General features: G+C 40.0%; 1 protein-coding gene across 1 annotated transcript; it reads left to right on the forward strand.

Annotated features, from left to right (window-relative positions):
• The first annotated feature begins 1,249 nt into the window (after positions 1-1,249).
• DICER1 (dicer 1, ribonuclease III) lies at positions 1,250-36,670 on the forward strand. Its single transcript, XM_082485518.1, has 26 exons — positions 1,250-1,411; positions 2,334-2,496; positions 2,925-3,055; positions 3,163-3,297; positions 4,124-4,284; positions 5,705-5,873; positions 7,982-8,454; positions 12,237-12,369; positions 13,397-13,639; positions 13,735-13,889; positions 15,285-15,417; positions 15,905-15,980; positions 17,103-17,242; positions 19,631-19,810; positions 20,644-20,857; positions 21,214-21,367; positions 23,247-23,429; positions 23,739-23,844; positions 23,942-24,117; positions 24,417-25,200; positions 26,392-26,547; positions 30,336-31,218; positions 33,247-33,515; positions 35,839-36,001; positions 36,087-36,162; positions 36,482-36,670. The coding sequence occupies exons 1-26, from the start codon at positions 1,268-1,270 to the stop codon at positions 36,645-36,647; spliced, it is 5,766 nt and encodes a 1,921-aa protein (XP_082341644.1). The 5' UTR covers positions 1,250-1,267; the 3' UTR covers positions 36,648-36,670.
• The last annotated feature ends 35,419 nt before the right edge of the window (positions 36,671-72,089 follow it).

Consider the following 72,089-nt stretch of genomic DNA (forward strand, 5'->3'; position numbering starts at 1 on the left):
ATGTCACCGACAAAGATGTACAGGTCCCATTACCGACCCCTGAGGAATGCCACTCGTCACTGCTCTCCACCTGGACATCAAGCCGTTGACCGCAACTCTTTGAGTGCGACCGTTTCTTCATGTATTTCTAATGAATGATTAAATCTGAAAGCATTGTCAATTTTATGCATTTCTTGTTTTGAAATTGGTGCTAAAATGAACATAGAGCATGCAGGAATTTTAAGGAAAAGTAACATTTCAAAATACATACCCTATTCAAAAACAGTATCTGATTTGAAAGGGGGGAAGTATTCAAAATTTCTTATATTTGATGCAGTGTGTTTGTGTTATACTTCAGCAATATCTTTCTATGTCGTCAGGCCTTAATCAGTTTCCCTGGGCAAGGTAGAACTGATTAATTTTTTTTTTTTTTGTTACCTTGACTATTCCTAACAGATAGCAAACATTTTTAAAAACCCCCAGTGATGAGAACTTCATAGCCTTAGGAAAGTGTGTTCCAGAGCATGATTGTCATGAAGTTGTGAATGGTTTGTTTTTTTATCAGTTGGAATATCTTTCTGGAAATTGGTGGTTAACCTGATAAGGGTCTCTTTCTCCATTAGTCCTTATTAGAGTCATCAGTAATTATTTATAATACTTCTACCAGTTCCTTAAACTGATAACCTTATCAGAATCTGTTGGTTAGAAAATACTGAGGTTCTTTTGTAGTTCCTGTTCTTTTTCCGCTGATTAGAATAATGTTCCTGGGGGGTGTGTGTGTGTGTGTGTAATGTTTTAACTGGTCATAGGGACTTTCTGGGCGGAAAGAAAAATGCAAAATGTGGTACTTACTTATGTGCCTGTGCTCTAGAAAATCAATCTTTATCTTTCCTGAGGTAAACTAAAACAATTTTATTTTTTTAAATTTGTTCTTAAAGATATTTGAAATAGGATTCTGTCAGAACATAAATGGAACTTTATTCTGAAATGTATGTGTGTAAATCCAAATGCCTGGAGTGTAAAATACAGCTCCTTTCCAATTTCTTTGGTACTTTGATAAATTAACATCTTAAGTGGAAAAGTGCCCGTGAACTTAAAATTAACTTTTTCTGCTGAAAATAGCATGTGATTTAGCACTACCGGAAGCAAAATCAAGTAATGTCCTTTTCTTAGAATAAATTTTCTCTTCTTGCTTTATGTTGTGACTGTATTTAATACTGTTTCCTTTTCTTCTCATAGTAGGCTGTGCTGGAACAAAAATGCAATGAAAGAAACACTGGATGAATGAATGAGAAGCCCTGCTTTGCAATCCCTCAGCATGGCGGGACTGCAGCTCATGACCCCTGCTTCCTCCCCAATGGGTCCATTTTTTGGACTACCATGGCAACAAGAAGCAATTCATGATAACATTTACACGCCAAGAAAATATCAGGTACCAGTGATAATACAGTAATGTCAGAAAAAAGTACAATTAAATCCATTAACTTAATAGAAGAATCAGAGCAGCTGAACAATGTGCAGTGTTGCACATGGTCTGGGCATGTCTCTCAGCTCCACCCGTTGGGAGTTAATTGTGTTGCTTTTTCTTTAGCTTGTCTTTGTTCTACATTTGTAATATGTCCCATGCCTTCTTCTTAGTTTGCTTTAGCAAGCAGAACAACTTTTGAGCTGAGTATTCTCTTGTTGCTCTCTGCAAAATGCTGTTAGGGACAAATACAGTAAACAGTACGCTGTGGATCTCAATTGTATGTCTACAATCATGTCTCCTTTCCCCTCTGACCTTCTGTCTTCCACATGGTAAATCTTGATTTTTGATTCACGTACTGGTCAAAGCAGCTCAGTAATGTCAGAAACCCCATCACAACACTCCGATTTTCATTTTGTTAAGGAAAGCTATTTCTGAGTTCCAGAATTCTCTCTGCATTGCAGAGGTGCCTGAAAGTTAGTGTTTGGTTAATATTACTGAAATCACTTTGATCACCTTTAGCTAGCATACTTGCTTATTTGGCCAAAGTGATGCATACAGTTAAATTTAAAAGCTCGACCTTCCTTCACACAGGGTATCTAGCAACAGAATCATTTATCAAAAAGATATAGTTAGAAAGCTTGTTAAAATATCAGCAAATTGTGATACTGAAGGATTTTAGATTGAGAAGCTAGACTATATTTAGTGTGTATTAACATTTTTTAAAAGACTGACAGTACATTGTGTTGAAAGAGACATGTTAATTCTATGGCACTGGGAAGATGGTACTACTGACTTGCCTGTAGTTCATTTACCACTTGTGTTACGTTTTTTGTCAGCTTTTTCACTGCATTGCTGCAAATAAGGACATTATTTTTTTTAAACCTAGGTTGAACTGCTTGAAGCAGCTTTGGATCATAATACAATAGTCTGCTTAAACACTGGCTCAGGGAAGACTTTTATTGCAGTACTACTCACTAAAGAGCTGTCCTATCAGATCAGGGGAGATTTCAACAAAAATGGAAAAAGAACTGTGTTTTTGGTCAACTCAGGTAAGGGGAAAAGTATGTGAAGTTCCTAAACATGCTCCTAATATTTTCATGTAATATTCCCTAACAGAAGTTGTGTGAAAGCAAAGTTGGGAGAAACTTTTGTATAGTCTTCAACAGCCAAGGATGCTAAACTGATTAAAGAATGTGGTACCTTTCATATTTTGCTTATAATCCATTTAGTACAACTTGTTTACCTCTCTGACGTCTTCTGTTTCCTGGTTTAAAATTAAGATACTGAATCTGAGGTGCAATTTAGTTACCAATCTATTTCCTTGCTGTGGTTTTAAATGGAGACAGTTGCTGGTTTAACATTAGTCTAAGCTATGTTATGAAACATGGTCCTAAGTAATATGACACACATCTTGAAAATTAATGCATGAAAAGACCTTTATGTAATTGATTTTTTTTTTTTTTTTTTTTTTTTTAAGCAAATCAAGTTGCTCAACAAGTGTCAGCTGTCAGGACGCATTCAGATCTTAAAGTGGGAGAGTATTCAAGTTTAGAGACAACTGAATCATGGACAAAAGAGAAGTGGAGTCAGGAATTCTCTAAGCATCAGGTAACGTATGAAGTATAAACTATAAATATGAGCAGAGCCTACAGTAAGTTAGGCTTGATCAGAAGCTTGCACTTTTCTTATAGTGACACTTTCTCTTTTCAATCTAGGTTCTGGTTATGACATGTCATGTTGCTTTGACTGTTTTGAGAAATGAGTATTTATCCCTGTCAAATATTAATCTTCTGGTGTTTGATGAGTGCCATCTTGCAATCCAGGATCACCCATACTGTGAAATTATGAAGGTGGGTTCCCATTGCATTGATGTTTTAATACATGGTTGAGGAGGAGTCGTCAGGTGGGAGAGCTGGAGAAGCGGGAACCGTTTAAGGCAGCTTTTGCTACTAAAGAAAAATATCAGTGGAACGATATTTTAGCATGTTCTGGGACTGTGCAATTGCTGTAATGAATTAAGACTTCAGTCATATTACGAGGTAGAAAAATTGTGTATTTACTGTAATTTACAGTGGGGATTAAAGAAAACTCTGCCGTTAACAGACAATAGAAGCAAAATTTATGGAATTAGGGGGATTTTTTTTAAATTCATTGATAACGTTTGTGTTTCGAAATGGGATGTACTAATCAGTTTTTATTTTTAAAATACTGATTTCTAAAGATATTTGTAGGGCTCTTTACGAATATTTTTGGTTCCATGTGGTATTTGTTTTATGCAATATGAGAAACCTGTATAATAGGTGTCTTTCCAAATCTTTCTTCATAACCAGAGCATGTCTCTTACTTTTTTTGATGATACTTTAGTTTTTACATGGTGTGGAAGTATTATGATGTGTTTGTTGTAAATGCGGCAAGGGTATTCTGTGCAATGCTGTTTACTTCTTTCTATTTTTCCACATTTACTTTTAAAAATGATTGCTGTTAAATGTTATTCCATTTCTAGTTTAACTGCCAGTCAATGGAATAGAAAGTATTCATTCAATGTTTGGTTCCTTTTTCAAGACTTGCTATTGAAATCCTAGTTTCCAACTGAGCATCTAGTTTGCATCTGCTAGCTTGATGGTAGATTTGTAGGATAACTATCCTAAGGTATTACACTCTCTTTTTACTTCACAGATCTGTGAGGATTATCCATCATGTCCTCGAATTTTGGGATTAACAGCTTCCATTTTAAATGGGAAATGTGATCCTGCAGAGTTGGAGGAGAAGATCCAGAAACTGGAGAAAATTTTAAAGAGCAATGCTGAAACTGCAACTGATTTGGTGGTCTTAGACAGGTATGTTGTGTAATTATGGTTTTTAAATTGATGCCTGCATTTTTATTTTGCATAGAGGAATAAACCAGTAGAAGTATTTCCTCTTTTAAATTTTAGGAAAGTTTGTGTGTATGTGATGCCATTACTTCTATTTGGGGTGGGGAAGGAATGTTAAATTGCTTTTTGAGTAACCAGTGTTGAAATACATCTTTCCTGAAAGTTAAGTACAAAGGCTGGTTGGCCTTGATATCCAGAGATTTTTCTGTAGTTTAAAAAAAAAAAAAAAGACCCAACAAAACAACTAAAAAACCCCAAACAAACCAAAAAATCACAAAAATGCCAAACAAACAAAAAAAAACCCCACAAAACGAACAAACAAACAAAACCACCAACACACCACCAACCTGGAAAATTCACATTCCACAAGGCATTTCTGAACTTGTAAAGTGCAATGTCTTTATGTTTGGAGAGCAACTGGTTCATGTTCAGTGTATACCATAATGGTGCTATTTAATTTAGACAAATGTTGCAACATCCACAGTACAAGATATTCTTAATGCCAGAAAAGTTGCAAAAGTTTGTTTTTGTTTGTTTGGTTGGTTTTTGTTTAGTTTTTAAGGTTTTTTTCCCCTCAAATGAATCGCCTGTATTTAGAAGCTTATGAAAGACAGGGGGAGATGAGAGGAAGTAGTAAAAACCGTTTAAATAGCAAAGCAAGTAGGTATTTTCCTCTGTGTTCTTACAGAATGTAGAATCCTGTGAATGTTGTTTAAAATAAAGGTATTGGTAATGTGATGACTTGTTGGGAAGGAAAATTAGTGTGAAATGATTCATATGTATCATGTTTTCTTGCACCAACTGTACTGTGTCGTATGAACTGAGTTTCAGACAAAGGCAAAGGTAGTTATTTCCTGTTCTGGAACAGGTGTTTTGTGGGGGGGGTGTTTAAATGCATTTTTCTGAATGTGTGTGAACCATTTGCTTTTAAGAATTTCTCACTCCTAGTTCTACCATTCAAGAACAGTAATTACGTTACTTGTGTAAGTGTATATGTAGACCTCAGTTTACATTATGTGGATTGTATTTGTTTGGCCTATCAGAAGAGTACACTTAGGAAAAACCAAAAGTGAAGATGGTGGTCAAATAAATTCAATTTGCTTTGCCTTAAATTGTCCAATATTTGAAATGAAGATAGTGATATTAACCCCCTTTTACGGAGTGTATTAGAGGGAAAAGTATTTTAGAATTAAGTAGTTTAGTATGTAGGGTGGAGGAGGGGTTTTTTTACTTGAAAGTATTTAACTGTGTAATTATCCGTTATTAATTCATGGTGTACTTGAATACACTTCATGTTGCTGTTATTTGCTGTATAACCTTAACAGGCTGAAATAGCTCTGACTTTCAGAAGCTGTGTTTAACTTGATCTTTGCCCTCAATTAAGATATACTTCTCAGCCGTGTGAGATTGTTGTAGACTGTGGACCATATACTGACAAAAGTGGGTTGTATGGAAGATTATTAAAGGAATTGGATGAAGCACTTACTTTTCTAAATGACTGCAACATATCTGTACATTCAAAAGAAAGAGATTCTACGTTAATTTCTAAGCAGGTAAGGACATTAAGCTATGTGAAAAACCTGGGGAATGGAAGTCTTACTACTGTTCTTCTTTGCTGTGTGTGTTACTTACTGAAACTTTCCAAGCTAGCCAGCCTAGAGCATCTGAGCAAAAAGACTTCCAATTTTTGTACTTATTAGCAGTGCAAGTCTTTTCATAAATGTCAACCATTAATCAGAACTTCATCTGGCTAGAGAAGCTTGCATTCAAATTCGCTTAAGGCAGTAAAATAATTCTAGACCCTGACGTTGTAGCTCCTTATTTCTGAAGTCAAGAATCTGACGTCTTCATGATCTCTTATGACCTCTAAATAATTCAGTACAGAAGAAGTAATGCTGTGGGAAGTATTTGGAAAAACTGTCCCCAGGTGTATTAAAAGATGATAAAGTAAGAATTCAGACAAAAATTCCAGCCATAGATCTACAATTTCTTCAATTTGTCTTAGAACTATATTGGACTAATGCCAGACCTTGCTGGAATGTAATGTGAGCCTCAAGCTTGCCACTACCTTTCTATGTGTTTGCCCCTATGTTATGCGAGGTGGCTGAGTAGAGTCCAGAAGGCATGGTGTATTGAGCAGGGACCTGTCACGTCTGGGGTCCAGGCAGCTTTTTTTACCCTTTAGGGCTTTGTTGTTTGGAATTGCCTCCTGAGGTACAGCGATGTAGGTATGTAAGTCTTTGTTTAACAAGAAGTTAGTAATGAGTCACACTTCTATAATAGTCCATGAGGAAGCTGGAGAACGTATTTCTTTCTTCAGCCCAAAATATTCCAGTTTCCTTGAACTTTCTTAGAAACCCCAGCACTCTGATGCTGTCCAGAAGATCATTTGGGCCAGAGGGAAGGATCATACATAAGGCAGCCTGTCATGGCTGCATGGGAAAAGGAAGTCCTGGGTATTTTTGTGCTAAACTTAAAATGTAACAGGCTAAAATACATAAGGAAGGCTGCTAGCTGGGGCAACCCCCAGGATTTGCACAGTCCAGAAGAATAGATTAACTGCTATACTTCTAATGCACATTGACCCTCTGTGCTTGTTTTCTGATCCAGTAGCTCTCCAAGAAGTTGGAGGCACCCATATTAAGAAAAAGAAATCAATTTTCAGCCTGAGGTGCCTTTTATCTTGGCACTGGGGAGCATCAAGCTTTTATGTGCAGTTACAATTAGTTTAGATAAATTTTACCCTTAAGTCTTACAGATAGCAAACTTCAAGAAGGATAGCGTAATGAGGATGATAACCTGTTCTTTAGTGCCTCACAGAAGGGAAGAAGGAAGAGAAATTAAAGCAGCGACTGAAACCTGTGTCATCCTCACTGTTGTTACAGTTCTGTTGTAGTTCTTATGTTGTAGTAGTACATCCAGATCATGAGTCTTTTTAATAGTATTATCAATGTACCCCATTTCTGGATTCCTAGTTTATTATTTGACCACTTGACACTTCAGGAGGAAACAACTTGGCCATCAGATAAGGTGTTGATGGTTCTCAAGTGCCTATGCTGTACTCGGAGTAGGGTATAGTTCTCTGTTTTTCCTATTCCACCTGCACATACAACCCCCTGTTTTTTTTCCTTTGAGATGCTAGACTCGCTAAGATTGCCCTAAGGGCACTGTATGACTTTCTGGTTAGATGCTTTTGAAAGCCTGGCAAGTAGCAGTAACAAATAAAGTAAAAATGCCTAGTAAAGTGTTTATTTTATTAGATCTATGTTAAATATAAAGGGTAGTAATTTCTGCTGTGTTCATCTAGCTGCCTCAAGAAGTATTCTCCTTTTTAGTATAATTATCTGAAGGTAAATTTCAAATTACAATTCTACAAAATTGTAAAATAGTCTTTAAACTTGTTTTGTTGAGATTCAGAAATATACAAAGTTCAAAGTTTAGTTGTAGTAATTTATGGGGGACAGAGAAACTTGCTCCATTAGAAACCCCAAAATTCCCAGGGTCATCTAAATAACAAAAGCAGACTTCTAAATATTTTTTTAATAGAACAATTGTCATAATCCTTACAAAGATTGTGCTATATGAGAAACAAGATCCCAGTCTTAAATTAATAGTTCATGAATGTACTCTTTGAACTGATATGTGAATTCATTTGTTGTAGATATTATCAGACTGTCGAGCTGTGTTGGTTGTTCTGGGACCCTGGTGTGCAGATAAGGTAGCTGGGATGATGGTGAGAGAGCTACAGAAGTATATCAAACACGAACAAGAGGAGCTGCACAGGAAATTTTTATTGTTTACAGACACTTTCCTAAGGAAAATACATGCACTCTGTGAAGAGCACTTCTCGCCTGCCTCACTTGACCTGAAATTTGTAACCCCAAAAGTAATAAAGCTGCTTGAAATCTTGCGCAAATATAAACCATATGAACGGCAGCAGTTTGAAAGTGTTGAATGGTATAACAATAGGAATCAGGATAATTACGTATCTTGGAGTGATTCTGAAGATGATGATGAGGATGAAGAAATTGAGGAGAAGGAGAAGCCAGAGACTAATTTCCCATCTCCCTTTACTAATATTTTATGCGGAATTATTTTTGTGGAAAGAAGATACACAGCAGTTGTTCTAAATAGGTAACGCTTTTTATTTAAAAACAAATCATTTAAAAAAAATTAAAAAGGCAGACTCAGCTGCCAGTACATGGATGTTAATATCATGAATATGTAGGGAATTGTCTTGTATTTTCAGAACTCTATTTTAAAGTTGGTTTAGGAGATCATACTGGTTCTGGTTACTCTTTGTAACAAAAAAAAATAATTCAGGCTGTGTGTATATGGTGTGGGTGGGAAGAGCATGTGTCTCTGAAAATTGTGCTCAAGGTTTTGTTTTGGACCCGAGTTTGTAATTTGATTCCTTTAGAAGGCAAATCGTGAAAAACTGTACTTAACCTGTAAAATAGCCATATAGTGATTTGTCTTAATCAGTCTTTAAATTTATATTTGCAATGGTTGCTGGAAACTTCTCTAACCTACTGAGTGCAATACTTCTGGAAATTTTACCATTACCTTACTAAATCACATTATTATATGATCCAAGTCTACAGAAAATGAAATTTGCTCTTGCACAAATATCTCTTAAGGTTTACCGATACTACTTTAAGAGTTGGTGTTTATAAAACACTTATTCAGTCAAACACTAAGCACTTTCTTACAGTCTCCACCAAGAAAAATAAGAACCCTGGAATATTTGCCAAGATATACTTTGCAATACTCGTAGTTTCTTATCAGTTCTTATTCCTGAATATGATCCATGTTAGTTGTACATAACACTTAATTGTTAAATGCTGTTTGCCACAAACCATGAATGATATCTGATTTATTCACCTATCTTGATTTGGGGGTTTGGTAGGTTTTTTTGATGGTGTGCTAAATGTCCTGTGCACTTTGTTAATTACATTCTGGATACTTCTGAATCAAACCCTTATGTTGTTACCTTTTTGCCTGAGTCAATAGTTTGAGTGCATAATACATTCTTTGATCTGCAGACTTGCCTATGTGTTTTTGTGAACTTCATCTTTTTTCTTTGCCTTTTTTTGCATTCTTAAATATGTTTACATAAATATGCAATATGAGGCAAACTAAGCCATTCAGTGAAATGAACACATTCTGTTAATGACTCCTGAAGAAATAACATTAACAGTTTCTGATAAATTTTTGCTGAGCTGAAATGAGTATTTCAGCTGCTGTTGAACCTTGCAGAATATGATGTCTAGATCAAATAGGTAACTAAATTCTGCCATCTTTAAGCACCTTTGCTACAGGTTATTGGCAGCAAAAAATAAAACTGCATGTAACTTTTTATCCACTTCTGAAAGCTCGCTAACAGACTCTGTGTTCCTCTACCTCGTGTAAAACACATGGTTGCAAAATACCTGGATGTTCACCAGACCTGAGCTGTTGGAATTAAGGTTGAAAGCCTTCAGTGGAGAACCTCACTGTAGGCTCACTTCAGTTGAATGGATTTAGTTCAAGGGCCTCTGCTGATTGTAGCTATATTTATGCTGTATATACAGCTGGAAAGACTGTCTCCTGAATAAGGAAGTCATAAGCGTTTGAATTAGTATGTCAAAACTACTCAAGCTTCCAAGTAATCCAATATGGATCGTTATACAGAACTAAATTAAAGCAGAAGTATAATTTTTCTTGAAATATATTTATTACGGTGGCATTTTAAAGTCTAGAATCCCATTTTATGAAGTCTGCGATGACTGAGGCAGGGCAAAATTCATGGCATGTGTAGCACTTTCTGGGAGAAATGGGTAGGAATTTATTTGGAAGCAGTAATTAGAGCTAATCTCTGTCTTTAGAGATCTTTAGCAACAGCCACTGCACACATTGTAGAAAATTAGAAAAAAAAAATAAAGCCCAAAAACCTCAACTTATTCTTTGACTATTATTACACACCAAATGATGAAGTGGCTCACTTACTGTTTTATTTGGTGTATACAGTTGAGTTCTGGTGCCTATAAGCTCCTTTTCAGAAGAGAAAACATTTTCTGAAGCCCAGTTTCCTTCCATTTTCATTGCGGTGCCTCTCAAATCCCTTAAAGAGGGGTCTGAAAGCAGAAGTTTTTATATCTATTTGGAAAACAACACCTGTTACCTACCACTAATAATACTTTTTTAACCACGATGTTGAATTCTTGAATGTTTCTCAAGAACTGGCTGAAGATGTGCACAGTGAAATGTTAATTCAGATGGTTTTAATGGCCCATTTCTGTAATAAGTGAGATACAGTAAGAGTGTATTTGAGATGCTTGGTAGGTTCTCAAACTTGAAGCTATGTGACTTGACAGAAACGCCATGTGGAAAAAGAAATATAAAAAAAATAGTTAGGGTTTTTGTCCAGTTATTAACCCATACTTTCCTGAGTATGTGTGTCTTGAGAGGCTAGGCTGCATACAGAAATGTGATTCTGTTTAGCCTTGAACTAACAAATCCCATGCATTTTAGTACAGGAGTATCCTTCTAGTCTGTGTCCATAAGGATAGCAAATTTGCCACTTTTCCATTCTCTTGCCTATAAGCCCTGTCCCTTGCAGTTTTAACAGATTGCAAAGGAAGGAAGTTTTCGGAGTGTTTTATGTTCCCATAAACCTGGTTTAAAACAGCAACCAGGTAAAGGGGAGAGACTTCGGTAGTTTTCCAAGGGTAGAAAGGCCAGGGAGAGCTTTGCCATTTTCCATCTGGTTTGGCAGGAGCTCGCTGGGCGGGTGGTGGGCATGTAGCTGGGGGCTGGCAGAGCACCCATCTGCTATGTGAGGCAGAACCGCTAGAGATGTAATTGGGAAGGGTTTGAATTACTGTTGGAGGTATACAAAGGCAGGCTGTCCTTTGGATATGAGGAGCACCTGGTAATAGACATGATGGATGTGCTATGAGCAAAGTGGTACTGGGATGGCTACAGTGAGACACGCACAGGGTATCTTTTTTGTATATGATTTTTTTGTATTGGCTCTGCTGCTCAAAAACTTGTTATGGTTGAGGAACCCCAGATTCTGTCCATGCTGAAAATAGATCAACTAAGGATGCTACAGCATAATTACTTCAATTGCACAAGGTAATTATGCTTTTAAATCCATAAATGCCTGGTTCTAGATTCAGTGCATTCTTTATATGAGCAATGTTCTACCTTGTCTGTGAAATCAAAACACTGCAGAAGCCAGCCTTTCCTGCTTCTGTGAAAAAGGACATAGGGCGATAAATTGAGAGCATGGATAATCCTCACCTCCCTGTCCAGTGTTCCTTTTAAAGAATTTGATTAAATCTTCCAATTTGTAGATACACTTAGGTTAATTTTGAAAGTAGTAAATGTCTCACTGGGTGACCTGAGCATCGCTCTTTAGAAAAACAGGTCAACATTTTGTCATTAGTATATCTAAACAGAATATGTACTTTAATATTAAGGAGAATAACAGTCTATGTTTAGCCTAAAAATTAACACCTTATATTGAGGAAACATACTGTTGTTGAGGGTGCGGTTACAGGTCTTTCTGCTAATATCAGTCATCATTTACAGAAAATGAGATTAAACCAGTTATGAGTAGGGTGCCTTAACAATAGGAAGCCTTAGATTAATAGATTGGTTTAAAAATATGTGGTTGTACCATGATAGGTCTGAAATGCATGTGATGCATGCACACTCATGCTGTGTATGTATGCAGTCTGTCTTTTAATTATTCTTAGAGGTTTTCACTAGAACTAGTGTTTTTAAAGAAAACTAAAGTTGGTTTATGTGTTAGCATGGCTTAATTGTCATGCTTCCATTTCTTCTTTTAGAGTAGGTCTTGCAAAGAAAAGATTGTGTTCCATTTTTCTGGCTTGTGTGACTTGTAAAAAAGCATGTAATATTTTTAGGTTGATAAAAGAAGCTGGCAAGCAAGATCCAGAACTGGCTTACATCAGTAGCAATTTTATAACTGGACATGGCATTGGCAAGAACCAGCCTCGTAACAAGCAGATGGAAGTAGAGTTCAGAAAACAGGAAGAGGTAACTTCAAGGAAAATAATTGAAACTACCCGTACTTTGAGAACCTTTTGGTTTCTTTTTTTTTTTTTCTTTGTGTGTATGTGTCTTCAAAAACAAAACAACCCAACAGGCAGAATGTGGGTACAGTCATTGGAAGTTGAGGGAATACCCTTGCTTTGACAAATATGCATACTTATTGGATATACAGATGTTCTTCATTAAAAAAACAAACAAAAAAAAAACCCAGAAAACAAAAAAAAAACATGTGTAGAGACATTGCTATGTCACATTACACAAACAGAAATTAAAACTTCGTGTAAAATCACGTTTGTGTCTAGTCAGATCATCATCTGCTTTTTCTGCATTGGCTTAGTAGTAGTACAGTAATAGTATAAAGAAAATACAGATTCCTGACATTTTCAACAGTTAAGCTGGTTTTAATATTTATCTTTGCTAAAAGTAAACTTGGTAAATCATTAAGTGGTATAAATATAAAACCCCATGATATTGACCTCACTTAAAGCATGTGAAGTATTTTGAAAGCAAATGCATTTATTCCTCTCCCTCACCCCCAGCTGGGTTGTTCCTCTAACTGACCTCCTGCCCTGCCCCCAAATCTTTCCTTAGTATTTTTTTAGTAAATAGTAGAAGTACCAGCTCTAGAATGCGCTTCCCCTCGCTGCGCCTCAGTTGTTCCAACCTCGGAAATGATTGGAAAAGATGCTGTCCTGAAAGCATTTTTTAATACTATAGTTGAAAAATTGTACATAACTAGGTGGGATCCTTTCCATTGCTAGTGGCTGTAGTAACTTCTTAGATTTATGTAATTGCATGTACCAGATTTGATTCCTAGAAATCTGCCTGTTCTAGTAAATAGTCTTGCTGTGTTTCTGAAAAGTCTTTTTGTAATAGTTTTATATCTGCATATTCAGACAAGTTTCTGGAATGTCTGATCCACTCTCCTTCTTTCTATTGGCTTTTGATGAATCTGATGATGGAAAACAGGTCTCAGACTAATCTCTCAAATTTGTCTTTGTTACTTCTGCAGGTTCTTAGAAAATTTCGTGCACATGAGACCAACCTACTTATTGCTACTAGTATTGTGGAAGAGGGTGTTGACATACCAAAATGCAACTTGGTGGTGCGTTTCGATTTGCCCACAGAATACCGTTCCTATGTGCAGTCAAAAGGAAGAGCTAGAGCACCAATTTCCAATTACATCATGTTAGCAGATACAGACAAAATCAAAAGTTTTGAAGAAGATCTTAAGACATACAAAGCAATTGAGAAGGTATGAGGTCAAAGGAATGGGCCTGGTTTTGTTAAGTTTATCATAGTATTTTAAAAGAAAAATCTCTTATTATGCTCTGTTCTTGAAATGTTAAGATCCTGAGAAACAAATGCTCAAAATCTGTTGATACCAATGAAACTGAAACTGAACCCATTGTTGATGATGATGATGTATTTCCACCCTATGTGTTGAGGCCAGATGAGAACAGTCCAAGAGTTACTATTAACACTGCTATTGGACACATAAATAGGTAAGAGGCATATTCACTTTTTACTTCTTGTCTTTAAATAAAAAGTTTCTTAGTCTGTCTCGCAACATGGAAGCATAGGCTGGGGCATTGTACGTATTTCCTCTTAGGAATTTTGTAGGATCTTCCTCTCCTAAAGAAAGTGGTCGCAGCAGTTTGAATGGATAGTTTGCTTTTTATCTTTATATCCTACAGAGGTTCTAGCTCTGATAATAAATTTAGTGATATCAATTCCTGTTTAATTAAAAGCTGCCCTGACAACATTCCTTTTGAAAATGAGTAAGATATTTTTTTGCTCTTGGCAAGCTAGCTTTAAAAAAAAAAAAGTGGCTTGTTAAAACTGTAGTAAAATCTTCCAGTTCTAATACTCATATTTGTAGTAGCAATCTGTTGTCATGTTTAAAACAAACAAACAAACAAACAACATAGTAAGTAAGCTGAACATAATACAAGTCCACAAGACAGGATGATATGCTTGAAAGCCAATATCATCTTTGTAAGGCCATGGCAATTAGAGGAGGTCCTCAATGACAGGAAAAGGTAAATGTTATGACACTTCACAAAAGGCAAGGAATGGATCCAGGGAACTCAGGCTGGTCAATTTTACCTCTGTCACATGGAATATTATGTACTGAGTCCTCATGGACAGGCACGTAAATGAAAAAGTGGTTTGCAACAGCCAGCAGGAATTTTATCAAGGGCTTTTTTTTTTGCCTGACCAACCTTGTCTCCTGTGTGATGAAATGCTTGACTCTGTGAACAGGAAAAAAGCAGTGAATGTCATCTACTTAAGTAAAACTTTCAGTGCAATTGCCATAGTACCTTAGTGGCCAAATTCATGAGACACAGAGCATTTCAGTGGACTGACTGGTAAATAAAACCTGGCAAACCAGTCAGATTCAATGGGTATAATAGTTGATGATTCAAAGGCTAGCTGGCAGCTGCTTATGTGTGGCATTCCTCATGGGCCATTAAGAGGTCCAATACAGTTTAAGATCAGCACACTTCATTTGATGCCAAATTAGGAGAGGGGGAAGTGAATGCAGTGGAGGTAAGGCTGCCTGTTCAGAGGGGACCCGTGACAAATAGGAATAGGACAACAGTAAACTTAGACTAAACAAAGACAAATGTAAACTCTAGTACCTGGGATGGAATAGTTCCGTGCATCATTACAACCTTGGAACCACCTTTCTAGATGCCAGCTTTATGGTAGAGGACTTGGAGGTCTCTTGCTCGGCTGTTAGTTGAACATCAATCAGCAGTGTATCCTTGCAGTGCTCAGTATGGCCTGAAATCACCTTCTGTAGTGTTTACACCAGTAAGGCAGGATTCCATTGAAATGTCTTTAGGTTTCAATTTGCAGGTTTTGATGATTTGTGAAATGTTTTGTCAACTTAGGTACTGCGCTAGATTACCAAGTGATCCATTTACACACCTAGCTCCCAAGTGTAAAACCCGAGAACTACCTGATCATACGTTTTACTCTACTCTCTACCTGCCAATCAACTCACCTCTTCGAGCTTCAATTGTTGTAGGTATTTGGGGAAGGAAAAGCATAGAAATAAGTGAATATGTTGGCATAGATGTGTGTGTGCGCGCCTTTTCTAGAATTAGTTTGGTTCACTGCTGTAATGAAAGTGACATAATTTTTCTTTTCCTGTTTGTGCTCTGTAACTGTATTTAGATCCCTGTTTGTATCTGTTATAATCTGCTTTCCAGCAATTACTGTTTATTCCAAAGACAAAAATATTTAGATGTTCTTCCCATTGCATTGGTTTTTTTTACACGCTTATGTATTGGTTGTAGGAAAACATCATCTGTTGGTTTTGATCAATAGTATGTTGAGTTCAAAAACTTGTAATTTTAGCTTCTGTGGAAAAACAATATAAGCCTGAGTATCTTCACAGAACTGTCATCAAAGTTTTGCTTACCTAATGTTTGTGTTAAATTAACTGTAATGTGTAATAAGTAATGTGCTACTCAACCAAAGTTTTTAAGAAGTATTTAAATGTTTATAGGGTCCTCCAATGAGTTGTGCAAGACTGGCTGAGAGAGTTGTAGCTCTTATTTGCTGTGAAAAGCTGCACAAAATTGGTAAGAACTGGAAAAGCAAAACCTCTTTGATAAAGAATATAATTGAGAAATTGAACATGGTACAGATGTTATGCATGTACATGCATTTCTGCTACAGCCATCTACAATAGCTTCCTTTCTCTTGCCTTGTTTTGGGATATGATCATGTACTTACTAATTTAGCATACACCTTGTAAGCTAAATTTTCCAGGGGAATCTTGTTATTTAACATATTTTGTCTTAAACAGCAAATGCAATGTTAGTACAAGACACAGATTTTGACATTGAATATACTTGATAAAGGGGAAAAGAGTCTGGTTCTCTGCAAGATTCTGCTTATAGGTTAGGGATTACATCCTGTAGCCAAAATATAACTTGTTTTTTAAAGTGAATTGTAATGAATTAAAATATAAAATAGAGACCCCTAAATTTATTGTACTGTGTCATAAGTCATGTTCCAAAAATAGGACATTGCAGGATTATTTCAGCTCTCTTGTCTCTAGTAACTATAATGGAGCATATTCTTTATTGTGGAATGTTTTAAAGAGAATTCCATGTTATGGGTGCTTTGATGAAATACAGATGTACTTATGTATCTTTTAAGCAAAAAAGTTTGTAGGGCTGGGATTTGTAATTTTTTTTGCTGTCTGAGTTAAACCTTTTGATCACTGATTTCATACCAATAAACGTATCCAAGAATAACACCATGATGTCTCAACTCAATGTTGAGGGTGCACGGTACTATTAAGTAGTAATTCCCTTTTTAGAATGATACAGAAATATAATTGTTCCCACTTTCTTGGCATAACTCCATGTGAGTAATTTTCAAATGAATATTTCAGGCACTGGTTGGTTTTTATGGGCAAAAAGATTTCTTTTTCCTTGATATTTTCATTATAGAATTGAATTTTTAAATTAAAATTTCAGACATGTTTACTATATAAGTATTTTTGCCGAAAATTCAACTTTCATCACTCTTTCCCCAAAGTTACACTTTTGTAGCTTTGCAGTAGTAAGTGTATTTTGAAAACTTAGGTGATTTATTGCTCGTGAAAACACCTCCCATCTGCTGCGTAGTATCCAAAGGAACCAAGACTTGATTGTTCCTAATGCTGTTTCTTTGTACTCTTTCATAATATCCAGGTGAACTGGATGATCATTTGATGCCAGTTGGTAAAGAAACGGTTAAATATGAGGAGGAGCTTGATTTACATGATGAAGAAGAAACCAATGTTCCAGGAAGGCCAGGCTCTACAAAACGAAGACAGTGCTATCCTAAAGCTGTTAGTATCACTCACTGCTGTCCATATCTCTGATCAAATGCTTTATGTACTGATAAGAAGACAAAATAACCAACTCTCATGCGATAAGAATCTCTTACAACAAATCTTGCATTTATAGTGGACGTATTTTGCAGTTTTAACTGTATGGCAACTTGCACTATTACCTGAATGAGCTTACGCAACCGTATGCTTTGGAAGCATGCCTGTAGTTCAAAGAATGTACACTTTCTATAAAGCTTGTTGACTGTATTTGCCTTGTACAGAAATAACTGGAAGGAAATACTGTCCTACATTAATAATCTGTAAAAAATAGAGGTTCTCTGGTAAATATACTAGAGCAAAGCAAGAATTACTGGCTTTCTAGACAAATAATTGAAGACTGAAGGAGATGCTCAGAGGGTCAAAGTTATCTGCCAGGCACTAAACACAGAAATTATTTTATTTTTTTTATACTTGGTTTAGTTTGACTTTATTGGTCAAACACAGAATTTCATAATTTATGGTTTAAATCTTAAAATATCAAATAAGTATACTTGTAATATTTTTTTATTTTTAAAATAGTTCTAAATGTTATACCTAATATGCTAAAGAGGTCACATAAGATACTATAGCTCTGCATTAAGTAACTTATCCATAGATCTGTTACAACAGGTTTCTGCCACCTCAGTTTGTAGAATTGGACTTCTTGGCTATTTTTTATTGGGGGAGCGTCAAATACTTTAAGAGAAAATGGAGAAAGAAAGCTTTATTAGTGTATTTTGCAACTACTCCGGAACCTTCCTTCTTCCCCTGCAATTGTTACAGGTTCTGTCTAAGGCCCTTTGAATAGGACAGGTAACTCGTTCAGAATAGATTGCATAGTATCTTCTGATAGTCTTTGCATTTCACGAAGAAACCAATAGCCTTTGGTCTCCTGTAGGAATCTCAGCATTACACTCACAGTAGCAGGCTACAGTGCTGTGTTGTACATTCACGTGCAGCCTCAGTTATGGCGAGAGCCCTTAAGTAATTCCATTTTTGGCATCCTTCACATGCCCTGCTTTTATTAGTAGTTTAAATAATTGGTTATTAGGAAAGCTTAGGAAAGGGTACCATGGCATCACAGGGTATATTACAGAGGGAATGACAGATGAGAAAACCTTTTTCTTGCAATACTTCACAAACAGTTTGAATCTTTGCACAATGTTTCTTGGTGCTTCTTGTTACAAATGCCTTTCTCGGTCCTCTTACCTCACTAGTGATTTTTGGAATAGGGGTGACTCACAAAATGCACGGTTATGGTATCTCTCATTCAAAGGAGTTGATTTGTCAAGTGATGCATCATTCTTTCTTGGTTATTTTTTTAATACAGAATCCAAGAATACTTTCCCTTGCTTTTGTCCCAACTTCTCACATCTGGAAAAGAAGCTTTGGCAAATGTTTAAGGTCTACAAGATTCTCTTGGGCTTAATATAGTTATTAAACTTATGAGTAATTTTCCATTAAGCCAAGCATGTTTTGCTACAGTATAACTTTAAAATCCAGGACTACATTTATTGCAATTTATTTTTAGATAAACAGGAGAATCATTTTTGAGACCTACAAAGTAATGAACTCCTACCAAACATAAAGCATGGCTTCTTAAGGTCTATGACAAACATTAGCAGCAGAGTTAGAAGTACTTGTGGCTGGTGTGGGTATTCACATCTGCAAGCTAGAACTGTTATTAGGAATCTTCTATAATGTAGAGCCTGGGCAAAGGGGCAGTGTGTTGAATGTTGTTTGTGTGTTTGTCCTAAGTGTATAAAGAACATTTTTGATACTTTTAAACAGTTCTGGGGAAAAGAATCCATGTTAATGAAGCTGTAAGTTCAGCCAAGCTTATATGAAAATTTAATTACTGGGATGTAGTTTTTTTTTCTGTGCGCACCCGTTTTTCTTTCTCTCTCTTTTATTCTTTCACTGTTAAGGTCAAAAAACCTTGGATATAAAGTGTGCTCCAGAGTTACTGGCTAAATATGGAAATTGACATCAAAACTTCATTTGTATTTGTAGTGAAGTGCTGTCTGTGTTCTACAGTTGGACTTGCATTTTTAACACAAGGGGGATACGGAGGAAGTTTTAGGGATGTAATGGAAGTTTCCTCTTGGCAAACAGGAAGATCTCAGAGTATCATGCTCCCCTGATGCAAGTGTTTGGACAGATCTCATGGCTGCCAGGCCAGGCTGCTGACCAAATGTTTTTGCTTAAGAAAGAAAAAAATTACTTAAGTCCAGATTAATTTTTTTTTATTCCTCATTTTTAGCAATACCTTTCCAAATAAACGTGACAGCTTGTTCAAAGACTAGTGTTAGGTAAATTTTGCTGATTTTTATCATGTTAATGCTTGCTTTCTTTTTTTGTTTTTAGATTCCAGAATGTTTGAGGGATAGTTATCCCAAACCTGATCAGCCCTGTTACTTGTATGTAATAGGAATGGTGTTAACGACTCCTCTACCTGATGAGCTGAACTTCAGGAGACGAAAGCTATATCCTCCTGAGGACACAACAAGATGTTTTGGTATATTGACAGCCAAACCTATACCTCAGGTAATGAATCTAGCTCCTTTCCTTACTCTGAATGCCTTACAACTTGTTATTTTCCACTTATTCCCCACCCCCAGACTGAAGAGTTGGAAATGACCATAAGTGCTGCTTGTACAAGTAACCTCCAGAAAATAAGCAATAATATCCATCCTGTCCAGTCACCACTTCATTTTCTTTCTTTAGTGGTGGAACAATCTGTTGTATTTTTGCTAAGCTGTTGTTTTACAACTTTATTTTTTATTGTTTTGCAGTGGCAAACTCAAACTGTTCCTCCTTTTTTGTATGAGATATGCTAGGAGTGGTGTATCGGCTACAGAGATGGCCTGCAACACTACCTGATCTATATGAAAGTTATAGTAACAGGTCCTCTCGGCATTCTTAATCTGCAGCGGCAGAAAAAGTAGGCCATCTTAATTGAAACGGGCAACTCTTGCTTAGGAAAATTTTTAATAGAAAGACATTTTCTGTGGATGAGACTCAGCTGAGAAAGATTATTTTTTTTTTTTTTTTTTTTTTTTTCAAATTTTATTTACTGTTGTCTTCAGAAGAAAACATTTCAGGAATATTGCTGGGTTTCACATTTTTTCCTCCTTAATGAAGACTTCCATTTTTAATTCATCTTATAAAGAGAAAAGCTGTAAAACACAAGAATAACTGTTTAACATCTTTTATGCCTTCAAACACGCATGTATAATTGAAGGTCATCAAAGATCAAAATTCTAATCCAGTTTGCTGTGGGGTCAGGCAAGTGCTACCTCAGCATCTGAACTAAACAACCAGTACTTTGTAGAGTATTCTGTATTTTCTCTTGATTTCTTTTGATTTTTCTTGTTTAGATTCCTCACTTTCCTGTGTATACTCGCTCCGGAGAGGTTACAATATCTATTGAGCTTAAGAAATCTGGTTTTACTCTGTCTCTGCAAATGCTTGAGCTGATAACCCGACTCCACCAGTACATTTTTTCACATATTCTTCGTCTTGAGAAACCTGCACTAGAGTTCAAACCCACAGAAGCTGACTCAGCCTATTGTGTTCTACCTCTTAATGTTGGTAAGAATAGAGTTCTTGTTTTTTAAATACTCACTTTGAATTCCTTTAGCAACATGCTTGTTAATATTTGTTTCATACTACCATATGTGGTAGTATGAAAATTTGCCAGTTACACTTTTATTACTACTTCACAATTCCAAATTAGTTTTAACTTGGTGATGTGGGTTGATTTATAGTAGGTTTCAGCTGACTCCGTAAGGGCCTAAAATCGTATATATGTCTCCTTTTAAACTTTTTGGAAATAATCAAATATGTGTATAGAATAAAAAAAAACTTCGTAATTTACGGCTTCCCAGAAAAGTTCAGCCTGGAAAACTCTCTCCTAAATAACTGCGTTATGCATTTTCCTTTTGAAGTTGATGACTCCAGCACTTTGGACATTGACTTTAAGTTTATGGAAGACATTGAGAAATCTGAGGCGCGTACAGGCATTCCCAGTACACAATATACAAAAGAAATGCCTTTTATTTTCAAGTTAGAAGATTACCAGGATGCGGTTATCATTCCACGGTGAGTACTGTATATACATACTTTACATATGTACCTATTCTGTTTATACAAACACTTGCAATAAGGGGATGTTGGTATCTGCGATACAATTGCTTGTAAGAAATGTATGCTATTAATCTGAAGGTATCTGGTGGTGTCTCAAATAATTTTTAAGATACTTTTTAGTCAATAGATAATCTTATATAGTAGTATTTAAGTGTTTAGGCCTCCCAAGACTCATTACCTTTTTATGAAGAATAGTAGAGTTCATCACAAAATTTATGCAGTATTCTGTTAAAACGTTGTGACTTCATCAAGACCTGGCCTACTGAAACCAATTTTAATTTGGAACATTGAGTGGGAGTCCTGTTCTCTGATTACTGCTTATTCACACCAAAGGCCTGCTAAAGGAAGGTATGCTACTGGTAGAGGAAAAATTAACAAGTGGAAAAAAAAAAAACCCACAGTTCAAAGAATCTTTCTATTGAGTGGTATTTAGAGGAGAAATTTATGTCATTTTATGTATTGGGTATGCAGGGATCTTCCAGAACTGGTAGGCTTTCTGGAGACTTAATTTTTCCCTGTGTCATGTTTGGCATGATGTGGAAAAAGAAAACTGACTGACTGGCTTGTGGTCATACCTAGTATATTGTAAACAATGGTAGTTGCAGAATATATATGGAAAGTAAGTATTAGTATTTTGTCTTAGTCTCATTTGTGTTAGACTTTTCTTTTTTTTTTAAATGTCTTCCTACCTGTGCTGATGATTGCTGTGTTAAAAATGCTAGTGTAAAATGTGGTGATGGGCCATCACTGTGTACAAGCATTACTTCATGAGATCAGAGTTAATGCTATAGAAGTAGCTCATAGGTGGGTGTGAATTAGCACAATGCTGGACTTCAGTGACTAAACCAGTATTACTCTCCCTCCTTCCCCCTCATATTTTTTTATTACTATGTGGGGGTGGGGCTGGAGTAGGTGGCTGAGTACATATCTTTTATGAGAATTACTAGTTGCCATCTGATAATGTTCAGGCTTGGGAGACGCCAAACATTTGTAACCTTGTTTCATACATTAAGAAATGCATCCCAACTAAGAGGAAGTTGGGCAAAAACATCAGGAGGCCTATATGGATGAACAAGTTGCTCCTGGACAAACTCAAACAGAAAAAGGAAGCCTACAGCAGGTGGAAGCAAGGACAAGTAGCCGGGAGGAATACAGAGAAATTGTCTGAGCAGCCAGGGATCAGGTTAGGAAAGCTAAAGCCCAGATAGAATTAAATCTGGCCAGGGACATCAAGGGCAACATGAAAAGCTTCTATAGTTATGTTGGTGACAAAAGGAAGACTACAGAAAATGTGGGCCCTCTCCAGAAGGAAATGGGACACCTGGTCACCCAGAATATGGACATGGCTGAGGTACTCAATGACTGTTTTGCCTCTGCCTTCACTGGTAAGTGCTCTAGCCACACCACCCAAGTTCCAGAATGCAAAGGCAGTGACTGGGAGAATGAAGAACTGCCCGCTGTAGCAGATGATCAGGTTCAACACCATCAAAGGAACCTGAAGGTGCACAAGTCCATGGGACCTGATGAGATACATCTGTGTGTCCTGGGGGAACTGGTGGATGAAGTTGCCAAGCCAATATCCATCGTATTTGAGAAATTGTTGCAGTCCAGTGAAGTTCCTGCTGACTGGAAAAGGGGAAGCATAACTCCCATATTTAAAATGGGGAAAAAAGGAAAACTACATGCCAGTCAGTCAAAAGAAACACCAATCAAAAACCTCAATTGAGCTATTTAACGGTTTATCACCTGACCACATTAGAACATAAAGAACTTAGCATAAGCTTTACCCTAAGGCTATAACATGCCAAAATACTTTTTTTTTTTTTTTTTTTAGGTATAGAAATTTTGATCAGCCTCATCGATTCTATGTAGCTGATGTATACACTGATCTTACTCCACTCAGTAAATTCCCTTCCCCTGAATATGAAACTTTTGCTGAATATTATAAAACAAAGTATAATCTTGACCTGACCAATCTCAACCAGCCACTGCTGGATGTGGACCACACATCTTCAAGGTAACAACATTCACATTTGTGTCTGATGTTTGTAGTTTGACAATAAAGTGCCTTTTTATTTTTTGAATTATGGGATAAGATGAAAACTTTTATTTTCCAAAATAGTTACTGATACTTTTTTTCTTGAGGGGTACTTCACTTATATTGTAACAACTACAACTTGAGTCCATGTTTTTCCAGAGGTAACTCTGGAAAATGCATTCAGGTTGAAGACTAAGAACAATCAGTCATCAGTTTAGAAAGTTTAGGCTAGTAAGTTCTATTCATTAATTATGTACTTACATTAAAGTATTTTCACGTGTTTTTTAGACTTAATCTTTTGACTCCTCGCCATTTGAACCAGAAGGGGAAAGCACTTCCTCTAAGTAGTGCTGAGAAGAGGAAAGCAAAGTGGGAAAGTTTGCAGAATAAGCAGGTAAAATATAAGTATCTACTTCCAGTTGCCTCTCTTAACAGTGATCTGACAACTACCTTTACTGGTAAAATTCTTTTCTTCCCCCTCCTCTCCCCAGATACTGGTTCCAGAGCTCTGTGCTATACATCCTATTCCAGCATCATTGTGGAGAAAAGCAGTTTGCCTGCCCAGCATACTTTATCGCCTGCACTGCCTTTTGACAGCAGAGGAACTAAGAGCTCAAACAGCCACCGATGCTGGTGTAGGGGTTAAATCACTTCCTGCAGATTTCAGGCATGTATTTTTTCAATATGTGTTTTTCAATATGATATCTGACTTCATTGGAAAACAAAAGTGAAAACTTAACCATTATTGCATGAATTTAAAACCAATTCCCTTTGTTTCAGTCATACCAGTTTTCAGTGAAGCATAGTTTAAAAAGACTTGATTGGGAATGGTGAAGTTGGATGCTGCAGTTACTGTTCTTTTCAGAAGAACGTGACTTTTTTTTTTTTTAAACATATATGTGCATATAGTCATCTTATCTTGTGATAATTTTTGTTTGTTAACAAAATCGGTATATGTCTTTACAGATATCCTAACTTGGACTTCGGATGGAAAAAGTCTATTGACAGCAAATCCTTCATCTCTATTCCTAACTCCTCCTTAGTAGAGAATGAAAATTACTGTAAGCACAGCACAACTGTAGTCCCTGAAAATGCTGCACATCAAGGTGCTAATAGAACCTCTTCTGCAGAAAACCATGACCAAATGTCTGTGAGTTACAGAACATTGCTCAATGAGTCACCCAGTAAACTCCAAATTGATGTCTCGGCAGAACTTGCAGCAATTAATGGTGTTTCTTATAATAAAAATCTTGCCAATGGCAATTGTGATTTAGTTAACAGAGACTTTTGCCAAGGAAATCAGCTGAATTACTGCAGGCAGGAAATACCTGTACAACCAACTACCTCATATCCCATTCAGAATTTATACAGCAGTGAGAACCAGCCCAAGCCCAGCAATGAATGTACTCTACTGAGTAATAAATACCTTGATGGAAATGCTAACAGATCTACCTCAGATGGATGCCCCAAAATGGCAGTGACCACCAGTACTTCAAAAGCTATTAATCTTTCAAAAGACAGAGCAGATTCTGAAAAGAACCCTTCCAGTGGGTACTCCTCAAAAACTCTCGGTCCTAATCCTGGTCTGATTCTTCAAGCTTTGACTCTTTCAAATGCTAGTGATGGATTTAATCTGGAGCGGCTAGAAATGCTTGGTGATTCATTTTTAAAGCATGCCATCACTACGTACTTGTTTTGCACTTACCCTGATGCTCATGAGGGACGGCTGTCATATATGAGAAGCAAAAAAGTAAGTAGTAACAATCCAATCATATTATGTAAAAAGCATGCTGTAACAAGCCACATATATAAAAATTTCACTAGAAGATTGAGTGGCAACAGGTTGACTTAAGTCCACAGCTTTACTGATTGTACATCGGGTAGCATGCATATTAGAAATAAAAATACAGAACTACAGAATTAATGTTTCCATAACTGTGATTGACCGAAACTGTTTTTTGCTGTTCACTTTGAGATCTAAACCAGCTGATTACTAGCCTAAGAAAGGCCAGGACTGAACAGAAATAAAAATTCTTTTGAAAGTATTTTAAAGTAAACGTAAACAGTAGTGAGCAGAGTCTTCTGCTGCTGTTTTTTAAGTTCTGGAATAATCAATCCTGTGAAAGTTTGTTTTGTTTAGGTTTTTTTCCCCACATAATGTGATAACTTGAATTAAATGCTAAGGGTTTGATTGTCTACCTCTAATAAAATGCATCAGTCTCAGAATTAAATGATTGAGTAGTTTAATCTTAAAAAATAAGGAGGGCTAAATAAATTGCACAGTTCAAGTAAAGGAAGTGATTGAATATCCAACTTCAAATTTCAAGACTTGAAACATGGAAAGTGTGTTTAAAATGAGAAATGAAGATCCAGGAGTTGATAGTTAAAAAGGAAAAGGAAGTGTGTGTACGTGGGAGTGCTTTTTTCGCTTCTCTTTAAAATATTTGAAAGAATTTTAGAGGCTGTCAAAATAACGCCTGGATTATGACTTAATAAGATTTGTTATACGGAACTGTTTTAACGCTTTCAACTGCCAAGGTTTAGGTCAATCTACCCATAATAGCAATCATTTTTCATTCCAAATCTAGTCTGAATGTTGATTACTAATACTGGTAATTAATGACACTTGTACAAGTTATATTTGCTATTATTTTAAAAGTAGCAATAATTTTATTTTGCAAACAGAATTTATCAGATTTCTTTAACTGAAATTGTCACACCTAGTATGCTTGGCCTTAAAAAAAAAATATTTTTTAAAATCTGTACCTTGCTGTGAATGCGTTGTACTGTATTAAGAAAGCTGAACTCCCTTTGAGAGCTAGAGAAAATACATAATGGTACGAGATCTGGCTTGACACATAATTGTTTTGTTCCTTTTGCATTTTAACCTATTTTTATGTAAATGTATGTATAGAGGTTTATCAGAATGTTTTTCTTGAAGGTAAGCAACTGTAACTTGTATCGCCTCGGAAAAAAGAAAGGACTACCTAGTCGTATGGTGGTATCGATTTTTGATCCCCCAGTCAATTGGCTTCCTCCTGGTTACATAGTAAACCAGGACAAGAGCAACACTGATAAGTGGGAGAAAGATGAAATGGTAAGACTTAATTTAACTATGTTGAGGAATTATTATTTGCATGTATTATTCTCTCACCCTTACCTTCTCCCTCCTCCCAGATATTTCGCTATGTTTTTAGAAAAAAAAAAAAAGTAAATCTATCTTTTGTTCCTTTCTAAAACTTCAATATAAGTTAGGGCAAATGAGAGGAAAACCAATCCTGTATAGAACCTGAAGTAAGGAAATTTATCCAATAATGAGTGTATCTATTAACGGAAAAGCAGAGAAGAAAAGCTTTTTTTGCCTGTAGCTAGCGTGCTCTCAGGAGTTTTTCTGAAATTTGTCTTGGAAATTTTAAATGGAATTGTCATTACTGGTTTTGCTGTAGTATGTACAGGCAGAAGACAGTCTGCTTTTTAACAAATAGTGAGTTCACCTTTAAAGAATATAGGAAAAGGAGTTGTTCCTGATTTTCGCAGTGCTGAGGCAGAACGAAGATTAGAACTGGCTTGGGAAAATGTTCAATGTTTGTTGCTGTTAGCTACACTGAGAGCTACTTCTCATCCAAAATACAGTGCTGTCTTAAAACCAAAAAGTTCAGAATGACAACTCTTAATGAGGAACGATTCAAAGTATTTTCTGACTAAACTCATTGTATGTCAAGAGTAGAAGTGCATGGATGAGAAATAATGTTTGAATGTTTGAGATTGATTTGGAGGTCAGGGGAAGGGGGTGGAGGGATTTTTTTCTTTTTCCCAATCCTGAAGACCACATTCGGATTGTAGAACCACCAGAGGGCACATGAGAGGGCTGTTAGGTAAATGTACTGTGCAAATAAATGTTTATTGCAGAATAAAACAACTTGATTATTGTGGTTCTGTATTGTGCCAAGACTTCATTTCAAAGGGATTTACTGCTATACCTTTCTAAAAATAAAATATCACATTTGGGACAGGAGCTAATCATTGCTTTTAAAAAGCTTTCAGTTCTCCGTAACTTTTCAGTAGCACCTCTTCCTCTCTCTTAGTCACTGTTTATTTGTGAATAAAACACACAATTTCAGACTGAAATGCAAACAGTGATGCAACTAAGAAGTGGGGCTTTTGTGCCAAGTAAATTTTTTGCCTGCTTAAATTTCATTCTCCATCCATGGGCTGATGGTGTATGACTGGGGCTAGAAGTTTCCTATCATGACAAATTATTCCTAACACATCCTAGTCAAATGATGATATTTTTTGTGTATGTGTGTTATCAAGCTTTATTAAGGGGAAAGATCATCTTTTGGTCATTTGATCAAATAGCTGATTTCCAAAAGCATGGAAAAAAAGCACTTATATGTCTTTATGGCCACTTACAAGCTGAAGATAGCATTTAAAATCAATCAGATATTCTTTAAGAAAAGGTTCGTTCTTCTGGGATTCATTGTTGACTTATTTTTGAAATGCTGTCTAATGATGAAAAAAAATCAACTATCAGAATTGCTTCCTGGCTCCTTTACCTACTGTTCATTCTCATCACTTAGAATTTTACTTTTTTTTTTTTTCAGACAAGAAGCGATGTGCAGGCAATGTTACTGTAGTTCAGGTAGCTGTCCTAATTAAAATTAATTTTATTTTAAGAAACTTGTGAATGAAATAGTAGTAAAAATGAAATCTATCATTTGTTAAATCTTTGAAAACATACACTGAAATCTGTTTTGAATCGTCTGTGAGACATGTCTCATTTAGACAGTGTATTTTTGGTTCAGTGACAGATATCACAGGTGGTGTGTAACAAGAAAAAATCAGCTCTAGCTCTAGTTGAGGATGGTTAAATTAGTCTTATTTTGAGCATTATACTGCTACTAGTATCCAAAATAACTATTTCAAATCAAATTTTGCTGTCTCTTTCTGATCAATTAAAGACACAGAAACTCCTGCTGTGTACACGTGAGATGGGTAATTACAGCAGCAGAAATTCTTTTGGCAAAATGTCTTAACTATGAATTTCCGTAGCCAGGGGTTTTTTTCCCTCTCATTGCTAAACCTGACTAAGCCTGCTCCATCCTGATGAGGAACATTGTGATCTGTTTGATCCTTAGATAGTTTCAGGTGCTGTCTAGCACACCTTTCAGCTGCCACCCATCCACACCTCTTTGGCCCAAAGGGGGAGGTCCCCAGTGGTAGCATCTGGTTCACAGATTTGCCAGATCAAGTGACCGAAACCTACAATATGACATACATAGATTGAGGGCAGATAGAGGCTGTTTCACTTGATTCAAAATGGTGTTGCCTTTCAGGACCCAATCCAGAAAAGCACTTCGAATCTGATCTTGCTCCTATCAAATTCAGTGGCAGAATTCCCGCTGACATCAGTGATGCTGGGCTGAGCCTGTGAATAGTCCTTTTGATCTTAGGAAGACTATTTGCATTGAGCTAATATGTTTAAGTGCTTTCCTGGATTGGGGCCATGGCAAATTGTACAGCATTGTATAGCTTGGGCATATCTGTGTTCAATTTGTAATTTACATCAGTCCATACCAATTTGCTCAATATGAGCAGGGAAAAGACATGAGACTTCGTTAGTTTTACTGTTGTGGGTATGTATGCAAGTATTAGAAAATTGGTGACAACTTTTAACTTTTCTCTTCGTTAGCTAAGGCTGTAAGTGTAGCCTGAAAAAACCCCAAACTGTAAACAAATATGTACTGGTTAAAGGATAGGATTAGTACTAGTTGCCTTTGCATTGAGTTGTTATTCTACTTCATGATTTAATGTATATCTGAATATTCAGTTTAAAAACAAACAAACAACAACAACTTGTATTACAGAAGGGTGCCTTTTTTTATGCTTTTTCATTTTTAGACCTGCTGTATTGAAATCCTGGTAATATTAAATGTATGACAAACTGGAGAGATGTCATATTTGCTAAAATTAAGAGCCACGGTACAAGTTAATTCTTACAGAACCAAAAACTTGCCTATATCTAAGGTCTAATAAGCAGCAAGATCACTTACTGAATCCCCAACGCATGCAGTCAAGACTGCTGCCCAAATAAGCATTAGATTCTTGTCACCTAACTGGTATTAGACTCTTGGTTTTGATCTGTTATACAAAAATCACCTACACTGATTGACTAAACTTAGTTTCTACTATTTTGCCAAGTAGACCGAATTAGTTTGCAGGTGTATTTGAGGGCATAGATAAATGTATTTTGTTGCTTAGTGATGATTATTGAAGACTAGGGGGTAAAGATGTTCTTACAGTTTTTTCATTGAATGCGGTTTCTGTTTGTGTGTCCCAAAACTGAGACTATTGTGATTGTGACTACAGTAAACTCTGCAAGTGCCTTAGTATTTACCATAGAAGGATGTAGAAAGAATCTTCAAAACTACATCGATTGAACATTTGTAGTAGCCTGCCTTAGCAGCTGGAGAGAAGGATACACGCAAAACTGTTGTACTTCTCTAAATTTGTTAATTTAATTCTTTTGATTACTTTAACGTGCGAGTATCTAACGTTTAGTGGTTTTAAAAATTATTGTATGTGCATCACATTTAAGTATAAGCATGAGTTCCTACGAAATGCAGCATGTGTTAGATATATAACATATGCTAGTATAGGTTAGTAATAAGTTTTGTATTCCAAGGCAATTATTTTAGTCTTAGAATGCTAGTGTTAATTGAGGTTGTATTGTGCATCTGATCAGACAGTGTAATTAGGAACATTAATTAAAAAAATTGATCTTACTATTAGCAAACACTACCCAAGTCTTACTCTTCTGACAGTTCTGGAATAAAAGTTCCTCATTTCCCGCTTCAGTACCATATTTTTTGTGTTCTTTCATAGGCAAAGGAGAACTTGTTGGCTAATGGTAAACTTGATGATTATGATGACGATGAAGAGGATGAAGACCTAATGTGGAGGTTACCCAAGGAAGAAACAGACTTTGAAGATGATTTTCTGGAGTATGATCAGGAGCATATCAAATTCATTGATAATATGTTAATGGGATCAGGGGCTTTTGTGAAGAAAATTTCTCTCTCACACTTTTCAACCACTGATTCAAACTATGAATGGAAAGCACCCAAAAAGTCATCCCTGGGTAATGTCCAGTTTTCATCAGATTTTGATGATTTTGACTATAGCTCTTGGGATGCTATGTGCTACCTGGATCCTAGCAAGGCCGTTGAAGAGGATGATTTTGTAGTGGGCTTCTGGAATCCGTCAGAAGAAAACTGTGGTGTTGATGCAGGAAAACAGTCTATCTCCTATGACTTGCATACAGAGCAGTGTATTGCTGACAAAAGCATTGCAGACTGTGTGGAAGCTCTGTTGGGCTGCTACCTGACCAGCTGTGGTGAAAGAGCTGCTCAGCTTTTCCTGTGTTCATTGGGGCTGAAGGTGCTCCCTGTAATTAAAAAGACTGATTGGGAAGGCGCTTTGTGTGCTAACAGAGAGAATTGTAACAGTGAGCAGAAAAATCTTTCACCAAATTCTGTTTCTGCTTCTGTAGCTAATTCAGAGCCTTCTCTGTATAAAGACCTGGAGTATGGCTGTTTGAAGATTCCACCGAGGTGTATGTTTGATCACCCAGATGCTGAAAAAACCCTAAATCACCTTATTTCTGGTTTTGAAAACTTTGAGAAGAAAATAAACTACAGTTTTAAGAACAAGGCGTATCTTCTTCAGGCATTTACTCATGCCTCGTACCATTATAATACCATTACTGGTAAGTTGTCTTAAAAATGTATTGTAAATGCAAGGGAAGCAGTATGTATTGTGTAGTAGTCTTTTTTTTTTTTTTTTTTTTTAAACGTCACATGTTACTTTAAGAAGTTAGTAGTCTCTGAATACAATCTTAGACAAGAATATCTTGCCCCTTATGTAGAGAGGGATACTCGCTGAAGCTGTACTTTAGTGTTTATTCATATTTTGCACTTGATAAAGATACAAGTTTTACTGAAGCCTAACCAAGTTTTCGGAAAGGGCAGCATTTTTCATTTCTGCTGCTCTATCACTAGTTATATATTAGATCCTCATTTAGCTGAAATAAGTTCTTGTAGAACTTTAGAAAATTGCAACGTAGTTCTAGAAGTAGCGATCATGTTTTGCAAATATATTTAGCAAATTTGTACTATAATCTGATCCCAAGAATATTACCCTTTGTCTGTACTTCTGAAGAACAGAAGTAGACTATACAACTTTAGCTGAATATATAGGATAGCAAAACACGGAGACTTCTGTTTGAAGTTGTGAATTGGAAGGCTTAATTTAAGTCAAGGCATTTTATTGAGTAAATACTTAAAGTCACAGTTTGAAGCAATTGACTAAATCAGACTAAATATTAATTTCAGGTTAACTGCTTAATGTTTCTATACATGATCTCATAAAAGATTTTACAGTGGTACAAATCTGTATTTCTGTAATCTTCTTGAATTACTTTTGCCTATACTAATTAATTTAGTATTTGTTCATTCTAAAACTAAATATTTTCCTATGATAATATGCAATTAAAACCAAACCATGGTAAAATTCCAGCCCGGTTTGAAGTGAATGGCAAATTCCTGTGCAGTCAGCAGTCTGAATTTTTCCCCATAGTGAATTGGTTCCTTATTCCAAGGAGTAAGAAAGCTCTGCTTTAATTAAAGAAATAAGTCATTTTGAAATGTTAGTACATTGAGAAACAGTTCTGACAAAACACTGAAATGGTCCTTTGGTTTTTCATTCTAGGTAATACTACCCACATATATATTTACTTTTTACAAATATTTCACAAGGCATATAGAAGGTGGATGATTGCTTTCTATATCTATACTAACAAACAGAAACCTTGAGGCATAGTGTGTAGATGAAATTATGTTGTTGGTAGCAGAAACTTTTTGATGCCATTTCTGTTTACCAAGTAAGACAACTGTGAACTGCTGTTACCTGTAACTTTTTCTCTTAAAGGAGGTGCTAGCAGTTGAGACCTGGCAGCACCTTAGGTGCAGCTGCTATAAAAGCAACTTCGTACTAGCCATTTCGCTCTCATGTTATTTTGTAGTCATTTTGTCTTCCTTCCTTCTCTACCCACCTATCCCTGTTAACTTTCAAGGGATTTTTTTTGCTTTTGTTTGTTTTCTAAAAGTAGACCTCTGTAGCTCTCCATTCCTGTGTCCCCCGTCAATTTTCCAAACAGCGAAGGCTTGTCATTTTTAGTTTCCAGTTTAAAAGACCCATTCTGAATGGGAATCTTTGTTCAAAGCATTTTGAGAAATCTAAATGTGTGGCAATGAAAAAATCTCAGACTGTATGTTCCCCCTTGCATATAATACATTGATTTCTTTATTGATTTTTTTTTTTGAGGTTTAGTTATTGCTGTTGTTAGATCAGCCTGCTGATGGAATCCCTTGATTTTACTTTTTTGATACCTCTCAGTACAATGTGAAATTCCTGAGTAAAAGCATTAACTGATTATAAACACAAGTGTTTTGCTAGCCTGACAAATTAATATTTGGTTCAAAAGTGGCTTTATCGTTAGATATAACTTTTATTTTTTCTGATTTTTTTATTTATTTTTATTTAATAATTCAGTAACAGTCTCTTTAAACACAAAGATACCTGTTTTAAAAAACAGGTTGCCTTCTCTGAGCATTGGTTAGTTTGTGGAATTTACATGGCAGTGTACCAGACCTCTTATCCAGAAAGGCTTGGAAAGAATGTGTGTGTTAAAACTTAATTGTGATGTTGTACATTCTTTTATTTCCAATGCTTTAAGATTGTTACCAGCGCTTAGAATTCCTGGGAGATGCAATTTTGGACTACCTCATAACCAAGCACCTTTATGAAGACCCACGGCAACACTCTCCAGGAGTTCTTACTGACCTACGATCTGCTCTAGTCAATAATACCATTTTTGCATCATTAGCTGTAAAGTATGACTACCATAAGTACTTCAAAGCTGTCTCTCCTGAACTGTTTCATGTTATTGATGACTTTGTGCAGTTTCAAATGGAAAAGAATGAAATGCAAGGAATGGATTCTGAGGTTAGTGGAAGTAGAAGAAATGTGCGTTCAGTATCTGCTTTGAAGCATGTCACTGTATTTCTTAGCGTGATGGAAGTCACATAATGCTGACTCAGGATAGGATATCCATGCAACATCATGAGCAGTACTACCTTGGCACAATGCTGGGATTATTTAATGTGGCATACTGACAGAGATTTCCGCTGGTTTTCTTCTGATGTTTGTTGCTGGAGCAGGTATCACTGCACTGTACTCAAGTGTGTTTGACATGCTTCTAAAGGCTTTGTATCTGCTAACCAGGGAAACATTATACGCATCTTTCAAATAAGCTACTTGAAAAATAGTTTAACTGGAGACCTGCAAACACAGATCATATCTGTGCTGTGCAGGAAAGCTAATGATAATGAACATCTGTTTGCTGCAAAACAGACTAAAACTCATTTAGATAAGCTGTTCAGAAAATGTATGAGAGCAAGGGCCTTGTCAGTCAAGTTCTAATCAGGGTTCTCGAAGAGATGGACTTTCTCATTACCCTTTCTTTAAAAGTGTTATTCAGTAGATATCCCTAATAGTTTGTCTTCTGAAAAACTGTGACCAGTCTCTTAGAAAATATTCTGAGAATACTCCAGCACTAAATAAACATGTTATCTTTGTCTTTAGTAATTTCTTCTTTCTGATAAACAATTTAAAAGCTTGGGAATCAAAATACTGCAGTTACACGTGTATGTGTTTACAGCCCTTGCACTCTGTTGCAGAGTCAAATCCATAGGTTTTATGGGAAGATTCAGAAAACATTGACTAGAAATTTGTCACTGAAATTCAGATAATGTAAGTTACTTTACATCAGAGGATCAAACTCTTATCTGTCTTGTTTTCTTCAAAATATGAGTGAAAAGGCTAAAAACTTATTTTAAGAGCTCACAGTAGTGACTTTTAGCTTTGTTCAGTTTTTGCTAGTATGCAAAAGGTTTGCCTGGAAACTTCCATGAAGTTGCAACCAAATTGTGTGATAGCTGTTTCAAATAAAATTCTTGTTTCACTGTCTCTACGCCTGCTCCCTATCTTGGTCTGGCACTGAATTACTGAAACTCTTATTTCATCAGAGTTAATGCAAGAGTCTTTGTTTCGGCAATTCATGCCAGCTAGACTGGTTTCCATGTGTGTCTCCACGTCATCTGCTTTTCTTTTTTTTCAAATCTCGCTCCTGAAACATCTGTTGTCCCTTGCCTTATGGCTCTTAGTTTCTCTCTCCTTCTGTTATTTCAGTATAACTCAAAAGTGCTTCAGTTTGCACTGGGTATGAAATATGCTATTCAAAACAGTTGAATTTGTTTTTTAACATCAAAATTCCCATTTGGAGTGCGTACACATCAGGTCTGACTTCTTGTTTGATTTATTTTAGGTAGAAATATTGGGTGGGACTAGTTTGTAAAGTATTACGGTGACTCTTAAGAGGACTGAATCGGGTATAAAACCCCAAATAGGGGCCAAATGGAGTGAGAGGGTAAGCTGCTGGGGGAAAAGGGCAACAGAAATTTACTTCTCTTTAGGCAGGGGAGAGTAATGGTCAAAAACTTTTGTTTTCAGGTTACTTTGTTTGGAGTTAAGTGAATGTATATTGTATGTATTTGAGGTGGTTTTAGTAAAGGATTAGATTAACTCAAGACCCTTAAGACATATACTGAAAGTTTAGAGAGTAGACTATTGTCTTAAATTAGTAGCATAGAAGAAAACACTGCCTGCTACATTTAAAAAAAATACCGATGTGTGCCTGGTAGTTCTGTCTGATGTTGCTGGTTATCAGTTATTAATGGCTTATTTTAGTAACGTTTGTTTGACGCTTGTCTTGTGGGGTAAATGAGGTAAGGAAAGGTACAGCAGCCGACTTTAATCCAGAGATTGGATTTACAGATTTTTACAGTCTCCTTCTAGGAGATGTTTAATGTATGAACTCTTCCTTTGTTGTGAATAGCTTTCTAGTATTAACTGATAGAGCCAAGTCTGTTTCTTATTGGGAAAAACAGACCCATGGTGAAATCCTACAGAATTATTACAGGAGGAATTCACAAAGCGTATAAGCTCTCTGTATACACTGGTGTTGGGGATTTTTTTCACATTTGAAAAATGATATATCCAGCAACTTGGTTTCATTGGGGAATAAAGGAAAAAAATCACTGTCGAAAGTTGTCAATGAAAAACTTGAAGGAAGCAGTTCAGGATAGGATGTAAGAGCGTTTACGTTTCTGAAGAGCTTTGTTTTATTTTAAAAGAAGCAATTGTTTCTCTCTTTTCTCCTCCCCTTCTCTTTCTCTTCCCCCCCTCGGCTTTTTTTAATTGCAAACAGCTCAGAAGATCTGAAGAAGATGAAGAAAAAGAGGAAGACATTGAAGTACCAAAGGCCATGGGGGATATATTTGAGTCCCTTGCTGGTGCCATTTATATGGATAGCGGAATGTCTTTGGAAATGGTTTGGCAAGTGTACTATCCAATGATGAGGCCATTAATAGGTATTGTCAGCTTTCAGAAAAAAATTAATAATTAAGTGCCATCTGCTATGAAGAGAACAAAGCTAATTTTTTTTTTTTTAAATAGAAAAATTTTCTGCTAATGTGCCCCGTTCCCCAGTGCGAGAGCTGCTGGAGATGGAGCCAGAGACAGCCAAATTTAGGTAAGAATACACTTGCTTTGGTACGCGCTACCAGGAAAAGTTTTTAAGCTGTGCTTCATAAACTACTGAGGATTTTTAAACGTGCTGACATAATTTTAATTTCTTTTGCACTAAGCAGCTGACACGTTTGTTGTTTACCGATTTTTTTTTTTTTTTTTATTATTTATTATTATTTTTTTTTCCTCACATGACTGTCTGAGAAAAGTAATGATTTCTGTTAAACTATTCTGCTTTAATGTCTGTAGAAAAGAGAATGTAGGTCTCTTATTTCACATTAACTTGCTTAGGCAGTAAGTAATTCTTATGTATATTTTTGCAGTCCTGCAGAAAGAACTTACGATGGAAAGGTCAGAGTAACAGTGGAAGTTGTAGGAAAGGGAAAGTTTAAAGGTGTTGGCAGAAGCTACAGGATTGCCAAATCTGCAGCTGCGAGAAGAGCACTACGAAGCCTCAAAGCAAATCAACCTCAGGTCCCAAACAGCTGAGACTCCTCTTAAAAATAAATAAAATGGGGGAAAAAAAACGCATACAAATAAAGCAAATTTTTAAAAATGTTGATGTTGAGAGAAACAAATTGGAAGACAGAATTTAAAGTTTGTTTGATAACAGAATAGATAACAAAACATTTAACATGTATAAAATTTTGGAACTAATTGTAGTTATAGTTTTTTGCGCAAACACAATCTTGTCTTCTTTCCTCACTTCTGCTTTGTTTAATCACGAGAGTGCTTTAATGATGACATTTAGCAAGTGTTCAGAATAATTGTTGTCAGGTCTTTTTGGTTTACTTTTATTGTCAGTACAGCTTTGCTTAGTGTTAGAAGGCCAGGGAGCTTATGCCTAATGCAGTTGCTAGATTTATATATAGTAATCTTGAAATTCTTCAATCTGTGCACTAGTGCCAGTCATAAACCAGTTGATGAACTGTACTGGATGATTGGGTATAAGAAAGAATAAGTGTGCCAGTATTCTCCTTTTTTTTTTTTTTTTTCTTTCTTTTTTCTTTTTGTTTCTCTCCATGTCATCTTTTGACATTAAGATGGCATTCCCAATCATTATTGCACTTATTTGTTAGGGACAGATTTTAATTGAAATGGCTGGCATACTGGTAGAATGAAACTTCAATTTCCTTATGCCACGCAGTCTTGCATAAAAAAGGTTCTTGCCTTAAAAATAAATAAACCCTCGTTAATAGTCTTTAATTTCTGATCTTTTTTGGAACAAACTGTTTTACATTCCCTTGATTTTGTTATGCATTTTACAATGATACAGCTCTATATTTACAGTACAACTCATTACTATAGCTGTGACTTATTACAGGATTATAATAGAAATTGTATTCATATATATGTAATTAGGTTATTTTAAACAATTCTGAGGAGGTGGTTAGTCTACAGTTTTTTTATACCATAAACAAAATATGGTCTTTGGCTAAAATTCCAATTTTACACAAACCTGCAAGCTAGATAGTTCCAATACTGGAAACAGTAATGAATAATTGCACAGTGCAAACTGTCACTCTAACAAAATAACCTTAGACATATCACACCTAAAATATGCTGCAGATTTTATAGTCAATTGGTTACGTATTTAACAAACAGAGCACCTTTACACTTAGAGATATTTCCACGTAAATTTCTTACTGTACTTTTCAGAGTTGCATGCATATTTCACCTACCAAAGCTGTGCTGTTAAATAACATGAAAGTTGATGTTTGAAATATAACTGCCGTACTTTTGATACATCTGTGATTTAGGTCCTTAATTTAGAGAAATTAGCGCATTGGTGTTTTGGTCTACTGGGGGTGGGGGGAAATCATACTTTTATTTTTTAGGCTTTGCCTATACTTCTTTAATTAGATTTTTGTAGGCACTCTTCACTTAAATACCTCAGTTCTTTTTTTCTTTTCTTTTCCTTCTTTTTTTGCATGCATTGTTTTTTTTTCTGTTTTGGTGCTATGTTTATATATTATGCTTGAAATTTTAATTTTTTGCACTGTAACTATAATACCTCTTAATTTACCTTTTAAAAAAAGCTGTGGGTCTCGTATTCCCACCAATATCAGTAGAGGTTTGCTGCAATTTTGCCCTGTTAATTATGCTTGAAGTTTGAGAAAGCAGAGCAAGGTGTTTTAACGTTTTCCAGCACAATAGTTTGAACTTGATGCTGTGTCTTATGTATTAAATTGCAAATAAATACTGTATTTCCTGCTTTTAAACCCTATTCCTTTCCTCACAAATGCACACTAAAACAAAACAAAAACTGTCAGCTCTTGCTTTCTTAACAAAAAAATAAAATAAATGCCTTAGTGACAAGGGGTAAGCATTAAGCTTTTCTGAAATACAGTTTTCAAAAGTTCGTATATTTTCTATCTCAGTCATTTTTCATTCTGCAGAAAGGACCATTCTTGTATTTGAAAGCAGCATTGTTATAGTAGTCAGACCGAGAATTAAAATACTAGCTTATAAAAAATTCTAGCATTTGTTTTCTATTTCAGTCATAAATATATAACAGGGAAGTATAAGACCTGCAAGTCTTGAGGTGTATAAAACAAATATAAATGAAATGGAACGGTAAAAACATGCAGTCTAAATTTTCGAAGGTAAATTGCTTTTAGCTAGCTGTTTAAAAAAAAAAAAAAAAAATCACCGGTTTAAGTTTATAGCTCTTTCTTCGCGGTAGGAGTGAAGTTTCTTAGAGAAAATACACGATTACTAATGTGAACGATTCTGTTTCTGGCCAGACATCAATCAGCAGATAAAATCAGACCATCTAGAAAGTCTTAAGTAGTTTTAACTGCATTATGAAAAACTAAAATTAAAGTCTTTTGAACACCCAAAATTTCTTACTGATTGTTACAAGGTCATAGTTACTCAGGGGTTTCGGGTAATTGTTAGCAGTAAAGTGCTACAGAGTGTTTTGATGCAAAGAAAATTAACTGAACTTGCTCTGTGTTTCAGAATAGTTTAATGATCGCTTTGTTACTAGATGAAGCCTATGAATTGGAAATCTGAAATGTGTAGTGGCTGTCTATAAAGTAGTTTCTGCTGCTGATGCGTTTTTAAATGCGTTTTAAATGCCGTAATTTTTTCCAGTGTGACCTCATTGAAATATTTTTTTTTATCCTTTGAGATAGAAAATTCATATTAGTTTCAATGTTATACATCTGTGTGTTTTACCCTACAGTTGATATGATTTTGATATTGGACAGTGTATGCTATTAAAGACCTAAATCTGATCATTTGAAGGTTGGGCTAGAAATCACTTGACATGCTATAAGCACAAGTGTAAGTGGACTGTTGCAACCCATCTTCAAAAGCAACCACACAGGCTCATCATAAATAGTGTGGGGGTTAGTTGGCATGAACCTTGTTTGTTTTTTTTTTTTTTTTAATCTAAGTCCTGTTATACTGTACTTTAAACAGTCCTCCTAACTATGCTGCGTTTTTATTTTTATGGCTTTTTTTGCGCTGTTCTGTTCATGTAGCACAAATAAGCATTGCACTTGGTACCATGCTTTACCTCATTTCAAGGAAAAAATGCTTAACAGAGAGGAAAAATGTGGTTTGGCCTTGCTGCTGTTCTGATTTACTGAATTTGAAAAAGATAATTATAATGCCTGCAATGTGTCATTTACTTGCACAACTTCAATAGGTCATTTGTAACGTCTGTGGCATTTTTACTGTATGTGGAAAAATACATCAAAGACGTGTAACAACTCTTGATTGTATTTTAAAGCTATTGTTTTTCTACTACATCATTTTACTGTTATGTGAAGTAATTAAAATTAGAATGACCTCTGACACTCCAGTAATTATCTCTGAACAAACCGCCATGTTATGAGTATAGTGTAGTTTTTGCAAGAAGACAGCCCCTAGTAATTTGGTCAGCCTTAACTAAATCTCCGCTCGGTCTGAATATTGAGCGCCCAGTAGCGACTTCTGAAGTGTTTGTTCAGCTTGATGCTGCTAAAGTCTGCACAGAAAAAAAAAAAGCCTACTATTTTTAGAGTCTCATTACACAACAGTATGTTGTGACTGCAGAGTACAGAACTTGGAAAAGAAGCGATTTCCGTGCTGGGGAGGAACATAGTGGTGGCCCCGGGATGAGGTGCCAGATCCTCAGCTAGTGCAAGTTGATGTGGTGTCATTTTAATTAATGGAGCTGCATTCTTTTACATGCCTGAAGATCTTGTGCTTATATGTATGTTGAAGAGTTTGGGGTTTCCTCCTTGTAAGCAAACACAGAACCGTAAACTGGAAAATGTGGGGTTTACGTTGCTGCACATGACATAACTATGCTACGTGCGTTTATCTGTATAGAAGGTGAAATCTCTGTATCCCACTCACAGCAGCACACGCAATCCGAAAATGACAAATAGCACCGTGGTCTGCTGTGATCCTGCGCTTGCCTCTGTCTGACAGTATTCTGGGTTTGTGTGTTCTGGGTGGGGTTCCCTGCAAAAACGTTCTCATGGAAATCTCTGTATTTATTATGAGTGAAGCGAGAAGGATTTTGATTTTTGGTACTTAATTACTGACATTGATCCTTTTCCAACTGCTCTAATTTTCAATAAGTTAATTTCTTTGCTTTCATATTAGGTTTAAAACTTAAAACACTACCGTTCATGACCGTGAAATGTAATCTAAATATCAACTGTAACTCAATCTGCATTATGTTAGCAGATATCTAGAGGTCATTGTAGTATACTCCACTAGCAGTTAAAATTAACTTCTGTCAAAGCTAGCTACGTTTCTTAAAAATAAATTTTATCCAATAAAGTCCTTGGGTTTTTTCCCTCTTTTATTTGAATGGCAACCACAGACTACTTTAATGGCTTTGTAGATGCACTCAGAATTTACTGCAGCAGCAAGTTGGAGAGAAAAACGTTTGTGAACAAGAATTGGAAATTGCAGGCATTTTTATTGTAAATAGTTTGACTGAAAAGATGGTTAAAATCAAGTAGAATGAATAACAAATATAATTTGATGGACAATAAAATATTTACCATCACATGCTGCAGCTGTCTTCAAGGGACATAAAATGTAATTCATTCATACTGTAATCATGCTGCAGAAGTTTGCAATCTGCACCTTATGGATCACAATTACCTTTAATAGTTTTTTGTAATAATTGTAGCTGAGTATATCTCCAATAAAGTTATGGTCTGTTCACCTTGTATTGTCTTTTGCTTTTGTTTTTAGTTCCTCTAATCTTCTAGAGTTTATGAAAATTACTTTTCAGTCTCTGGCTAAATAAAAAATTGTGACAGCATTATTTCTTGACCTTGTTTAAAGACAAGTCTGCTTGTCTCCTTCCTCTGATGAATGAACTGTCTTCATAGCTATGTGAAGACTCTTAAGGGACACTCGGTTTAAAAGTGATGGTGTACATGCTACAATTTGAGCTCTGTGTTGACCATTATACCTGCAAAATTTCTGTTGGAGCTGGGAGGCCCCTGAGCACAAGGGTTCAGTACCGCACGTTTGCCCAATTCGGCACGTGTTTTAAGAACAACGTGTCAATATTGGCTAATAATCTCAACATTAGTAACATTGATTTTAGTTATCTTTTGCATTTGCTTTCTGTTAGTATTTCGCTTATCCTGCATGTTTAAAGTGTCTCCAGTCAGAACACTCTACAAATACGAGACAGACCTGCCAGTCAAAGATGAGGAGTCTTCCTTTTTGGAAGCTTCCCAGTGCAGCAGTCGGTCTCTTGGCATCTGCAATGGGCAATTTCTACTACAAATTTTTTTCTTAGGCTATAGAGAGAAGTCCGCTGAACTGCCAATAGGCATGGTGGTGCCGCCTTCTGGGACTTGGAGGAGGGCCGAATCACCTAAGTCCTTCAACGGTGTCAGCTGGTTCCTTGTCTCAGCTGTAATGAACCATTCTCAGCTGAGAATCCTGAGGAACCTTGTGGATCTTCTGTGGCTTTCCGGCTCTTTTTTCCTCACCTCTAGGTTCCACCCTGACAGCATCAGTGGGTAAGACCCTTTAAGCTCTGATGTGTCGGCTAGTTGGGGTTGACAACCCCCCAAGTTCTAGCAAGCGGGTCAAATCAGAAAATTTCCTTTCCCCAAATTTTTCAATGGCCTGAAAATAATAACTAAAAAGAAATAATGGTTTAAGATGCCATTATCTTCCAGTTCATTGTGGGGGAATGAGATGAGGGATGGCCATCTAAACTTGAGTCTCGAAGGAAGTGGTCCATCCCTTGCTGAGTAGCAAGCATCCAGTGTTCTCCAGAAAGTCCAAGTGTAAAATCACTAAAGGTTCTGCTTCAAAGGCAAGTTGACTGCATTTTTTTTTTGCCAATATGGGAGCATCACCTACTTACTGTAGATTTTTGAGTACAGCTTATTAGCAATGGTGTTGAAACTGTATAACATCAAATAAAGATCCTTTTAGCTTTTTAAATTTCAGCTGCTCAGAGTGCAGCAACGACTGGGTTCTTCCTGCCCCCTGAACGTCAGGCTTGACTTAAACGAGGAATAATTAGCTTTAGTAAAGCTATGACATCAAGACACACATTTTCAGGATAGTTACCGCTTGTCATCCTGACAAACCTTGGTGGCCACTCTATAGGAATTGGAAAGAGGATGCCTCTATGTCTGAAGAGGAGTTTACAGGTACTGGTTTCTCATTATAAGAATAAATGTGTTTCATAATTGCGTCAATAGAGCTAAGATATGAATTTGGCTAGCTGTTATTCTTCTTAAGTAAAACCATACAGAAAAAGGAATTTGAGTGAAAATTGAGGTGCCCTGCAAAGAGGTAGTACCAAAGCTAATCACAACAGCAGGTCCAGAAGCACAGAGAAGCAGACTGGGGGCTTGGCTGGGCTTCCCTTAACGCTTCTGCTGGAGCCCAGGTGCGGGATCTGTTCCTCAGAGGGAATCTCCATGTTGGTGGACACAGGCAGTACTGACACGCCAGTGGGCTTTAGTTTTCTCATAGCTGTCCTTCCTTATTGTAGAACGTGAACAATACTTTCCTTTTGGTGAGTAAAATAACCAAGAACCTTCCATATGTTATGAAAACAGTATCATTTGCTTTGCAGCTTAACCACCTCCACTTACCTGGCTTACTTCTTTTTTTTTTTTTTTTTAAACATTACTTTTAATATATATTTTATGGGAAGCCTTATGCTAACGCTTAAATTGAAGTAATTTTCTGCTGTTAACTTGAAAATTTCCTGTAGTTTTGGGTTCCTGTCCAGCTCCCACTGAAGTCCCTGGGAAGACGTCCACTTGGGCTCTGTAATTTGTGTGCGTTTGAACTCAACACAGAAGTCCTACAGATGTCAAAAGTGTAAATTCCAGGCATCAAGTGGAGAAATTCAGCAATATGCAAAGGCAGCCTCTTCTGTTGTGCTTGTTTTTCAGGCTTTTAAGTAAAAAGGGTGGCATGTTAGCCGGGTACCTACTTTTGAGATAGCCCACCTCTTGTGGGGAAGATCTAGCTGCTTGCTCCCTTTTCTTTTGCCAGATGGGCAAGATTTGGAGGGGAGCAATGAGGGCTATCGTCCTCAAAACTTTGGTTAATATCAAGGGCACTTTAGCTAAGTGTGCACCTGGGCTAACTCCCACCCCTTTCTTCTGCTGACAGTAGAGCCAGAAAGAGGTCCCTGCCTCCCCACCCAGGGCCGGCACTAAGTTGATGAGCTGGGTCCCACGCCATAGCTTGAAGCTGGAAATGTTCATTCTGGGAAAGCGATGAGGCGAGGAGAAGAGATTTCATGTAACTGCAGCACAGCCAGGGCGTCACTGGTTACTTCAGGGTCATGCTCACCTCCTGCTGAGGTGAGGATGATCCCCTCTTCTTTCCTGCCCCTTGGCCCGAAGGAGGGGAGTGAGTGTGGTCTGTAGCAGCTGTTCCAGGATTAGTAATAAAATAATCATGGAATCATAGAATGGTTTAGGTTGGAAAGGACCTTGAAGATCATCAAGTTCCAACCCCCCTGCCATAGGCAGGGACACCTCCCACCAGACCAGGTTGCCCAAGGCCACGTCCAGCCTGGCCTTCAACATCTCCAGGGATGGGGCCTCAACAACCTCTCTGGGCAACCTGGGCCAGTGCCTCACCACTCTCACAGTGAAAAACTTCTTCCTAATGTTTAATCTGAACCTGCCGCCTTCTAGTTTGCAGACTTCACTCACCTAACCCTGGAGCACTGAGCTGCCGGAGGGGACTGCAGGATCACCAGTCCACTCCTCAACGATATATTCCTTTGAAAAAGCATTTTTCACAGAACTGCATGAGTGGCACTTTGGCATCAGTTTTAGGGTAAGGTTTTTACCTTTGTTTTACAAATGAGAACCTAAGTAAGGTAGAGGAGCAGCGCTGTGGTTGTACGAGCCGCCTATTCCACAGCTACCGGCGTTAGCACACGCATCTGAACACAGACATCGTTAAGCACAGACGACCTTCCATGTTCTTCCACCACAGCCCTCTGCCCCAGCCATTTTGCTTTCATGTATATACCCTCCAGTCACCTGAATTTAGGCAAGACCCTGGTGTCGGAGCAAAACCCTCCCTGCACTCAGTCACGCCTCAGTGCCTTGATAGCTAAGATCTGCCCTATTCTCACACATCTATAGCAATTAATAGTATTTTGCAGCACCAATTTTAAGCTCAGAAATTACTGCTTTCAGGGTGATTCAGGCTGGAATAGCAGGGCATTATGTCCCTGCCAGCAACACTCATCACCTTCCTCCCAGCTTTACATAGTGCATGTGCTCCAGGCAAAAGAGATCTCATTATACAAACAAGCATGGCACAGGCAGCCCTACTCCCTGTCTGGCCAACCGGCGGCTGCGCGGGGCCACGCCAGCAAGAAACTCGCTTAAAACAAGGGCAAAACTTCCCAGGCCTCTGCCTCGACAGCAGTGTTCAAGTTGCTGGTGGTGGAGATCATAGAATGGTTTAGGTTGGAAGGGACCTTGAAGGTCATCGAGTCCCAACCCCCCTGCCATGGGCAGGGACACCTCCCACTAGACCAGGTTGCTCAAAGCCCCATCCAGCCTGGCCTCGGACACTTCCAGGTGGTGGGAAGGGATCTGTAGAAGATGTAGTAACCTTTTTTTCCTGGATCAAATGCCTTTGCCAGGCTTTAAAATGTTGCCTTTTCTGTGGAATCCATGGGCTTGAAGGCTTCCCACTCCGAGCACTGCGCACCGCCTGCCGCGGAGGGCCGAATTCCCAAAGAGTGCCGGTGTCCCCGGCAGGTCTGAGCAAAGCAGAGGAGAAGGACAGTTCAGCCCTTCCCTGACCCACCTTGCAGAGCTGAATCGAGTACACAGCCTCGTGCGTGTGCATTGCAAGGGTGCGCCTTATTTTACCTACCGTTTGGTTGCAAGCCACTAAATTAGTGTTAAATAACCATACAGCAACCTCTCGGGAAGATTTCTTGTAAAGTGATGTTGGCTTATTGGCAGTTTAGCTAAGGTGAAGGGTTACCTAATGCAGCAGCTAAATAAATCACAACAGGGCCTACGGCGCCTAGGCTGCAGCAACTAAACTAAAAATGAGTATATAATCTATGTTAGATATATAGCAGCTGCTTTTTGTGTAGGATATGGTGTGTTGATGCACGTCAGAAACTGCAGCGAGCGAGGCAAGGAGCGATGGGGGGACCTGCGTAAACACCTGAGTCGTATCAACAAACAGAGAAAGCTGTAGGCTGGAAATATTTCGGAAGAAAGGCCGAGATGCAGAGACACCTCAACTATAGAGAGGAAAGGGAACAGACCTGGGCAACTCAGCTCTTAAATCAGCTCCCCAGAAAGGGGAGGGCATCGCGGAGGAGGCCTGGGCAGTGGTGGAACCGGGCAGAGCCAATGGTCGCTTATTCCAGCATCCGGTTTTAAGGTGACAGCAGGGCACGTGCGAGAGACCAACTGAAGTAGAGCCTTACAAGAATCAGAGGTCGAGTGTGGCCACAAAGTACCGCAGAAGTCACTTACCAGTCCAGGAGCCATCTTGCCTTCTCCATTGTGAGGACTTCATGTCTTAACAGCAATAGCCAAAGCTCTGCCTCGTATCCAAAGCGGGCTTGTGGTGAGAAGAGCCGTGGTCTGTCCAGCACAGTCTGTGCCAGCCACGCCGCAGACAGCAGGCACGGTAGGGTTGTGTTTGATAGGTGGGAAACTGGCTTTGTTGTAGGAGATGCACTGTAGTTGTGGCCTTCTGGCATCACTGGGCTAAAAATCCCCTGCTGTTTTTCACCTGGCGATTGCTCACATTTGCTCATCCCCACACACTGACAGAGCCTTCTGCCTTTTTTGAAAAGGCATTTCCGCCCTGAGCCTTCACCGAGATAACATGTCTCAAACTACAGAGAAGCAACCGCGGCTCAGGGTTTCAGTTGTCCGGTTGAAGTCCAATAGGCAGGAGTAAGCCCATCGGCGGTGATTTTTAAGGGACAGTTTTACGCTTTTGACGGATTTTCTTGCGAATCAACTTCAGAAGTTGATTCCTCACTGTGATCAAAGAGGTTTTGTGGAGGTCCTGAGCGAGACCAGGCTGGAGAGATTTGGGGCTGACATGAAGCCACAGGAGACTACTTTGCTAATTATGGCAAGTATGAAGAAGCGGATGAAGCTGCAGCTGCAGTCAACTGAGGAACGCTAACATTTTTCAGTGGTGTAGGAAACAGCAGTCTTTGACGGCCAAGTTCTAACTGGGTCAATGGCCTAGCCATAAATCCATGCATCTGCCTGATTTTTCTCAAATGTTGCATTATTTTTGGACAATTTCACCCAGTTGCCCACCACAGAGGTCTGTGGTCAGCGGGCTCCCCTTGTCCCATGGTTTTCTGGAAGCGCAGCTGGGCTTGTCTTTGGGGAACCCGAGCGATGCAGCGTGGTGATACTGGAGATGGAACCTTCCAGCCTATGGCTCCACGCACCACGAGGAGGCTCATCCCGTTCCCTGAGCTGAGGACTGGAACCAAAGGCTGCAGCGTGGCCCTACGGTCGGGCCTGCTCACCGGCGACCGCTTACCGCAGGGATACCCCGAAGCAGCGCGTGTCCTGCCATGGCTGCCTCCGCACCTCCCTCCCCTGCAGCCGGGGTTATGCCTTTCAGATCGTGCTCCTGAGACTTTGGTATGATTTTCTCCCCTCCCTGTCCCCAACCACCTCTCTCGACTGTCAATGTTTAAAGCCCCCGTGCACAATTTCCCCCCTCCCCTCACCCCCGCTCCACCCCAGGGGCAGCTGTATTTCCACAGCGAATGAAGCAATTCCTGTACGTATGATTTTAAAGTGCTTCGGGACCCTTTGGGAGAGAAGGTGCTATTGTACGAGTACAAGTTATTATTAAAACAGGAATCCGTGTAATGGGTGATAAATTTTGATATTGTATGTTTAATATAATATGACGGTTGTAAATCCAGTGAATTACCATAGGTATTTGCTGCGCAGTGTGTTTATGAATTGTTTGGGCAGGTGTTTTTCAAGTCCCAGTTTTTCACACGAAACGTGAATTATAGGACAGTTTAATAATATTCCTTACTAGACTCCGGTATGCCACAATTAGCTGCAGAAATGCTATCACTTGATGGCTGAGCTTGGTTGCTGGTTGAGTTCATCTATAAGAAGTTAAATGAAAAAAGCAGCGCAGAGAAAAGAGATCTGCAGAAGTAAACTTCTAGATATGTCTTTGATCTCTTACAAGTAAGTATCTTTTAAAGCTGCAGAGATCGATAGTTTCAGTATTGTCCAACTGTATTTTACATGTGCTTCCATATAGGCTAGAAGCAGTTTATTTTGATTGCAATAATGAAATAGTTCTCCAGAAGTTTATATTCAATAGTTACACTATTAATATTTATGGATGGGAAGGGATATCTGTACTGCGCGTGTTATTTGAATCAAACCTTGCTGGATAGTTTTTAAATCAGATCCAAAATAATGTAATTTCAGGATTACATGGGGTCAGAATTTCTTATTTTTACTTTTTACTGACTTCCACATAAAAAAGACTTATAAGACCTTGAAAAAATGTTTCCTTTCTCTGAAGAAGACAGAAGTGCTCTATTTCACTCTTCCATCTGCTTTTGTACTACGAGCTGAATCCCAGCCCGAGCTGACGTTACACCAAGCAGCACAGCAGTAAACTATCCAGAGGTGGGGCTGGGTAGAGGTTTTAAAATTTAGCCACTGAAGAACCCATCTTCTCCGTCACCGTAGGATTTTGTGAGTGCAAATTGTGCTGTCGTTAGTTGTATTAAAGCCTATCGCCGGTGTTCTTTGGGGTGTGGAGCCCTGTGCTTTTCACGTAGCTGTTTGCACCTCTGTGGGGTTTGCCGTGACTCGCGCACCTCCATAGTCATTGGTGGCACCTTCCAGACGAGCGGTGCTCAGGGCCGGGGTTGGGAGGTGCTGCGCTCCCACCACTCCAGCTGACGTCCAGGCTGGCTGGAGGCGCTGGGCATCACCGCCAGCCTCTCCAAGCCCCATCCCATGGTGGCTCGTGCCTCTGGGGGCGGCCGGGATCTCAGCACCGCCGGGATCAGGCCCGCAGTTGAGCGTAGCTGGATCTCACTGGCGCGGCGTTACGAGCTGGTAGCTCGGATGGAGGTTTACTTAAACATTTTGTTTCCACTTGACTGGCGTAAGGAAGGTGCTTGCACCCACCCCCCTCCCCGCGCCGTGCCTTGTCTATGTGTAAAAGCTGCCCTTGGCCCCAGATGATATGTTTGCATTTCATAATTAATGCTGAACTCGACTTGAGGCAGATACCAAAGGACGATTTTTTAAACAGATGTTGCAGGTCACTTGTAAGTTATTTGTCAAATAAGTTTCAGAGCGCGAGCCGCTGCTTTTGCCATTGTAACCAAAGGCGTATGCTGTTCGGCAGCAGTAATTACAAAGCCAGGGCAACGCAGGGAAAATTCATCTTATTTAAAAGTGTTTTAGTGTCACCAAACAGCTTGCTATGCCATTAGGCAAGTTTTGCGAGACACGTTCGAGTTGAGGGTTTTAATTTGTTTGAAGTATTCTCTAAAACAGAATTATGTTGGAGTTTACATAAAATGAGAGAATGACATGAAAAGTTTTAACTTAAGCAGCAAAATATAAAGGCTAATCTTATTTAAAAGTAATATGTGTGTCTTGATTGAGTGCCCAGATACACTCAACTGGGACATTTTAGTGGAATCGGTTCTAAGCTGTTACACTGAGTTATACAGAGTAGGTTTTCCTGAGCTCACATTGCCAGACCTGAAATACTCTTGTGGCTGCATTTAATAAAGAAACGAAAGTCTTGGGTAAGGGGATATGATTTTTTATGACAGAAGGAATGCAAATAACTTTTAGTCTCATTGCCTAGACCGGGTTTGGTCTGATTTGATGGAGTTTAATAATGACTTATAACCTGTGCTGACAATGTGCAGACCCGCACAACGTCATTTAACTCATTTATTCTGCTTGCTGTAAAAACAAAGAGATGGCAAATAAATATATGGAAAGTTCATTGTTTGTCAGAGGGCCCAAGCCAAAAGTTTTCAGTGACCTTTTAAAATATGGTCCCAGGCTAGTACTAAAATGTCTGTCACTCAGCGCACACACTTGCACAATTTGGCCTTTTAACCCGTGCATCTTGTTTTTCTCTCTTTCAACTGGTTGTATGAATTTCAAATCAGCTGCAGCTATTTAAGTTTTTGCATTGGAGGATTACTGTAAATTGCAGTCTGACAATTACAATGTACAGCGCACAGGAGAGTTATTAATGGATAGGCCTACTGATGGCCTTTCAGCGCTGACGAGGGCCTGGTGTTCCTCACCCGTAATTAGATCCAGTGGTCGGGGTCTGCGCGGATGAGGCAGGGGAGGGGGTCGGCCGAGGAGCGCCGCTTTATCAGAGGAAGATATCAATTGATCAGAGATAGTTACTATCGGCGACGTCTAAATCTCTAATTCACCTTCTTCTTAATGACTTGTATTGGCTTAAGAAGCTAAGTTATTTGACAGCACGGAGCTCGGCTGACAAAGCCGCGCAGGTGGTTTTAATAGAGGATTTCTGTTGCTTGAGATTTCACGAAAGTCGGAGCAACAGTTCAACAGACACAACAGAGGCCAGTAAAAACCCCGGTCTGCTGCTCTGCTCGCCGAGGATACCGGCGGGGCCCGGCCTGCAGCGAACCGCCGCACCCACTTACGCGGCGCTTTATTCCCTCTGCAAACCCCGCGCAAGGGTTTTCTCTGAGGTTTCAGTATTTATTTTAAGGAATGAATCTTAGGCGGGCATAAATTATATTTGACAAATGAAAACCCTTTGGGGGGCGGGGGGTGATTTTTTTTTTTTTTTTTTTTTTTTTACAGCCCTATGAAAAACATTTTCCAGAGCATAATGTTCCTGAAAAATTAAATACGCTTTTTAGGACAAAGAGTGAGTCCAATGCCCGGGAAGAACCAGTAAGCTTTGTAATAGTTGAAGGCAATGGTCGTTTGCCATTGATAAACCCAGAAAATAAACCAACTGCAAGCCCAGTGCTCCGATTAGACAGGGCATCATGGCCCAAAATTTCAGCTTTTTAATGAAGTAACTCAAGAAGCAACAGTTTTGTGCGTGTAAATCCAATAAGAGATGGGCACCTAACTCCCCGAGGCGCTGCTGATCCAGCCCTGATCCTTTCTAGAAGGATTACAACCACCTGCCGGGAGGTTTTCCATGCAGTAAACTTTGTAGCCAATCCGACGTTCACAGTATGTCCCAGAGGTTTTTCATTATTATTATTGTTATTATTATTCTGATTATGTATACCCATGGCGAATATCGGTTTGGGTCTGTTAAGGCTTTTTTCGGGGTAAACATTTGTTTAAAATCTTGTTCCAATCTCTTAACACGTATTGAAGTAAAATCTAATTGAGTAGATCACTGGCATAGGTGGAACTTTCTGTTGTTGTTCTTGAGGGAGAGCTCAACAGAAAAGCAGGTCTGGGAGACTCTGCGTTTTAGCCTTGAGTGGAAACATATTTAACCATACAAAGTGTGCTTTTTTAAGCCATTCTGGAACGAGCAAAGCTGATGGACTTGTCTTCTGGTTTCACTACCAGGTTTGTGACCTCACTCCCAATACCACTTATGGGTTCGCGTCATGGTTTCTACTTGTGAGCACTAATTTGCCATTTGTACTTCCACTGGACTTGCGACCCATCTCTGTAAGCTTTGGCTTTGCAGCTCCTAGGTCAGGGACCACTGGCCTGAAGCGTTACGAATAAATACACTGTGCACCTGTAGCGTGCTGCTATCTCAAGTTCTCAAAGTCTTCGAAACTTGCTAATTATGATTTATAAAGCTCTGAGTGTTACCTCTGTCAGAGGAGAAAACAAACACAGAGGGAAATAAGTAACTCTCCCCAAAGCAATAAATTGTTACATGGTTCATTAAGTGATTTGTCCAGCCAGGGACGCAGACTGAGCTAGACCGTGGATTGAAATCCTGATCCCTTGATGCCAATGGTGAGAGTCTTGTTGGCTTCAGTCTTGTCAGGATCTCACGGGCAGGTTTTTTGCTTTGCGTGAGGAGACCACCCAGGAGCCCAAGTCACGGATGAGTTACCACATAATTACTAGCTTTCCTCATTAAAATGAGACTTGTCGTTTTGGAGCTGACTAAGCTAACTGGCTGGGATGTCAGCGTCAACCTGAATTTAAGGTGGCTGTACCAGCAGAAAGCTAACTGGACAACGCTGCTGAGGTGGAGGGCTGCCTCTCTGCGCTATGAAGCAAAGCAAAAGCACGGTGATCGTCTTCAACCCAAAATGTATCTGTTCTGCCATGGACAATGAGGGATGTCCTTTTTGGAACAGGTGTGTAGGTCAGCTGCTTGTTGTAATGCCTGTCTTTATTTTATAGTTGCGTGTGCTTATGCCCTTAGACTTCTGGGGTTTGTGTTTAAATTATGTTCTTCAGTCCTCTTTGTAGAGTAAACTGCACAGTGAAAAGCCGTTACTGACATTTTTGGATGCTACTATTTATTCACAAATGACAAGCAATGGTGGGGACAATAAGCAGCGTGGCTCTCCGAGATCTCCACGTGCCACAGAAAGGTGTTTTCCTCCTACCCCGTGTCTTGAGTGAGCTGCCAGGCGTCGCTGCTGGGGCAGGCCCGAGTCTCCGCCGCGCTGTCTGCAGCTACGTGCCAAAAAGGCAAAAGGTAAACTTCTCACTGAGGAAGGCTTTGGCACCAAGAATCAAGCGCAATCCTTTCTCTTGCTGTTAGTCTGTCTTTTTTATTATTTAATTTTCTTTTAAGTATGGGTTGGAATGTTTCAATTACTTTATTTTACTTTACCTGTGTTCAAGGGCTTGCCGAAATAATCGTTTTGGATGCAAAGAGCAAACCTTGATCACTCAGCCCTCGAAGGTGACAGTTTTGGCACGTTTGGAAGGTTCAAAGCAGGGGGGCCACATTCTTTGCTCTTGTAAAAAGGGGAACCTCTGCTGGCTCTGCCGAGCTGTGTTCATTTACACAGAGAAGACCGGGCCCAACGGTTTGCTCTATAATGGTTTCCTTAAGAGGCATCTCAGCTCAGTCCCTGTAATAGTCTGTGTGGCTTGAATAATCGCCAAGCTGTTAGCAATTTGGGCAAGCCTGTTAGCACCGTCATCCGATCAGCTGAGTTTCGCAGAGAGATGTCACTGAGCCGTTCTGTCGCTCGCGGCCGCATTGCTCTTGCTGTTCGCGTCTTCCTACGGGGCAGCGTAACACGGGAGCTGCTGGTACTAGGTAACGTTTCCCCCTTTTGCTGGTCAATGATGGCGGTGCCCCACCATTTAATATTTCAATTCAAACATGCTTATTCAGTTCAATGACTTTGAAGGTAGCTGCTTTCCTGCTTAATGCCCATTTGCTAATGACATTGGGGTAAACTGGTCAAAAGAGGGCACATGGTGGGTGACATTATTCTACCAGTATGCCCATGAACCAAGACCAAAATATGATTTTTAGGGCGTTGGAACGTGTATCTATACCTCATCCTTCTTCCCCAACTAAAAAAGTTTACTAATTCAATCTTTAGAGTGTATATATAGATATGTCTATATATACACACACTACATATATGTGTGTATGACTTGCTCGGATATGACGTGCGTGTCAAGCCATCTGACGACAAAGCAAAGCAAAGAACCAGCTCCACGGCTTCTGATGCGAAGCACTGCTGCGAAAAGCATTCTAATGAATAACCGACTTCTGTCTTAGTGGTGCCTTCACCTTTTTATTCCTTTTTAAAACAAAGTCTGTTTTGACTGCTCCGCTATACTGCTAACAGACAGATACGCTCAAAATGTTGGCAGTTACGTTCAAGGCTGGATTAATATAGGTTTGTTATTTTACCAGTGTATCCAAAGGCAAATATTCCTACTGGACTCCACCCTTCAGCTGTGAAGCGAGTTGTAAATCAGTCCTTTTTTTTGTTGTTTTTAAAGTACTTTAGGGGCTTTAAAATGGTATTTAACATTATTACAGTCTGCTTGAGTACTGTACAAATTTCTAACTATTTCTTCTTTTTTTACATCCACTTTTTTGCCACTCAGAAGCTTCTAAAGAAAACAATGCAGTCAGTACTAATGCCAAGGTGTAGCAGAAGTGCTTATAATGTTCTTAATGACTGTTCTCCCCCAAGTATTTAGGTGTCATAATTTTTAGCTTGCTAAAAAAACCCTCAACATTTACAGAGGGAAAGAATGAGGGCCAGGTTTTCAGATTTGTCCCTTTGTCTCCGAGGTTGGAACTAGTAAATTTGTCCTTGCTTCTTTCCCTGGAAAAGCTCCAGTAGGTGCACAGCCAGCTGTCCTTGTCCTCGTGCTGCACTCCATAATGTAGCACTAAGACTATGGCAGAATATTTTTCTGCATCTGGAGATAAGGAAGGAAACGGCTACTGGGTCAGGAGCCAGCAGTTCTGATGCTAGCACACGTTCAGCCACATCCATCAAGCACTCCGTGACCTGTGAAAATTATATCACAGAATCTCCTAGATTGGAAAAGACCTGTAAGATCATCTAGTCCAGCCGTTAACCTAACATTGACTAGCCCTGCTCATTTGTTCCTATTTTGGAATTGCGAGCTCTGGCTTTATTCTCTTTCCTCAAAGTCAGAGCAACATAACCTGAATGCTGGAGGAAACTTGTTTGAGCTGGTCTTCTTAGATTCTTGGCTGACTCTAAAAATAGGGCCCTCCTATCCATTAAGATAAGACTGAAACACCAGTGACATTAAGCACGGCTAATAGCTTTGGTGTTCTGCTCTGCAAAAAAACGTCCATCCTGTCTAGCAGGGACATTGTGTCTGTCTGGTCTCTCAGACCTGGGTGAGAGGCTCCAGACTATAAACTGCCACCTCCCACCATGTCCTAGCAGCTACTGTCCCCAGGGGGAGAGACCCAGCAAAGACACGACGTTCCAGAGCTCTTGTGACAAAGCTTGTGTGCCCTGGAAGACCAATCTCCTTCTACCTCACCTCGTCCTCTGCTGATTTCATGTCGCTGACCCCCCTCTGTGCTGTTTGCTTTCATTTTCTTTGCAAGGCTCCCGTTACCGGGACTCCTGATGGATCTCACCCTCCCCTTCGCATCCTGCCCCCGCACCGGGGAGGGCGGGCGGGAGGAAGGCAGAGTGTGCTGGGGAGCGCTCAGCCTCACCTGTGGACCAGCATCTGTGTGCAACGTGCTGTGCAAACCCATGGCCGCTGGGTATGTGGGCAGCACGTTTAGAGCTTCCCTAATGTAAGGAGTAAAAGGTGAGAAAAATTATGATTTTTCAGTCCCTGTAAACTAACCACTGTGCAGATGGACATCCAACCTTGCTTTCCTGCCCTCCCGGTGCTGTGTTCCTGCCTGTCCCCCAGCACCAGCAGCGGTGTTTGCAGGCTGCGTACCGAGCCGGGGAAGGGAATCATCCCCATCGCAGCCTATCTTCGGGTATTTTTCTGTCACATGGTTAGCTTTCAGTTGGATCGGGTCCCTCATCCGACCTACGGCATAACTTCAGGAGCACCGGCATCAACACAAGGGAGAAGGCAGGGCTGCTGATGGCCGGGGAAGCATGGGCTGACACCAGTCTCTGCTTCCACTGGTTGTGAGCCGCTGGGAGACCACTGGCCATGTGGTCCCAACCCGTGTCTCCTGTCACACCAACCATGGGAACGTCACCACGACCAGCTCCTGACCTGGTGCTCAGGTTACACGACGAGTTGATGTGTGGCCGCGCGGTCCCAGCACAAAGAAAGCTTTGGAAATGGATGACGATGGGCGGGAGAGGGAGAGCTGGGCCACTGCTCCTGGGAGCAGTCTGCGGCTGGGTCAGACTAGGTGTGGTGTGAAACCGAGCCCGCGCAGGGGCACGGATCAAAGCGCCATCTCAGCGTGTTCATGTCAGACACAGCAAGCGTTTAGCAATTTACTTCGGTGGTGAGATAAAAGACGTTTACTTAATACTTCTGGAAGATATCAGTCTGTGCGCTGTGGCTCGCTCCCACCCACCTCCTTCCCCATCCCCTATGTGAGCACACACGCGTGCAGACACGCACACACACATACACGCACACACAATGGCTTCTTTGTTGGTGTGGAAAAATGCTCCGCAGGGAGCTGCACATCCCCGAACGCAGCTCTGTTAGCGTCTCAAGTCATGATGGATCACTGTGGGGAACCTTAAATCTCCGCAGCTCTCAGATCTCTATCGAAAATGGGGGCAGCTGGAGTATGCTCCATTTAACGCAAACTACATGCATAGCTGGATTCCTTACCACCTTGTCAATGCCACCCCCAACTGCCAAGGTCTGAGAGCCCCTGAGTCTACTGAAACCAAAGGGAGGAGAGGATTTTCTTTGACTTGGATGCAGGTTTTTTAAAGGGAACTTGGGAAATAATTAACACATAATTAACCTGTGGAACTTTCTGCCAGGAAGTATTACTGAGGCCAACCGCTCTGCAGGGTTAGGAATTTATATGAATAATAAGAGGTCCAAAGTGGAAAAGGTATCAGCCTTCAAAGTAAGGAGGACATCATTAAGCAAAATGAGTTAAGGAGATGGATTTCTTATGGATAAATTATTTCCTAGTGGTCTATTATGGGATGTCTTGTGCCTTCCTGTGAAGCCTCTGGGAATAGCTACTGATGAAGACAGTAGAGCACTGGTCTGATCCACTCTGGCAAACATGTTTCCTATTAAATATTCAGTATTGCAGATGTTGTGCTCTAGAGCTAATGGAGCTGCACTCACCCTGGTTCCTACTGTGCTCCGGGAAATAATTGCTTGTTCAACTGATTTGAAAAATATATCTTATTTGATCCCAGATCTGTCACTCCTGTAGATTGCCATTATTTGCATGATTCATTGTCACTTCATCTCACTTGCAAGTTGTTCATTAGAAACAAAAAATACATATGGAGGAAGCCAGTCTGTTTAAGGAGTGAGCTACATAAGGGTGTGACATAAAATGATCGGAACAGGTCAGACTGAAAGGCCACCCAGCCCAAGATGCACCTTTGCAGCGATCTATAGGTGTCTGGGGAAAGAATATAAGCAATGGAGTAAGTGTAGAGTAATCCTTCCTGGTAGACCATCTGATCGTGGCACTTCATGGCTTGTGGACTCCTGGAGCTTGAGGCTGCATCCCCACCACAGGGCTTAATGGCTACTACCATCTTTATATTTTGGCCTCCACCACACGCTGTGGCAGTGAAATCCAATGTTGTGATTACACCCTGGGTGAGAAGGCGGCTTCTTTTGGTTGTTCTGAGCCTCCTCAGCTCCCATGGGGTGGACAAGAGTGAACAGTTGTTCCCACAAGTTGTTACGGCCCCAGGGGCATCTCTCATACCTTCTGCCTCCTGCCTCCTCCCAGCTTATCACCCTGAGACAGCTCAGACCCTCTGCGTGCTCCCTTACTCCCCTCTTCCACAGAAGAGCTAGAGCACCTTGTCCTGGATGGGTTGAGCAAGAGACACTGAGGCTTGGAAATACTGATCTCTGTTTTGCACCCTGCCCCCAAAGCAGTAGGTTTGACTTCCTTTTCTCCTTGTCCTTGCGACAGATCTAAGCTTTCACTATCTACTTTCTCTGTAGCATCTGTGATTTTACACACCTCTTCTGTGTCTCCTTATCCTCTCCACTCCCAACGCACTTAGCTATTTCTTTTCAAAGTACCTTTTCCACTGACTGCTTCCGTGTGTGAAAGTTCAATACATCCTTGTCTTTTAACTGCCCTCAATGGTCGTTCCTCCAATATGCTTGTTGCCGTTCCCTTTTGCAGTTCTGCTTCATCCTGCTAGAGACTGGGAAACCAAAACAGCATCAGGGAGTCGGGATGTGGTGGCACCGTGCATTTACACAGCAGGGCGGTGGGCACTGTGGTTGTATTCTCTTAACTCTAAGATCATGTTTGCTCTTTAGACCACTGCGAATCCCAGAGCTGATACTTTCAGAGGACAAACTGCAACGAGAGCCAGTTCTCTTTCCTAAATAGTTTTTGAGCCTGCTTAAGGGGCATAGCTCCAGGAACAGCTCCTTGAGACAACTCCTTGTGGATATTTTCTCTCCAGTGGGGAAATTAAAAATGGTTCTTTTAGCTTTTTCACAAGAACGAAGCTACGTCCATATAGGATCAGACCGGAAGCGCATGTCGCTTACAGCCCTGTCGCTCCGATAGGGGCTTGTGGATGCTGAGGGAAAGAATCAGGTGTTATACCGTGATATTTTATGTATATATTTTCTGTATTATGCCAGTCTGTGGCTTGGAAACTTCTTGGCCAGGCGGTTGCATCTGTTTTGGTTCTCACAGTCCCTGGGGGACATTTCCTTTGATCACTTTCACACGGATTTTTCATACCTTTTATTGCAGCCATTCATTAACCTGCAAGAGGAACTTGCCCTTGTCCTTGAAGACCCCAGGTCTGGGTAAAAGAAGGTAAGACCTCTTGGTCTCTGACCTTTTATTGAAACTCCAGGCTCGTTCATCTGACAGCCATCATAGCCATTAACATAATTTCCTTGAAAAGTATTATTTCCTAATATGGTCTCCTCGTCCATTTGTCTATCCCTGTCAGCAACCCAAGGGGACTGCAGCTCATAAAAGCCCTCCAATCTAGCTTGAAACTAGCAGCCTCAGAGTGCTGGAGACCATGGCAAGGTGCACGGCTCTCAACGGGTTATTCAGCCTTCTGCTGCCATGACGGCATGTTATCAGTACCCAGCAAGCCAGATGAAAGCTAGCTCCGCTGTCTGCTCAAGTTGCAGTCACACCTCCAGGTTGCAGTGTAGACACCCCCTTGATCTGACAGTGTTACGCTACACGAGTTCTTCCAGTTATAATAAATTTACAGTGAAATATTAAACACTGGCATATATGCTTTTTTTTTTTTTTGGCAAAAAGAAGCAAAAGCTGGAATCCGAATTTAAAACTGTAATGCAACAAGTGAACACGCAGATTTATGGGCTTAACAAACACATACAACTTTTGAGACATGCCTAGCAGACATCATGCTTTTAAAATGTCACAGTTCATGTAGCTGTCACTTCAAACACTAAGGAAACTGGCACTGCCAAAGTGCTAGCAGGCTCTGGCTGGACAGTGACAGGACTCAGAGGTCTAAAATTAAAAACCGTCCAAGAAAACGTACAACTTCTTAAAGACCTCATTCTGAATGTTTTATACCACGCTCCAGTCTGCAAAGAAATGGTTGTCTGATCAGCTAAATAGAAATGAGATGTTTCCACCACACCTTCGGTAGAGGAAACAGAGCTGTTTGTAACGGAGCGGCTTCCACAGGGGGTGTTATGAGCGCCGCTGATTGAAGAATGTCTTGTCCTACGAGGTTTGCTTGCCTTTCTCCGGCAGATGTCTAATCAGTGATGCTGACATGTGTTTTACGCAGTGGCCCATCTGAATGTCACCGATGAATAGGATGTATTCTAGTTCTGCAGCTATCAAAAGCCTCGTTTCAGTTCACAAATCAGGTGATTTTTCTTTCTGTTACAGCGTTTTAGTAATGTCAGCTCGGAAATCTCATTGCAGCCTGTTTCGGCAAACGAGGTACGTTGACCTAATTGAGACCTCTAGTATAAACAGACAAAACTCCCCGGGTTTTCAGACCTGCTGCCCTTCTCCTCCTAACAGCAGCAGACAGACACCCCTATGGAAGCAGCTTTCCCCCGCTGAAATGCACCAAATCATTTGATAAATGAACCTTTCTTCTTCTGGTGCTCCAGAAAGTTCAAATAAATATCAGAACCCAGAATACAAGAACACGCATTATGAATTCCAAGCAGACTTCACTCTTCGAAGAAACATGTTTGTGTTTGAGTTTGGGAACTTAAAAATACAAATTTTCTGGTGAACTGAGACAGAAGAACTCTGGAGTGAATTTATTCTCTGCTAACAGGATATTCTGCTGATGCACAGCATTAAATAATCACAGATCAGATGTTTCAAATGTTATTTTCCATATACCTGGGTGTAGTTTTACAACCAGCTGCCCCCTCCTCCTCATCCCAGAGACACACCGCTCGTATTGGATTTTCCTGTCCTTTCCCTTAGGGTTGATTGTCAGCCAGATCAACTCCCTCATCCAATTGACCTCACCCCCTCGAGTCCTGCTGTGAACACAGCGAGAGACAGGTACATGTGGCTGAGCACGAAGGAAAGAACATCTCACGTCCTTTCAGCTGTAGGCTCAATATTACCATTTGCAAACCTCTGATGCAGCTGTCGGACACTAATTAGTGCACTGACTACCTCATTCTACTCAATTCCTTGTTTCCCTCGATGGCTTCAGTCACGCTTCCAAGCCAAAGGTGTCTACTGGGTATGGTGGGACTTTGCACTTTGGCTTAATTAAAGCACATAACAGAAGCACAGCAAAGTCTCATCTATAAACGTGGAACCATGCTCGAAGCACATTAGGATGAACAGTTTTGTTGTAGTTTCCTCTTCTAAGAAGGGTTCCTTTTGTGAGGCAAATGGAAATAAAACAGAAAGGAAAAGAAATACTCTTCCCTATGGGGATGAAGAAGAAAAAGAGGGAAGTCCATTAAGGACTAAAAAAAAGACAAGAAAAGAAACAATTCCTGTGTTGCCACCAAGGGACACAGCAAAAATGAGTGTTGTCTCTCACTGTTGGTCAAGTTTCTTTTCTTGTCTCCCCTTAAAGAATTGAAGACAGCAGCAAGAACTGTGATGCCATCGCACTTCTCAGGTTTACAGATCTCCGTTCTTTCCCCTACCAAACTGCCAGGCTCCTCAAAAAAAAAGCCTTTTAGTTCACGAAAAGTTCAAAGATTGCTAGCTTGTACATAGCAAGACTGAAATAAGAGATTTTAATTAAATTCCAGACTTGTTGAGTTAGAGTATTGTCACAACAGACTATTTGGTTTTGGAGACTTTTTTTTTCAACATGCAACGCAAAACTAAGCAGGGCAAAAAGAAACCTCCTCAAGAAAATGAGGAAAAGAGGAATCTCCAGTCTGAGTTATCAGATCCTTTTTGCTCAGAGTTTGTAACAGGCACGTGGTGGGATACAATGCAGTACAGTACTTTTTTAACAATACTAGACAAATACTTGCAAAAAAGTAGTTCTTGCTTTCTCTTTGTCTTCTCATTTGGGTGGGCAAGGCTCCTTGCTCGTGACTGCAGATGGGGGGGTTAATGCCCAAAACACAGCACCAATTTTATTGGCTGGGGACAAAATGTACAAAATCTCAGCTAAACTCAAGGATTTACCTTTCCTGAAGCAGTTACCAGGAGAGCTCATCACAGGCTTTTTAACATCTTTCCACTATTTAGGGCTACTTTCCTCAGACTGAGTCCCACGGTTAGATCCTTGGGAACACAGCTGCCAAAAACATGAATTCTCCATGTATGACCACACGTCCTGCATGTCCTTCCCCTTCCAGTGCATGTGTATCGCAAGCCTCCTGCTTTCAGCTGGGCTGATTAGGTGTGTGGCTAGAGCTGACCGGCTAGTTGGGATGATTTCTTTAATTACTCCACTGGGAAGATGAAACTATTTCCCTAGCTGTGTCCAATGAGCTGGCCACGTATTTGACACCCTCTATTTACAAGGAGATGACAAGGCAAAACATTTGGTATAGGGTGTGATGGATGGATTATGCAGAAATTTGGAGGCGGAGTAAGCAACATATTTAAGAGAGGTACAAATGTGTAGATTGAAATGCTTGGATTAAAAGCCCATGAAAGATCTGAGTCCTTTTATTCCTATGCTGTCCTAGATACCAACAGAAGAGCGAAATGAAAAAGTGGCTAATCGAGAGCGCTTTGGGTTACTGGAATATCTTCCCACGGACCAAAGGGGTTTTGAAGATGGCCTGAGGCTAGAAGGGAGACTTGTGAGGGTCCCTTGCATGCCAGTGGCTCTTGTGTTGTCACGAGCAATTTCTGGAGGATCTGCTGGGTAGGTCAGGGTAGATGTTTGCACCAGCACCTCCCAGCATTGAGTGCTGTGCTCACATCAACCCCAACACAAGTGGACAAAATAAGCTGCTTCTCGCCAAAGCTTTTGTCTTTGGCTAAGGGAACTAATAAGAAAGATGCCAAGAAGCAAGGCCAAACGCCCGGTGGGGCAGCGTGGTGTGGGCAGGCTGTGTGGTGACAACCTCTCCCCTGGGACATCACACGTGTGCCTGGGCAGATCTAGCAGGGGACATGGCCCCTGTTACCCTCTGCTCGACAATGTACATTTGTCACCACAAGGCATTACATATTTAATATCTTACAAGACTTGTATGACTTCCAAGGCCCATAAGTCATGAATGAGATGAAATACTTTTCAAAGTGTAAAAAAACCCTTTAATCCAGGGACAGCAGCCCTGGATTTTTACATTGCCTCTATCATACGTTTCTCCTGAACCCAGAAGTCTGTGGTTTCTCTGGTTTGTCCATTATGCTCTTTCGTGACCCCTTTAGTGGCCCACAGGCTGCCTAGCAGATCTTGGTCCTGCTTCGTCAGGTGGAGAGGCTGCAGGTCGTGCTGGACATGTCTACTGAAAAATTAATGCAGAAAGCTACCCTCACTGTCTTGATTTGTACATCTCTCCCATAACAAAAAAAATAGATTTATGGACAGCAGTTGCTTCTGTGGTGTATTGGTAATAGCTTTCTCCTTGTAGAAATACGTATTCAAAAAGATATAGAAATGTTGAGCTGTCAAAAAAGTGATTGAAGGAGCTACCTATTATCTTTCCGGGAAAAAAATGCTCATTTGTCACTGACCATCTTCTCTTGATGTGGTTATCCCCAATTAGGCTAAAAGTGCCAGAATTACAATATAGTGTCTGCCAATTTAGCTTTACAATGGCTTGATAATTATAGAGCAGGAAAATAGTATGTCTGGAAGGGTGTTAACTGAAGAGCAAGGGGCCGTGTAAATAAACCTGACAACGATATAGAAAGGCAAGAAAAAGACACTACTGGATAATAGCGTTATGGTGTGCAGGAGTTATTTACACGCAACCAGAGCTTGTCACAAATAATGAGAATTAGAGGAAAGCCCCTGCCTTGCATGCCAGGCGCGCCATGGAACTTCTTTGCCTCAAAAATGCAAACATGGGAGTTTAATTTGCTTTTCTGATGCACAATGAAGAAAATTGAAAACTATGGGCCTAAAAGCTGGTCACAGCGTTAGCCTCCACCTACCAGCTCTCTGGACAAGTGCCTCTTTAGAGGCCAATCAGCTCCAGAGAAAAGTAGGAAGGGGAGTATGGGGCATGGGGAAATGTTTGGGTTTTATTTCAGAAACCATGGGGTTTAGGTGGTGACGGAACTCCAAAGAGCTGCAAGTGCACCAGTACAGGTTAGGGATTGACCTGCTGGAAAGCAGCTCTGCAGAGAGGGACTTGGGAGTGCTGGTGGACAACAAGTTGACCATGAGACAGCAATGCGCCCTTGTGGCCAAGAAGGCCAGTGGTCTTCTGGGGTACATTAAAAAGAGTGCGGCCAGCAGGTTGAGGGAGGTCATCTCCTGCTCTGCCCTGGTGAGGCCACATCTGCACTACTGTGTCCAGTTCTGGGCTTCCGAGTTCAAGAAAGACAAGGAACTACTGGAGAAAGTCCAGCAGAGGGCTACAAAGATGATCAGGGGACGGGAGCATCTCTCTTATGAGGATAAGCTGAGAGCCCTGGGGCTGTTCAGCCTGGAGAAGAGAAGACTGAGAGGGGATCTCACTTATCTGTATCTAAAGGGAGGGTTCAGTGGTGTCCAGTGACAGGACAAGGGGCAACAGGCACAAACTGGAACACGGGGAATTCCATCTCAACATGAGGAAAGAGTTCTTTCCTTTGAGGGTGGCATAGCACTGGCACAGGCTGCCCAGAGAGGCTGTGGAGTCTTCTTCTCTGGAGATATTCAAAACCCACCTGGATGCCATCTTGTGCACACTGCTGTAGGTGACCCTGCTTTGGCAAGGGGGTTGGACTAGATGATCTCTAGAGGTCCCTTCCAACTCTGAAACTCCTTGATTCTGTGACTCCGTGATCCTTTGCCTACTTAAACTATCAGCTTCTGCGAGTCACTTGTAGAGCTTGTCTGTGTATGAACTTGGTCTGCCCATTTTCTGAACTAGTTTAACCTTGCTCTGAACCACTGCAAGCTTTCTCTGCTATGACCTGTCTTGATCAGAAGTTATTATTGCAGCTCTATTAATTATCAGAAAAGTAGATCAGCATAGACACAACACTGTACTAACACGGCCCCATTGCTTTTAGCCTGCTCTGAGCATGTGCAGAGTGAGCTGATATTTGTCTGGAGAACACTGTGTAAATGTTCTTTTCCCTAAATTAAAAGGGAGGCTTGTATGGCATCCAGCAGAAGGTCCTGCCCTGTGACAAGGTCTTTTATCTGCACTGAAAAATAAACAAGGATCTTATCCGTAGCTAATAAATATCTTCAGGATTTGGCCCATAGAAATGATAAATGGGATAGGTCTGTCAGATTATGAGGTGTACATAAGATTTCTCTTTTTTTTTTTTTCTAACTGTGGCTGTGCATTAATGGAGACACTATGCCAAAAGCTACCCAGTGTCATTATATCCAGTATATTGCATAATGCCCCACTTTGTTGGTAGGAAAAAAAAATAAAAAGTAAACCCAAACAAACAATATTCCTTCTTCTCTGAATGAAGAAGTGTAAATTTTTAGATGTCATGGTGATACAGAAAGCTTAAAAACTGGAAGCAAGCTCACTATTAAGGATTGAAGAGCAGGAGAGCAGGCAGCAGTTACCCTGCATTTTTAAGTAAATCGATCACAGGGATTATTTTTAAGTCACTGTCCTGATTTTGTGGGGCTGCACTGCTGTTCTTGCATAGGGAAGATGCATCTCCCTGCCGGTTGCCCCCTCTCTGGAATCACGTTGCCTCCCTGTGGTTTTCCAGCAAATACTTTGACATGGGGAAAGTAATGTTGTGCACAGATTCACATTTTGTTTATTTCTTTTAATGCAACCTTGCATCTGGGAGTAAGGCAGGAAAAGAGCCTGTGTCTGCAGCCAGTGGATGACCCCTGGGTTGCCAATGGCCAATGCAATGCAGTCTGACTGGGTTCTCACCCACAGACGCTTCAGTAACTTCCCATGCAGCATCCTGCGGCGTTAAGCATCCTATGTGAGAAAAGCTCTACCACTCTAAAAGCAACTTCCTTCCTTCCTAAGTCTCATACTGACAGTTTTTGGGAAATTTGTAGTTATTCAATTCACCCCATTAAGAACTGTTTTCCATCAAAGCAGTCAATGCTCAGCTGTAACCAAGGTTGCTACTTGTGTTGCTGGTGAAGGCTGTAAGTGTATGCAGTAATGTTGCAGTAAAATGGCTGACTGTATCACTGAAATTCAGCCTAGCCAATGGTTTCACCACCACCCCCCCCCGCTCTCTTATTCTCTTATTCTCTTATTCTCTTATTCTCTTATTCTCTTATTCTCTTATTCTCTTATTCTCTTATTCTCTTATTCTCATTTCACCACCCTCCCCACTTCATACAGTTCCTGCGCCCAACCATGGTGCCAAGGCTGCCCCTATCATAGAATCATAGAATGGTTTAAGTTGGAAAGGACCTTGAAGATCATTGAGTTCCAACCCCCCTGCCATTGGCAGGGACACCTCCCACCAGACCAGGTTGCCCAAGGCCATGTCCAGCCGGGCCTTGAACACCTCCAGGGATGGGGCCTCAACAACCTCTCTGGGTAACTTTTTCCAGTGCCTTACCACCATCAAAGTGTATGGCTGCTTCGGGCTTGAACAGAGTTAACTGATGTGCATCAGAGCAAAGTTTGAACATGAGTTTTCATCTGGGGAGTGTACAACTACAGCCTACCACAGCTGCGCTACATTGAATGTCTTCCAACCTTCCCCTCTAGTCAGGTTTCATATCTCTACCTAGGGATACGTAAATATTTCTGAATCTGGCTTTAAGTGATGAAGGTGCCTCAATACCATCTATTTTCTCTGAAGCAGGCCATGTTCTTCCTGACTTCTTCATGCTGAGGTAACGCAGCTGAGCATCCTGGTCCCACGCCATCCCACGAAGGCGCCTCTCCCGTATTTCACAAGGTTGACGAGCCCTTCTCGTCTGCGCTCTGTCCCGCTCCCCCTGCCTTGCCCTGTGCATATAGCCCGGCAGCATGCGCTGAGCAGCAGCACAGGGCACTGTCACCCTCCAGCCCCACACAAGGCATCTCTCTGAGCGGATCCCTAAACCTTACATATATGAGGACCTCCCTGCCACAGGGGCCATCTCCTTTCCTCCTACTTTGCTGTTGCCCCTTTGTCCCCCACCTTCCCATGGCTGAGGCTGCAGCCGCCTGCCTGCCTCCTTGGGCAGCCTTGTGTTGGTGGGGCACCTCTCACGACGTGTTTGTTTGTAGGAGACCTTGAACACTGTACAGCAACATGTGTCATTCCTAGTGGTTTCATGCAATCGCGAACTGTGCAAGAACAGAAGTACATCTGGGGCTCAAAAACATCGTTCAAGGTAACTGCAGGCCTGGGACGAGCCAAGGTCTCAGAGATTTCAGGGTTTCACATTAACTCCTCCTGGTGATGCACCCAGCAACTGAGAAGTCCTTTTCAGGTCCTATGCTTCAAGAAAGACTTGTTCTGCTTTATACCCTTCAAAAGCTGGCTATATTAGGCATTAAAACAGCAAAAGTTATGTCAGGGTAGGTTTAGGATGGATATTAGGAAAAAGTTCTTCACAGAAGGGGTTGTTAAGGATTGGAACAGGCTGCTCGGGGAAGTGGTGGAGTCGCCAACCCTGGAGGTATTTAAAAGACGGGTAGACGTGGTGCTGAGGGACATGGTTTAGTGGTGGTTTTGGCGGGGTTAGGTTAATGGTTGGACTCAACGATCTTAAAGGTCCCTTCCAACCTGGACAATTCTATGAAAATGCTTAGCTGGATCTCAGCTGTTAAATCTTCCTGGCCTGACACCTTACTCAAGTGTTTGAGTTCTTCCTTCTCTCCTCACTCGCAATCCGATGACTTGGGGGAGTCAGGCATATGGGCACTTTAAAAAAATCGTTTTAGGAGTATGTCTGCTTCTTTGGGCATTTAAATACTTACACAACTCTGGCCTGTTGGCACCTTAACAAGTTTTATCTCTCCATATTTCATCTATTTCCAGGAGCACACAGAGTTTGGGACCACAGAAGTTGGTGGTGTCTCTTCAAATTCTCTAACCAAATAAGCTGGTTACCAAACATACTGAATAACTAAGAGAAAATTAATAACATAATAGTATGGCTATTTTACATCCGTTTAATGGTTTCCTTTCATTTCCATTCACTTGGAAAGAACCCGACTAAATGGCAAAATTAAATACCTATAGAGTCACGGGGCCAAACACATTCCTGATGTAAGGCCAATGAAGTTACACTTGGGACAAATTTAGCTCAGCGGTTTTAGTTATGCCTCTGTTTTCCATGTGAAAGGACCCACAGCTGATAGAAAGCTCATCTCGGTACATTCATGCTGTCCGTGAAATGAATCCATGTTTCATGGTGTTTAAATCTGAAGACAGACTATTTCACATCAGAACTCTGCATCAGCCTCCTTCTGGCCTTCATGATGTAATCACCCATGCAAGCTGATGTAGTTGGCCTTTTAGGGATTTCTGCCTCTTCAGGCATGCCCCAGTGAACGGAGCAGAGCCAGGACAGGGGGGGTCAGTGCCCCTTCCTTCCCCAGCACAGGGAGATATAACACAGAGAGCTGTGAAAAAGGATGCAAGAGCAAAGCATCCGAGGCTCCGTCCCATGCCTCCCTGTGGAAGGGAGCACGGGAGCCATTGGGAATGGGGAAGGCACTAGGGCAGGATGGGTGCTGGTTCCCTTTGGGCCAAGCACACGACACAAAAGCAGTGTGCAGTTACCTTCCTCTTTTCTGTTCCCTCCTTATCGCACCCCCCCTCTGCTGTTGTGAGCCCAGCCTGTCAGATCCCAAGGATGTATCCCAAAATATTTAGCTCATTTTGTACATATTACCTTCAAGTAATCATACACCACTGAGTCATACATCATGGGATTAACAATCCTACACATGGTATAAACAGAACCTAAATAAAATCCCAGAAAAAGGATATTGCCTTTTAAATAAGTCCTGACAGCTGTGGAAAATATTATGCCCCAATACAACCCTCCCATACGACATGCATTAATACGAAGAGAACCCCAAACTGTTCCTCTGGATATTTTGTAAGGTTTTATTTTATTATAGATTGGACATATTGAAGTAAGACTATAATCTTATTGTGCTCTGACCTGTGTTTTTACTGCGCTGTATAAACAGCAGTTACTACGTTAGACGGAGAAATGTTTACAGAAAGAAGAAATAAAAACAAACGGATTTATTGTGTTGCAGAAATTTGAAACACGGCCGAAAGGCTGCCCATGTGTTTTGTGCTCGTAAGACCTTTCCCTGATGGAAACAGACAGCTTAGACATGACAGAAGCACAGAGAGGTCCCGCGCTATCAAAAATAAAATGTAATATCCGCACAGCACCGACTCGCTCCCGCCAGCCTCGACTACAATCAAAGCCCTTGATACGGCTCTCGCTGTTGTCTGTTCACATACAGCAGGTTTGGGATCCAATTTTTTTAATAGATTTTGAAATTGCTTTTAAGTGCTAGTGAAAAGTGCCAGATTGACAGCTCTGGAGTCTGGAGTCTCTTTTTAACTGCAGAGAAAGCGCAGCACGGAAAATGGCAGAACAAACTTCCTTCTCCAGCCCCATCAGCGCCAGGCAGGAGGGAAGCATGGTGGATTGTCCTGCCCCGCTGGATTCTCCACCGAAAACGCCCAGAGCAGGCACCCACCAGCCTGCATAGGCTCCAGGGCAAGAAGTCACCGGAGGCACCCGTAAAACTGGTCCAGGTACGCAAAGCTCCGGGGAAAGCAAGTCCCCATTTGGGGAAAGCCTTTCTCTCCTCCTCTCTTTGAAAAGTTGGCTTTTTCTCAAGACAAAGATCATTAGAGCAAACTGAACTTTTTCACATATCATGATTTGGCTTCTCGTTTCTGTTGACGTTTTTATTGACAAGTATTATCAAGATCAATGCCAGCATGATCATTTAGATTTTTCATTTTTCCAAATTCTGTGTTTTTGGCAGGAAAGAATGCTAATAAACATGTCAGTGATATCCTTGATAAGAACATTGATTAAAAACATCATATGCAAAATCTTCAGCTATAAAACACAGAAGCAAAAAACTGGCCAATTTTCAACTCTACAAAATGGAAACAATTTTGAATTTTTTTCAGGATTTTTCTGTTTTACATTTCAACCAGCTTTGTGATCCTCCAAGTCAAATCTCCACAGGCTGCTCAAAAAGGAAAAAAAAAAAAAAACAACCAACAAAACCCTCTTAAAATGAAATCCTGGCCCCATTGAAGTCATCTGCAAAGCTCCAGTTGAATTCAGCCCAGCTAGAATTTCACCCCTTATTTGTATATTGAGCAAATCTGATCTGGAGTTGTAACACGTAATAAACATGGGACCCTAGGATGCCATTTTTAGTCACTTTTCAGGGGAGAGCTGTGCTTTAATTTATTTTGTCAACTGTTTCCACTTAGGTTTTTCCTATTAATGCTTCTGTTACCCACTGCACAGTAAGGTTATACTTCATGTAAGTTCTTCTCCCTTAATAGTTGTGGTACTTTTGTAAATGTTACTCTCTTTAATATGTGATTTCAGAATAATGAATGCTTGTCAAACTGATTTTTTGCTGTCTTAAAATAAGTGGATGTGTTAAGCAATTTGTGCTAAGAAACAGGCATGATATGACTTAAAAATGACAGTGGGACCACAGAACGGGCTGAATTATCCAGAGCATCCTCCCAATAATCAGATGTCAGCTATTTGGCTGTTAAAAGGATGGTTCAGAATTCATGATAGTCCCGATGATTTCTGTGCCTTTCAAACCTCCATTGTACAATGTCTACGTATACAAGAAAAATGAATTTCTGAGATTAACTGTATATCAGATAAAACCCTGAAAAATTCTAACAGCCACCGGGAAGGATAAGGAAGGTGTCACACATCCTTTCACCTTCAGAGAAGTGGAGATCATAGTCCAGGTGCTGTTCTTAGTAACACCAAGAATAGTTTGTAACATTAAATAGACCAGGGATGTGAGGGGATTATCCTGAAATAAGAATTAGTGAGAAAACAGAAACAAAAGTGATGAAGTTTCTTGTTTGTTTTGTTTTTGTTTTGGTTTTTTGGTTTTGGTTGTTTTGGTTTTGGTTGTTTTGGTTTTTTTTAGCATTGAATAGTACAAATCTTAGAATCATAGGATCATAAAATCATAGAATCATAGGATCATAAAATCTATAGAATCATAGAATAGTTTGGGTTGGAAGGGACCATTAAAGGTCATCTAGTCCAACCCCCCTGCCATGGGCAGGGACATCTTCAACGAGATCAGGTTGCTCAGAGCCCCGTCCAACCTGACCTGGAATGTTTCCAGGGATGGGGCATCTACCACCTCTCTGGGCAACCTGGGCCAGGGTTTCACCACCTTCAGTGTAAAATATTCCTTCCTTATGTCTGGCCTAAATCTTCCCTCTTTTAGTTTAAAACCATTATCCCTTGTCCTACTTCAACAGGCCCTGCTAAAAAGTTTGTCCCCATCTTTCTTATAAGCCGCGTTTAAGTACTGAAAAGGCACAATAAGGTCTCCCCAGAGCCTTCTCTTTTCCTGGCTGAACAATCTCAACTCTGTCAGCCTGTCCTCATAAGAGAGATGTTTCATCCCTGGTGAAGATGTTCATCCCTGGTGAAGCCATCTTCCTCTCATGAAGAGCTCCTTGAGAAGCTAAAGGCTGGGTCTTCTGACAAAAAGCTCATTGATAAATACTGCTTTTTTTTTTTGGTGGAAATTTTTACTATGTAATACACAAAATAAACAGCTTTATCAAATTTAGCTTTCCTAAAGATAAAACCATTCAGATTTTGAAGTCTACTCCCCTGGATGGTTCCAGGGCTGGGACAAATACTGGCTCACCCTGCCATGCTCCAGCTCCATCCATCCATCCTTCCAGCAGTGCAAGGCTCCCGCCTGTCACCCTGCAGGCTATGAGTTGCCAGCCTTTCAGCTTACGGTAGTTTTACATATGGAAACGGTGTCACTAGAGACACATTAAATGTTGAAAAGAGTAGATGTCAAGAAACGATCATATTGGTACGGAATCCCAAATTTTGGAGGAAAGAAAGGATTTTGCTTATGTGTGTATGTATGTATTTGAAATGGCTGTTTGAAGTTGCTTAGGGATTGGGAAAGCCTTAGGGGGATGCCTAAATCACTGAAGGCAGGTGATGGTAGGCAAATTAACATTAATTACACCGTCTTGTGAATTTAATATATTTTAGAGTCATGGAAAACAAGGCTGGAAAGAAACTCAAGATGTCAACCGTTCCAACTTTCTCCGCTGGGGTGGGATGAACTTTCTCTGTTGTGTGGAGTCTAATCTGCATCTTCCTAGCTAGGCGAAGGGTTTGCAGCGATCAGAAGTGCATGATCTATGAAGATTGCCATCTGGCCTTGCTTTCAGGCAGCAGAGATCATGTGTTACTGTGATAAGGCAGGAATTAAGTGATTCACCTTGATGATGAAAAAGCCTCCTCGTCCAGCATGGAGAGTACTTGCAACACCACTTCTGCTAGTGGACTATGACTGAGAAATATTCAGGAATGTGTGGGCTGATAAGGTCTTCAAAACCTGCTTTATAGCAAAAATTGAAAGAAATGTAACCTTTTTGTTTTGTCAGACAGAAACTGGGGCACAGTTGCAGGTGACTGGGAAACTACTCCCACAGCTCACTGCTGCTAAAAAGGATGGTCTGGATGCATGGCCTTTGCTCTGGGGGCCACCTGCATATCCAAAATCCCTTGTGGGGAGCAGATTTTGGATATCAGATAGGTCTCAATTTTATCAGTCCAAAGGGAGTAAAAACCAGTGGCTGAAACAGGAAACTGTACAAGGCAGTGATGTTTTCTTCACCAAGACAGGCCAGTTACCACTGACTGGTGGAACAAATTCTCCAAGACTGTAGTGGATTGCCCAAACTGGAGATCTCTGTTAATGTCCTCCAGCTCAACCAAAAGGTATCAGTTTGGTTCAGGAATTGCTTCTTGGCCTTTGTTATTTTATGGCCTTTTTTAATGTCTAAAGTCAGACTAGATGATCATAACAGCCTCTTTTAGCCATCACATCTTTGGATCTCTCATACGATTTTAGAATAACCCTCCCCTGGTTCTAACGAGTTACAGTTGGGAGCGGTAGAAGTCAGTGGAGAACATTGCCTGTTGAGGTATGCGTGCTCTCAGTGTATCGTTGTACAAATAGGTACAGTGTACAAAGGGAAAGATAAGTGAGCGTTTGTGTGAGCATGTGAATGAAACAA

This window comes from Vanellus vanellus (assembly GCF_965231255.1).
Source record: "Vanellus vanellus genome assembly, chromosome: 6".
Classification (NCBI taxonomy): domain Eukaryota; kingdom Metazoa; phylum Chordata; class Aves; order Charadriiformes; family Charadriidae; genus Vanellus; species Vanellus vanellus.

Bases quoted from the DNA above. Each gene is read 5' to 3' on its own strand.
- DICER1 (XM_082485518.1), top strand. From the start codon at position 1,268: ATGAGAAGCCCTGCTTTGCAATCCCTCAGCATGGCGGGACTGCAGCTC. The intron at 13,640-13,734 runs GTATGAGGTCAA...TGAAATGTTAAG, and splicing joins CATACAAAGCAATTGAGAAG to ATCCTGAGAAACAAATGCTC. The intron at 26,548-30,335 runs GTAAGACTTAAT...GTTCTTTCATAG, and splicing joins AGTGGGAGAAAGATGAAATG to GCAAAGGAGAACTTGTTGGC.